Here is a 70,724-nt window from a genome sequence, read left to right as displayed (position 1 = left end):
CCGAGTTCACACAAGACGAGGAGGGTGTTATATACTTCCGAGGTAGATTATGCGTACCTCAGTTTCATCCGGTCTTACAGGAGCTACTCCAGGAGGAACACCGCTCTCGATTTGCGATCCATCCAGGCGGTACCCGTATGTATCGAGATTTGAGACGTTCCTACTGGTGGAATGGTATGAAGAAAGACATCGCGGATTTCGTAGCTAGATGTCTTGTTTGTCAGCAGGTGAAGGCTGAGCACCAGAGACCTGCAGGATTACTTCAGCGGATTCCTATTCCTGAGTGGAAGTGGGATCACATTACCATGGACTTTGTGGTAGGGTTGCCGAGGACACGACGAGGCCATGACGCGATTTGGGTAATCGTTGATCGATTAACCAAATCAGCGCACTTCTTAGCGATCCGGAGGATTGATTCCCTGGATCGATTGGCAGATCTGTATTGCCGAGAGATTATCAGACTACATGGTGTTCCATTGAGTATCATTTCGGATAGAGATCCACGGTTCACGTCTCGTTTCTGGCAGAGTCTGCAGCAGGCCTTGGGCACACAGCTCCGTTTCAGTACAGCTTTCCATCCACAGACAGATGGACAGTCAGAGCGGACCATTCAGACTTTAGAGGACCTGCTGAGGTCATGTGTTATGGATTTCGGAGGCAGTTGGGAGGACCATCTGCCGTTAGTAGAGTTTGCTTTCAACAACAGCTTCCATTCGGCTATCCAGATGGCACCGTTTGAGGCGTTGTATGGTAGACCTTGTCACCCGCCCTTTGAGATGAGGTTGGAGAGGCTCATTGTTGGGACTTCAGAGTTCAGCAGATGCGAGTTGGTCCGCACTATCGACGGAGGATGTCGAGGCGCAGGATCGCCGTAAGAGTTATGCCGATCGAGACGCACCACTAGAGTTCTCTGGCGACCATGTATTTCTACGAGTTTCACCCATGAAAGGGGTGAAGAGATTTGGCCTCAGAGGTAAGCTAGCTCCACGGTACATTGGTCCCTTCGAGATCTTGGAGAGGATCGGAGCAGTAGCTTACCGACTGGCACTACCACCGTCCCTGTCAGGCGTGCACGATGTATTTCATGTATCCATGCTGAGGAGATATGTGCCTGATCCGACACATGTGCTGGCAGATATTCCAGTTCCAGTTCAGCCTGACATTACATATGAGGAGGTTCCGGTACGGATACTCGACCGGAAAGAGCGTTAGTTGCGGAACAAGACTATCCGGCTGGTTAAAGTCGGATGGCAGCATCATTCGGACGAGGAGGCTACTTGGGAGCTCGAGGATACGATCCGAGCTCGATATCCCCATCTTTTCACTTGAGGTATGTGAGTTTATTTACCGTTCAGCATTTATTATTATTATCTGTTATTAGTACTTGCTGATGGTAGATACTGAAATTTGGGGACCAAATTTTTATTAGTGGGGGAGAATGTAAAATACCGGAAATAGGCGGATATGAATAAGGGAATTTTCCGAAATTTTTGGATATTTTTCGGGAATTTTTCGGAGCTCGTACGGATAAGTTCACGGGGATAAAAACTGGGCTCGGAAAAGCTTGTTTAAGCTACCCGAATTAAGCGAGGAAAAGTTTATATTTATATATCTTTTTCCTTTTATTTTTCTTTATTTCCTTTGCATTTGTCGCCGAACCCGAGCCGTTCCCGCACCTCTTCTTCCTTCTTCTCCCCGACGCCGCCGCGCACCTTCACCTTTGGTGCCCTAACCGCCGGCTGGCGGTTGCTTCTTCCCGAACGCCGGCAGTCGATCCCTTGCCGAAGCCCTAGCCGCCGGCGACGCAATCGGCCACTTTCTCTTCTCCTTTTCTTCCTCCCGAGCCGCACCCCTCGGTGCCCTAGCCACCCGGCGCCGCCCGACTGCCTTCTTCTCTTCTCCTCTCCTCTGCCGCCACCACAGAGTCGACGCCGACCTTGTGAGCCGACGCCTTCTCGCTTCTGTGTTGCCACCGCCCGAAGCCAGGCCGGTCGGCCAACGGCCAACGCCACTGCTTCTCCTACGAGGCTTCTTCCAGATTCAACGAGGGACGAACCTTTGAGACACCTCTCCTCTTCGGTATCAAGAGGAAGAGTTTTGTGTTCACCAAAACAGTACTTGGATCTAGTTCATTCTGGAGAAATTTCAGATTAGGGTAAGTTGTTTGAATTATGGGTGTGATCCTTGAGGAATCGGGTCTGATATTAATTTTGGTCGTGTTAATTGTGATTTAGGTTTATCTGTTTGGGATATTGGCAATTTAACTTTGCTCCGACTGTTGATTTACAGAAGCAACGTTTCCAATCAGATTTGAACAAGTTGTAGAGGTAATTTTTGTATATGTACTATATTTCATTTTTTGTTGTGGACTGGTTAGGGTGCCCTAATTCTACATAATCGTGATATGTGGTTTGAGTGAATTTGGGTTTTTATCATTTGTTGATGATTGATAGATAGGTTAATAACTAATGTTAACCTAGGTATATGTGTTGAATTAAGGAATGGATAAGATTATTAAATAGGTTTGGAGATTTTTATTTAGCTATATAGCTAAATACATTATCTGTTTGATAATACAGGACCTTGACGCGAGACGGTATCTCGGAGTCAGATTTGACCTTTCTATTTTCGGAGGCGGGTACTTTTGACTTATGTCATTTGATATGCTTAGTAATTAAATTAATATATTGCATTAATTGTGTTTCTTATCTGTTTTCGGTTAATCACTACCCAAATCTTACATGCTTGATTGATTGATTGGTTTTGCATCTCAGATATATTTTACCTGTTTATACATGCTTATAGGGGTAGTGATATGCCATGCTTGACCATGTTCAGGACCTAGGTTTTATACCTTCTGTATACCTTTGGATTGTTTTGGATTCGTTGACCTTTGATGCATTTTTATATATATGTGGATTAGGTCAGGATATTCTTGTGGTTAGTGCCATGCACCATTTGCATGATTGCATGCTGTGCGATAGTCCGCTCCATTATTGTTGAGCACATCGCCAGTTACATGGATCTGCACACACCACCACTCATGGGTTAGTGGTCGATTCAGGCTGAGTGTGTTGCAGCAGGGACTCTGTTAGGCACCGTTGGTCCGCTCATGGGTAGTGTGACACAACGTGTTATCCGACAGAGATTCCTCCCCGTCTTTGAGCACCGGGAGATGAGAGCATTATGCTCCCCCATTTATGATTTGGGGTAGGAGGATAGGTGTACTCCGACAGCATCCCGTCCACTCGGTCACTTATCAGGAGTAGTGACGACAGAGTGCACGGTTGTCACAACCCTACCCACTCAGCCTCACTATTGTGTGTGAGATGATCGACTGGCGTCAGGGGTGACCAGGACGCATCATTGGCATCATATGCATGATGCATTTATTGCTTGTGTTTGTGGTTGCTGCATTTATATGCTGCATATTGTTTGGATACATATGTTTGACATGCATACAGGATTCCTATACCACTCGGACTGTTTGACCTTATACTCAAGACCTGGTTAGTACAACATTCTCCTGTTTACTTCAGATGCATTTTTATCTTTCTTATCAGGAGACTGTACGCATGATTAGTGCTAGGTGTTGTTTCTTTACTTTGCATATCAACTGTACCTGCTGAGTGTTGGACTCACCCCGCCTCCATTATTGATATTTTCAGGTTGATGCTGTCAGGAGGGAGTTCCAGTCGCTAGTCCTCACTGCACGTAGTGCTAGTCCTGCAGACCTCCAAGATATGTTTGGTTTTCTTTGGTTTCTTTCTGTTCTAGACAGTTTGAACTTGTTATGTTCTGGATTTATTTGCTTATGGACATGATATAGATTTTATTATATCGATGGATTTGGATTTGGTTTTTATTCTACTACATGCCTGCCTGGATGGCAGAAGAGGTGAGTTCGTCGGTTTTGAGCTTTACGAGTGTAGTTGAGTAGGGTGGTTTTTGAGTCAGAGTATTATTACTGCGTGGTTGTGTCAGCCAGAGGCTGAATATATATATAAACTGCGTGGTGATTGATTTTTATTATTGTTATGATTCCAGCCGCCTGTGGCTGAGTATTTAGTGCTTGTAGAAAATTTTTGATTGTCCGCCGTACAGGGGAGATGCTGCCGAAATTTTCTCGGACAGGGACTCTTCTGGGGGCGTGACAATTATCATTGTAAAAACCTCTAGAAGATATTTCCTGCCAAATATCCTATTGGGCATGTCTTGGCTGGTCGTTCAAGTTGGCTGCATATGCTGTTAAGAATACCTCCTTCTGTTGAATATATCTCGGTCGGTTGTTCAAGCCGACTGTATATTAGGAATACCTTCTATTTAATATGTCTTTATACTCAGGCGGGCATATATAAGTACGTGTTAGAGTGTATATTAAAAGTCTAGCTTTTGTTAACATTTATTTTGAAAAAAAAGAATCACATTGGTCAAAAATATCTATATTTATGTTAAGTGTAGTTGTTCAATTAATTTATATCATAGATAACATGGTGTGTGGTGTCACGCACAGAAGATCATGTTATCAGTTCTTTATAAATTATAAACAGTTGCTTACGACTAAGATGGAAAGGAACAAACCGTCGGTAAAGTCGTAGTGTGATTAGGGATTAGTTTATCTTGACTAATAAATTACACTAGTACACTCTAAGTGTATTGATTAGGACCATTTTAGGTAAGTTCTTTTTATACTGACTTGATAAAAGAACTAGACCTTAGTTATTATGGAAGTGTGTGCTCTTAATCCTAATATAATAACAAACACATATATTTAGTATTTATTTCTTTGACTTATCAATGGGTGAGATTTAACTCGATAAATCAATAAGCTTGATAAGTTGGGAAATGATATTACTTATAGTGTGTGTTGTTGATTATAGAAGGAAACTGTGTCCTAGTAATCTAGGTTGAGAATGACCCCAAGAGGAACTCATAAGGATTGTCATGTTAAACCCTGCAGATGGACTTAGTCCGACATGACGATGAGGCTGAGTGGTACTACTCTTAGACTAAGATATTAATTAAGTGAGTTGTCAGTAACTTATTAATTAGTGGACATTCGACATCTTAAACACAGGGAGACTAACACACTCATAATAAGAAGGAGCCCAAAATGTAATTTGGGATTGGTGCGATAGTTCAATAATAATTCTTTAGTGGTATGAATTATTATTGATGAAATTAAGTTGTGTGTTCAGGGCGAACACGGGAAGCTTAATTTCATCGGGAGACCAAAACCAATTCCTCCTCTCGGTCTCTATTGTAGCCTCTTGTATATAGAGAATTATACCCACCTATACCCACCTTCTTACCCACTCTTTGATGGTCGGCCAAGCTAGCTTGGAACCCAAGCTAGGGTCGGCCAAGACCCAAGGATTGAGTCAAGATTAGTGGACGACCCTAGCTTGGAGTCCAAGCTAGGTGTGGCCAGCCACATATAATATAAAAGGGATTTTATTTATAAATTTTTCTTATGTGGATAACATGGTTTTTTAAAAGAGAGTTTAAAATTTAAATCTTTCCTTTTATAGCTTTCTACAAAAGATTAAGAAAAGATTTGAAATCTTTCCTTATTTATAGATTAAAAGGTAGATTTTAATTTTGAGAAAACTTTCCTTATTTAACCATATTCATGTTTTAAAAAAGAGTTTAAAAATTAAATATTTCTTTTATAAGTTTCTACAAAAGATTAAGAAAAGATTTGATAACTTTCTTTATTTGTAGATTGAAAGGAGATTTTAATTTTTAGAGATAACTTTCCTTTTTGGAAAGCATCCACATATTTAAAATAAAGATTTTAATTTATAAAATTTCATTTTTACAAACCACCATAAAGGGAAAAATTATTGGAGAAATTTTTTATAAATTTTCGAAAATAAATTAGGAAGTTTTAATTCTTGTGTTAATTAAAACTCTCCTTGTTTTAGAGATTAAAGTGGTCCGCCATTATAATTAAGAAAAGGATTTTAATTTTAATTAATTAAATTTTACCTTTTCATGACAAAAGAATTAAGTTTTTATTAAAAATTTCCGTATTTGCCAAGACCAAGGATTATAAAAGAGCAGGTAGAGATGCCTTCATGGCAAGAGAACTCTATTCTTTTTCTTCCTCTCTTTTCTTCCTTGGTGTGGCCGGCCCTAGAGGTTCTCCCTCTCCTCTTCTCTTCTTCTTTAGTGGTCGGTTTCATCTTTCTTTTGGAGTTGGTGATGGTGGTCGGTTCTAGCTAGGAGAAGAAGGAGAGAAAGGAGGCTTTGTTTCTAGCATCCCTTGGAGCTTGGTGGTGGTGGTCGGATCTCTATTTCTCTTGGAGAATTGATGGTGGCCGAATCTAGCTTGGAGAAGAAGGAGCATGGTGGTTCTCGTCTCGGAAGATCATTTCCCACACAACGTCCAAGATTAGAAGAGGAATACGTAGAAGATCAAGAGGTTATTTGCTTACAAAGAAAGGTATAACTAATAATTGTTTTCCGCATCATACTAGTTTTATTTGTATACTTAGTTTTGGAAATACCAAACACAAGAGGCATATGATTCTAGAGTTTTCGGATTTGTTTCAAATTTGAGTTTCTTTTGTTTTTTTTTTTGAATTTGTTATTCGATTATTCTTTTTGGTTAAACCTAGAGTTATATAAGGAAATTAAATATTAGCTTTCCTTAAAAGACTTTGTCTAGGCGGTGGTGGATGCTAGGCCTGGGTCGGTACGGTATACCACACCGAAAATTGAGTACCGTATACCATACCGAAACATTCGGTATTCTAAAAAATGATAGCGATACCATACCGACATTTCGGTATACCAAAATTTTGATATATTGAAATGTCGGTATGATATCGGTAAAATATCGTCATACCATCATATATACTATATATGTTAGTAGTCATCTACCTCATGGAAATGGTTAATTTTTTTAATAACAACAAAATGCTGATGTTGGGATAAATATAACATTGATAATAATACAATAAATGTCACAAAATATTGCTTGTTTTTAACATCTGCATTATTGCACATGGTGAAATTGAGAAATAATAAACTTCAACTGCCAACAAAACCTTTCTTTTTTAAATAACAATACTACTGAAATAGAGAGAGATGGAGAGACTAAAAGGGATTCTTCTCACCATTGCTTCTAAATTATAAAAGCGATCCAACAACTGCAATATTTCCTCCGATGTGAGTTGTCTATCAAAGCTGCAAAGAATGAACAAATTTTATGTTTCAAGATCTTTTTATTCAGTCTGAAAATCTTGCACAAAATTATCAATACCGGTATAAACAAATTAATCAAACCTCTTCATCAGATTATTCCATCAGCCCATAAAGAACAAAATGATGGTGAAATCCTACAGTTAATTGTCCATTCAATATTAATAATTATATATGTCAAAATTCTATATTCATCATATAACAGACACTTTGATTGGTAGCGATCAATTAACTATCTGAACACTGAGTAACAATATTCGTTTGGATGAAGGAACTTTAGATATCATAAATTCATCAGTAAGAGTGATCAGTTTTAAGTTTGTCACGCTGAACTTGAATCATCACCAGCTACACTACGACCACGTAGTGCAGTAAAGATAGTTTGCCTTTCAAATTAGGTTCAGCATTGAAAAGGAAAAACAATTAAATTAGTTTACATGTAGAAAATCAGGGATTATGGTAGCTTAACTAGTAATTTTCTCCTGACAAGACACCAATTAATCACCTTTCTTTAATCCAGGATCACAACAACAATTTCCAAACTAGAGCAAGTAGTTCAAATCGTTTTAATTTTATTGATTGAGCGTCAACAAAGATTGCCACACAAAGAAAAGCAGTAGACAACCTTCAAAATGTGAAAATTTTAAGCTTTACAGCCACAAAGTGTAAGATCAACGTACTCACCCTGTAATTGAGAAGCAGGATACATTTCTAGAGCTTCCAAAAGCCTCAATTCCAGCTCAATTTGCGATTTCTCCTCATGAAACCAGGTCATTATTAATTGTTATTTTGAGCCAATTTGATTGGTGAAAGAAGGAACCAGGTGCACCATCTCAATTCAGTGGGAAAATAAATGATTAATTTGAGCCAATTTGATTGGTGAAAGAAGGAATCCTTAATTGAGAAGTAGCTTTCATTAAAAACTCCTTGAAAGCATTTTATAATTGAAAATGCGCTTTACATGGTTATTCTCAAGCTAATGATGAACCTAAAAATTATCAAAGAGCCACTTTAGTGTCTTCCTAAGGAAAAGCAAAAAAATTACATCAGAAGAAGAGACGAAGTATGTGAGAATAAATCAAGTTAGAACTTACTGATTTAAAGATAGGACACAGAGCAAATAGGAATAAATGAATTCTCAGAATAAAAATAACAAATTCAATACTCGTTTAGTAGTGAGAACTGAGAAGCCATACCAAATGAGGATTTAACTATGGAAAATACCTTTTCACCTATAATCATATTTACCTGTATTCACTTGATTATGGTTATAATGTCTTATTTATATTTACAATTGCATCAAGGGATGTAAAAAATAACTTTCTTAAATGGAGAGTTGGATTAGGAAACTTACATGGAAAAATAATAAGTTACACTGTCAAAGGCCACTAGCTCAAAGTTTGCAAGCTCCAAAAGTCAATAGATCACTTAAAGTATTTCTTGTGTATACTTTAGGCTTCTTAGCAGCATGCCAGCATGTTGCCCCAAAAGGCCAAAACTATTGTAATAATGAAATAGTAAATATCTTTTATGGAAATTTACATTTCTAAATTTTAAATATTTAGTTTAAGGAAACAAAAAGGAATTACCTGTGCTATGTTTACATTTGAATCAAAATTTTCTATGGCTTCTCTGTATGCTTGCATCACACCGCGAGGAACTTCATAGAAAAAAATTTACTACAAAAGCAAACCAGTGGTAGTATCAATATGAGATGAAATCAAATGCAAGGTTCCCAGTTGAACTACATATTACAAATCCATGAATTTTGGAATAGTTAATCATAAATACTGTTAAAAAAATTAGAAATAGTATACTCATAGTATACTTCACCTTCATCATCAATTCCAAAGTCAATAGGATTAATGCAACTTAAGAGATGAATAGGAAAAAAAAGTAGCACAACATGAAGAGAGGAAGGGGAAGATGAAGGAGGCTTCAAAGTTCAACCTGCAATACTTCTTGTAAGCCACCGTCAAGTACATTCTCACTCAAGTATAAGTCTCATGAATGCAGAACATAAATATAATTCATAAACCATCAAATATCTTACAAGATTAGTGCTTCATGTAAAAGTCACAACTCAAAATAAAAGTGTCACATCAAATTTATCACAAGTTGTAACACTAAATGACTATAGCTTAGACTGCTTAGTTACAAAAAATAGTGTCTGCAGATTTTTTGAAATTCCAACGTCTCAAAAGACCTATAAAAGTTTAAAACTAAAATTTAGTTACAAATATTATAATTTAAATAAGAAAACATAAATGCAGTCTTACTAACTATAATTTTATTGAAACTCTAAGTCTCTAACATCTCAAAGGATCTGCAAAAGTTACAAACTAAATGTAGTTACAAATAATAGAATTGAAATAAGTAAACATAAATATAGTCTTACTTTTAAAGTTAGACCAAAGTGGAGGGGCGAGAAGATGAAGTGTTTGCACGGTCTTGACTGGCATTTGCATCTGTTAAAAGAAACATTATTATTCATGTTAGATTAACAATGATAAATATTTTATAAATATAAACTTAATTTAATAAAAAATGGTTACTTTTTTCAATTTCTTCAATTTCCTTATATAGTTCAAGGTCATCATCGGTTGGATCTTTCCAAAAAGAGAACTCCTCCGCTCTTAGCCAATCACTAGTGCATACCAATGCCTCTACCATTTTAGGACTCAAACTGCTCCTAAAAGGATCCACAATTCTTTTGCCCAAACTAAAAGTTGACTCACTAGCAACGGTTGAGCATGGAATTGATAAAACATCCTTGGCAATCATTGAAAGGATTGGGTACCTAGTGTCACTTCCTTTCCACCACTCTAAAAGATTGAAAGATTGATTAGATCATTTTTCAATCTCATCGGCCAAGTACTTATCCACTTCATTGGATATCTCTTGAAGTTGCTCTTCTTCATTTTGTGCTTCCACATCATCAAACAATTCATCACAAAGACCACCACCAGGTCCACCACCACCACTAGTACCGCCATATCCATCATCACACTCTATTTGCATATCTTGACTCTCAACATTCAATATATCATTTTTTTTCCCTTGTACTCCATCCACAAAGTTACCAAGCTTTGTTTGACACTATCAACAAACTCTTTGACACTTGTAGGAGTACCTCCCAATTTTTTGACGATGACTTTCATCATTTGAAGTTTGTTTCTCGGGTCCAAAATATTACCAATAAATATCAAAGGGTTAATGTCATTCCAATTTCCCCAATACTTGTCAAACTTTAACTTCATTGCACATGCTACCTCTTTAAGAATTGGATTTGAATCATCATGTCTCTTTCTATCAATCTCAACTTGTAGTGCAATCATTGTTTGATAAAGCAATTGGAAGGTAGGACTTTTTGATGCACTTAGCTCCAAAGTGGCATCATAAAAATTTTTCAGAAAGTGTACAAAAGCCTTTGAAATCTCCCAATCATCAGCATTTGGAGGCCCTATCCTTTCTTTACCCTTATCATCTTTTTGATGAAATAATTCATAAAGGGCAACCATTCTTCAGTCATCCTTTCAAACACCCTTCTATACTTTTAATGCAACTTCAAGCATTTTATAAGTTGCATTCCACCTTGTTTAGACATCCATAGGTACTGTTGATGTGCTAGAAAACTTGGCTAGTATGACAAACTCCCTAAATTTATTCAATCTCGATGGGGAAGAATGAATAAAAACAACTGCATTCCTTATAGCTTTAATTGAAACATTAAGCTCCTTCAAGCCATCCTTAACAAGTAAGTTAATTATATGACAAGCACACCTCAAGTGCAAGTATTTCCCTTCAAACAACAATGAATTTTCACTTTTCATTCTTCTTTTCAAGTAATCAATTGCAGTGTCATTAGATGAAGCATTGTCAACTATAATTGAAAATACTTTGTCTATCCCCCAATCTCTTAGACAAACCTCAACCATCTTTCCAATTTCTTCCCCATGATGACTAGTGATTTTTGTGAAGTTAATTATTTTTTTATGTAGCTTCCAATCACTATCCAAGAAGTGAGCTGTCACTACCATGTAATTTATGTTTTGAATGGATGCCCAAGTATCAGTAGTGATACTTATCCTTTGGTTGGCAATCACACTTTGTATCTTGGCCTTTTCAACTAAGAAAATATCATAAATCATACTTGCAACTTTCTTTCAATCAGGAATTCTGAATCTTGGTTGTAATTCATGTAATAATTCTACAAACCCCTTCCCTTCGATAGCCCTAAAAGACACTTCATCGACAATCACATATCTCGCCACTTTCAATTCACATTTTTTTTTTATTAAAAGTATGAGGAACCAATGCACTTCCTTGCCCCATAGTCTCATTCGTCAATATAGTTTGACTCTTATCATCCCCCCTTGCTTCATAGAGCGTACTTGACTTACACCTCTTTACTAAGTGGTTTTTTAACCCACTAGTACTTCCGTAAACTGTTGGGATCTCAACTTTGCAATATTTGCATATCCCTATTTGTTGTTCGGTTCCATCACTCAATTTCCTTGATCCCTTTGTACAATGCTCCCAAAATTTACTCCTGATATGTCTAGGAGGCTTCCTCGGTTGTTTTTCAGCAGTGGATTGTTGTGTTTCAGGTTCAATTGTATTTGATGTTTGTGATGAATTTTGGAGAGTATTAGACTCCATCCTGAAAGAAAACTATGATAATAGTATTAATTGCCAATTTATTCGATATATCAATATGAAACTAGAAAGGAATTAAATCATACTACATGAAGAAGATTTAATAGAAATTGTCAACCTTTTAAATCAAGATAACATGTAATAGCAACTCTGTTATCAAAATAATTACACACTAATTATAAATGTAAAGAATAGTTGCTTATTTTAAACATTAGAAATGCATGCAGGACAGCAGGAATGTGAATCCATAAGGCCATAAGGGCAAAGAAAAGAAAACATTAATGTAAGTATAAATATGGTTCTTTCAAAAAAAGAATGCATTAATGTAAGTATTATGAGTTAAGAAGAAGCTCTAGTAGTAGAACTGTAGAAGAAGAAGCTCTATCTAATTTGATTGATTTCTATATTTTTCATTTAATTAGTTTGGGCAGCTTACTTATAAGAACAAGAGATGTGATTTCGGACCCGAATATGGAAGATTGAAGCTTAAACCAACTGCTAGTGGTCACAGAGTGGTGGCTCGACGGAGACTCGTCAAAATCTTGCCGAAAATAGCTAAACGCTAGCTGGAAAAATAGGGGAAACATATTTGCTTCAATCCTACTAAAAATACCATAAATCCACCAAAAAGACGAAGCTAAAACTCACCGGAAAATTGAACAAGAACTTGCTCAAGACAAGCACAGCTCTCAGAAGTCAGAACTCAGAACAGACTTGGTGCCAGATTTCTTCAGACTCGGTGCTTCTTCTCTAGTGACTAGCGCGATGGTCGGATGCACAAGGAGAAGAATCGTGACTGGACAGCACGTGGTGGTCGGCTGCGCAAAGAGAAGAATCTTGACAGCGACTGCGCACGATGGTCGACTGCCAGGAGAAGAATCGCGACGGCGACGCGCTGTGGTCGACTGTGCAAGGAGAAGAATTACAACTGCGACTGCGTGCGATGATCGACTGCACAAGGAGATGAATCGTGACTTCGTGAGTCGTGACGGCGGGCTGTGCGCGAATCGCGATGGTCGGCTACGCGAATCGGGAAGAGTTTAGGGTTTCGTTTAGGAGTAATTAAATTAATATAATTAATATATAGGTTTTGTCGGTATTTTGGTATACCAAAATAATGTAAATTGTTACCGCTACCAGAAAATTCGGTACGGTATGATACCGTACCGAATTTTTCGATATACCGAAAAATTCAGTATATAAGGTATTTTTTCGATACAGTATTTCGGTATTTTAGTATTTTTTTTTTAGCCCTAGTGGGTGCTCCCATACCCAAGAAGGTCATGTGCCTCGCCATGCAGTCCTGGAAGTCAATTTTGGAAATTAATATTTAATTGAATTTATAACATAGGTCGATTTGGATCAATAGTGTTAAGTTCCGCTTGCGATCCAAGTCTAAATCATTAAGAACAGATAAGTTAAATTTGGAATCAATAATGTTAAGTTCCGTTTGTGATTCCTAATTTAACTTCTAAAGAACACAATAGGTTGTTTAGGAAAAGGTTCGACACTTGTACAAAATTTTTGTACAGTGGAACCGGTACGATTCTCCTAGGACCAACCAACAGTACGTGGGCGCTCGCTCGGCTTACAGTCAACCGGTGATATGCTGTGAATCATATATAAGGCTAAATGTCTTTATGCTCGAGCGAACTTTACCCGGCCGAGCGTATATGAGCACGTGGATGCTCGCTTGGCCTACAGTCGACCGGTAATATGTTGAGAACCATATATAAGGCTAAATGCCTTTATGCTCGGGCGGGCTTTGCTCGGCCGACCGTATATGAGCACGTGGGTGCTCGCTCAGCCTACGGTCAGTCGGTAATATGTTGAGAACCATATATAAGGTTAAATGTCTTTATACTTAGGCGAACTTTTCCAGGTTGAGCGTATATGAGCACGTGGGTGCTCGCTCGGCCTGTGGTCGGCCGGTAATATGTTGAGAACCATATATAAGGATAAATGCCTTTATGCTAGGGCAGGTTTTGCTCGGCCGAGCATATACGAGCACGTGGGCGCTCGCCCGGCCTGCGACCAACCGGTAATATGTTGAGAACAATATATATGGCTAAATACCTTTATACTCGGACGGGATTTGCCTGGCCGAGCATATATGAGCATATGGGCGCTCGCTCGGCCTATGGTCGACCGAAAATATGCTAAGAATCATATAAAAGGCTAAATACCTTTATGCTCGGGTGGGCTTTGCTCGGCTGAGTATATATGAGCATGTGGGCGCTCGCTCGACCTGCGATCTGTCGATATAATGTTGAGAACCATATATAAGGCTAAGTGTCTTTATGTTCGGGCGGGTTTTGCCCGACCGAGCATATATATGCACGTGAGCACTCGATCGACCTGTGGTTGGCCGGTAATATGCTGAGAATCATATATAAGGCTAAATGCCTTTATGCTCGGGCGGACTTTTTCCGGCCTAGCATATATGAGCACGTGCGTGTTCGCTCGGCCTGTGATCGGCCGGTACTATGTCGAGAACCATATATAAGGCTAAATACCTTTATGCTCGAGCGGACTTTGCTCAACTGAGCATATATGAGCACGTGAGCGCTCGCTCGGCCTACATTCGATCGGTTATATACCTTTCCTATATTTCTCAACCTAGATGCCTCCTTCACTCACCAGGCCGATCTATCATAACCCGTATCAATATTGATAGCCAAAGTGAGGTAGTAAATGTGGAGTTGTTGAAGTATATCAACAAAATGGAAGGATTTGGAAGACCATTGGCTATAATTTGATGTACAAAAAATGATAAGAAATACGATCCAGGTAAGAACTAAGTACTTACTTTATTTTATTATTTTATTACTTGTTTGTTGTTTGTTAATTTTGCTTATTGTTATTATTTGATTTGTTTTTATTTAGTTGGATGGTGATAACTTTTTGGACATGGTGCACCTAAATTACAAAAGATTGCTAAAAGAATCCTTTCTTTAACTGTAAGTTTTTCCGATTGTGAAAGAAATTGAAGTACTTTTGAGAGGATAAGTACTTAATTAGTAATTGTTTATTGACTTATTGTTAGTGACTTAATAATTAATATATTTATTTAATGTAGATCTATATAAAGAAAATAAATAGACTAGATACCGAAAGGTTGAACAATTTAGTCTATTTCAATTCAATACCAAGATCATTAACAAAAAGAGGAAGACAAGAAGAAAAAGGAGTAGATGTGCTACATGTTAGTGAAGAAACTATGGTACAAGGATGGATTGTTGACGGTGGAGATGAAGATGTTGAGACAAATATTAAAGATGTCAGAGAACTTCACGAAGAAGAATTTGTATCGGATGAAGAAGAGGAAGATGATGTCATAGATTTTGAGTTTGAATATGATATAGAGGAAGTGTTGGAGAAATACGGAGATGAACTAGAAGAAGAATTAGGGATATAGGAGATTATATGAGTTATTTTGTGACTTGTGAATTGTGAGAAAACTTTTCCTATTTTTATTAGTATTTTGTATGTCTTGTCAGTTTCAGAGTTTCGGTTTGTAGTTTGTACTTGTACTTTGGGTTTTTAGTTTGCATATTCTATTGGATAAAATTATGTATCAGTTTTATGATTATGCATTGTCACAGAAGCCTACCGAATCGATCAACTACTCGATTCGGAAGGATTCTGCGAGTATGCGACAAACATAACCCTCCCGAATTGATCAGTTAATCTATTCAATATAGTTTTATTTGTCGGGAAAACCCAATCGGATCGATCAGCTAATCGATCCAGCAGGGTTTTCTCGAAAAAAAATTTCGCCTAGGCAGTTGCCTAAGCATCCAGGCACTAGGCGACAGGTAACCACCTGCCTACCACCTAGCGCATTTTTTAACACTGGTGGGAGATAATTTAAAATATAAAAGTCCATATATTTTATCTTATGAATTATTTAAAATAATCATTAATATTATTTATCTAATTTTAATTTCAGAATATTTTTTATATGGAATCTCGAAATCCATTTTTTGTGATACTAGATCAAAATAAATTAAATAGATATACCTACTCAAACTGGCTAAGAAATTTAAAGATTGTTCTGGCATCTGAAAAGAACGCATATACACTAGATAAGGCACCTCCAAAAGAGGCTCCTGTTAATACCACCCCTGATGAGTTAGCAAAGCTTGAAATATGGTGGGACCATAATCTTCAAGCAAGATGTTATATGCTGATTTCAATGTCAAATGAATTGCAAAGGCAGTTCGAGGAGACGATGGATGCTACTGATATTCACAAACACCTACAAGAGTTGTATGGTACACAGATTCATTCAGTTAGACATGCGTCAAGGAGCTCATGACGGCTCATGTGTGAGATGGGGCATCAATTCATGAGCATGGGGTCAAGATGATTGGGTTTATTGAACCTTGACTTGGTTATTCCACACGAGCTATCAACATCATACTATTGTCTCTACCCTCCTCGTTTAGCAATTTTGTGATCAACTTCAATATGAATAAGATAGAGGTTACCTTTGAATAGCTAGTCAACATGCTTGCAAATTATGAAGTGACCATGCGAAAGGAAAAAAATCTATTATACTTATGGGTTCATCTTTTGGATCCAAGAAAAGACCCAAGAAAAGGGGAAAGAATCATTTTGACTCTACAAAGAAGATCAAGCCTAATAAGAAGCCAATGCTCAAAATGCCTGATAAGTCATAACATATTTGTTTCCATTGCAACAATCCTGGACATTGGAGACATAATTTCAAGGAGGATCTTGCTGAGAAGCATTTTGGCAAAGGTATGATCTATCTAGAAGTTAATGTCTCTATTAACTCTACTTCTTGAGTATTTGATATTGTTTGTGCTTCTTATCTTTACAATGATTTGCATATAATGGTAAGAAGTAAAAGACTAAGAAAGAGTGAGACCTTCTTGAAACTTGGAAATGGAGCAAGAGTTGCTACAAAAGCTATTGGAAATGTTACTTTGATTTTGAGCAATAATTTAAGTTGTATTTAAGAGATGTTTTATTTGTTCTAGACAACTTAGTTAAAAATATTATTTCTATTTCTAAACTTGATAGATTTGGTTATTCTTATATTTTTTTACAAAAGGTGTTTGTAATATTTACAAGGATGTATGTTTGATTGGAATTGGTGAATTAGACAATGATCTCTATAACTTAAAAATAAAAGATATTTTAGTAAACAATATACAAGCGCAATCAACAACAAAGAAAAGTAAAAACATAGTTCAAATCAATCACACATATAGCACGCTAGACTAAATCATGTAGGATCGGAAAGACACTAGAGGGAGGTGAATAGTGTTCGTCGAAATTTCAATTTTACAAACAGAGATGCAGCGGAAAAATAATGAGTAATGCTAACACGACCAAGTTTTTACTTGATTCGGAGCCTTTGACAACTCCTACTCCAAAGTTCGTACTCGTTGAGTGCTTTCATTGGATAATTCACTAATAGTTCAAAATTGGTTACAAGTTGCAAGTACAAGAACTATATAAAAGAATTACCAACTATAAAAAACTAATTAAAGCTAAAGTCTGGTTGTCGGTGGAGCTTAGTAGCGTTGTAGGAGCCATTTCGGAGCATCAAGCAGCAGAGAAGATTGTTGCAGTTGTTGTGTTTAAGCTCTGTGTCGAAGGCCTTTATATAGGTCCACTCTGGACACCTGGAACCCCTCCGGGCACCTATACCATGTGGCTCAGCCAACTGACACGCTCCACGTCGGCTTGTGGATGAAATTTTGATTCTGAGCGGCCGGACGGAGTCCGAGCGACCGGACGGAGTCCGAGCGACCGGACGGAGTCCGAGCACCTGAACCGTCTAGGTGCCCGTGGCCCCGCATTGGCCAGCCTGCTCTGGGCATCCGAACCAGATCCGGGCGCCCAGACCCCTTTTCTTCAGCAACCTTCTCCATGTAAGCATAGGTTAGTCCGAGCAATAAGAATTATATCTACCCTACAAAACATAATTAGCATAATATAGAAGATAAGATAGTAATTAAATACTGTCTTCTCGAGACCAAAATCAAGTCAAGATCTCAACTTACATTTTCCAAATAGATCTAAGTTGGATCGACACCTACAGTTCCCTCAACGGGGAATGCATCCTCACTAGATCTCTCCTCCAGTTGATTACCTTAACTTACCAATTGCAATCTCTCGACTTACCTCTGACCCACCAGGTTTTCATGCCAGTTGTCAGGTCCGCAAACCCAACCGAACTTCGGCCACTTGTCACAACCGGACTTTCTGCCAGATATCAAGCCCTGCGGACCTATCTGGACTTCGCACTAGCTATCGGGCCCCATAGACCTAGTTGGATTTCAGTCAAGTGTCAGGTCCTTTAGACTAGTCAACTCCTACACACTTGGTAGAAATGTTCACTACAAGAAATTTTAGATTTAACCACACCTAATAGACAACAGTTTTTCGAGAAAATGTTATCTTTTTGCCATTTAACAACGGTTTTATTGAAAACCGTTGTTGTTCACCATAATTTTTTTTTAAATGACAATGGTTTTTAAAAAAACTGTTGTCTAATGTATGTCAAAGACAACGATTTTTAAAAAACTGTTGTCTAATGTATGTCAAAGACAACGGTTTTAAAAAACTGTTGTCTTTTAGCGTTGCTTACATGATAATATACAACAGTTTTATTAAACTGTTGTCTATTGAATGTTGTTGAATACCAAAAAAATAATAGTTTTTTTTAACTTCACGAAAAAAACTCACGAACAAAGAGTTTTTTTGTTCGCGTGAGGCTAGGTCACCACTGCCGATTCCCCTTTCCCCTCCTTCCCAACCCGACGCTGATCCTCGCCGCCTATCGACGCTGCGATACTTCTTCTCCCCGCATACATAACCACCAGCCAAGAGTTACTCAACGTCGGCTGAAGCCTCATTGAGTCGTGCCTTGCTCCGATCAACGCCATAGCTGCCGTCGCCGAGCCCTAACTCTTCCCCGACGCCGAAGCCACGAGGAAATCGATCGCGCTAGCACCAAGCGTCCACCGCCGGCTAATGCTCTTCTCCACTGATCACTGGATGCCATCCGGAGATTTCTGTTCTCCTAGAGTCGCCGACCCTGCATTGGTGGATCTCCGGTTAAGAGGGGTTTGAACCCTAGATCTAACCTCCTACGACGCCTCTCTACACATCGCAGCTTCGATGATCTAACCAGGTTTGCTCTAACCGATCTTTACTCTAGTGTTGGCATTGCCCTATTCCTCTGTCCCAGCTCACCGCCACAATAACCTCCCGAGCCCTTGATAATTAGCATTTTGATACATTATTTCTACCCTTAATTTTCATGTTTTAATCCTTTCATATAATTAATTGTTGATTTTTATCATGTTTATTAAGTTGGATTTATATTATGAGTTTTGTTATAATTCTTCCTATTTTTATGGATTTCTACTTATAATTGTGCACTTTTATTTTCTAGGGATTGAGCTCAAGTTGATCCAAATTGAACCTAAAGACTTGAGTCAATGAGAAGTCCAATCTGAAGAAATTTGAGCCATTGGATCAAATCTGAAGCAAATTAAATGAAAGATTCAGATATGATTAATTCTAACCGTTCATCAAGATCTGGTTGATTTTGGCCAATCTGTGTAGATCTGGCATGATCTGAGCCGCTCATCTTGATCTAGCCATCCGGACCATTCAATGGGTTTCAATTGATCTCGACCGTCCACTCAAATTTGATCTCAGCCACTCCTTCGGATCTGGGTTGATCAGGATCGTCGGATCAGATTTGGGGGAATAAATCCACAAAGCAAGCATATCTGATGGGGGGCATCGCATCTTCTCCCGTTCGGCTCCTTCTCACGCGACTACCGTTTCTTCTCCTTCACTGACGGCCGACGGCCACCTCCACTCAACCACCGCCGCCGACCGGACACCATCTTCTTCCTTCTTCTATTCACACCGCAGCCAAGGAATTTTGCCTCTACCGCTCAGTCTTCTCTCTGTTCGCGACGTCCTCTGTGTTCGCGACATTTCTTCCTCGCGCGGGCTAGGGTTCGCAACAGATTCAACAGGCGACTTCATTCCTCCGAGTTCTGAGTTCGAGCAGCAACATCTTCTCTAGATTTGGTCAGCACAGCAGACTTCAATTCCAGCACTACTTCCTTCATCCGGACCAGATTTGGCCAGTCACAGCTCCACCTTTTCTTCCACAGCAGTCTTCAAGTTCGATCAGCAATTCTTCAACAGATCTGGACAGCTTTTGTTTGTTGCAGTTTCTTCACTTGATTCGAATTGATAGTGATGTTTCTTTTAGTTGATTGTTTGATGCTTGTATTGAGTTGTTCTCCCTTGTTTTAGATTTGCACGTACTCATGTCATTTCGATTTATGCTCATAAGGTGTTCGACAAAATGTTTCTTCCAACAGTAGGTTTAAATTCGTGCACTTTATTTCACTTAATGTTTGCTTGTCTTATCTTTTGCAATTGCTATAAGTTTTGTTCTTCATTTGAATGCAATTAGGCTAGAGTATATTAGCTTTCTTTAATGCTCTAAGTTACATTCCATGCTTAGTTTCATTACATGCTTACTTTATTTGACTTAATGTGTAGTGTCCATCTCCATTCAGTCCCTTAGTAGATCAAGAATGTCATGCTATAGAATGTACCTCTTTTTTATTGGAGAAGATGATTCTGTTTCCATTTTGATATCAGGTTCATAAGCAGGGTGTTGCACTTAGAAGATCTGTTGACTTGACAAAGTTTGATGGTTATGACCAATTGATCGAGGAGTTAGATCAACTATTTGAATTCAAAGGAGAATTGATGGCTCCAAATAAAAATTGGATGATTGTATTTACTGATAATGAGGATGATATGATGCTTATTGGAGATGACCCTTGGCAGGAAGCATGCTTCTACATTCCTAATGTTCTTCTCTTATGTATATACATCTTCCATTTTCTATGTATAAAGTGGATATGTTGACAACTGGTGTTGTATAATTTTCTGCAGGGAATTTTGTGCTATGGTCCGTCTGATTTTTATATACCCAAAAGAGGAGGTCCAGAAGATGGATTCAAGTACCTTGAACCCAAAAAATGAAGATTGTCCTGATATGAAAGAGAATGTCAAGGAAACAAAAGACAGTCAATCTGCATCATCATCTAATTCAAAAAACTCATAGGCTTATCCTGCAATGTAACTAGGAATCTCTTTTTGTTTAATATAAATTGCCGTGATAATCATTTTATCCCATCATTTTCCAGGTTGTTGAGATGTTTTATTTGAAAACTATGATAGGTTAGGTCCTTCTCCATTAATTCGACATTTGAAAGATAACTCCAACAGTTAATCCCCGAGTACTTCATACTCATATTACAGCTAGTCAAGTATTTATGCAACATGTTATCTGTCAATGAAAATTAAACTGCATCATTTGCAAGAAAGGCTGACAACTAGAAAAATAGTTCAATATCGCTACTAGTATTTCATGTTTGGAAATAGATTTAAGCGAGAAGTTTACAGGCTGACGACATCTTTGCCATGTGCAATTCAATCTTTGTAGGATCTTGAAGCACAAACAAAGTGATTATTTGTGCTTTATCTAAGTGATTGTTTGAACAGTTTTATAGCATGCATCTTGACAATTAATATAGTTTTGAAGATCACTATCAAGGAAGAATGTTCAAAGGAAAGTAAAGGCTAAGGAGAAGATCACGTAATTAACTACACGGGTAGGTTTCCGTAAGAATTCAACTTTTTCTTGATCTATTCTTATGTAGTCCATGGTACACATTAAAGATTTCACTGTAGCTTATTTTCAGTATTCTAACATGTAAATTAATACACTTCTGTGGATCCTCCAAACTAATCTAAGTTGTGATGGATTGATATCCCTTTATGTTTCAAACCTTTGTTCTTTTTTTTGGAGCTTGTAATTTTCATTGCAAACAATCCATATGGTGTATGAATTACATTCAGTCCAGTATAAACTTAGCACTTTCGCTTCAGAGGAAATTTATGGGTTTTATTCTACAATCATGTTTACTAATTGATCAGATTGATTAAGAAGGGCGTTGGAGTAGCTTGGTAAATTTGTTTTGCTAGGTTATGATAAATTAGCATTCAGCAGAATAGATGTTTGGATTTCTTCTTCAAATCACACAGTAATATTTCTCGTCATTGGTGAAACAATCAATCCACTCTCATTATAACTTCCACAACAGAAAATTTTATGTTATTTGCCTACTACCAATGCAGTTTAACTGATTTTACATTGACTGAACAAGGTTGATTTTATTTAGGTATCAAACTCTCCCATTTGTTTTAGATATTACATGTCTTGTTTGTTAATTTATCCAAACAATTATTTCTCAATTAGTTAACAAGGAAACTCATGTTAGCATAGTCATGATCAGAGCCTAATTATAGTTTATAATTATCTGAGTGTTATTGATTAACTGTTCTATCCTTTCTTCTGGTTCTTTTTTTTTTTAAATTTGTGCACTCATTTAGATGGTTTATTATTCTTGTTGTGATGAATTCAGGTCTAGTGAAAATACTGAAGAAGTATGACAAGAGAACAGGAGCACTTATCAGGCAGCCCTTTATCGAAAAGGTGCTGCAGTAGCCATTCTTTACAACTGATCTCCTATATATACAAACTCGTGAAGGAGTGTGTGGCTATGCTCGACCACCTCTTCCCCAGCAACAACCTGTCAATTTCAGCAGAATGCGACGGACAAAATGGAGTGCCAAAGCCGGCACAATCAGGTGGGAGGGTTCCGGAGTTGGAGGAGATTAAATATATGCAGAGCTTATACATGAAGAGCACTGTAGCAGCGTTGCGGTCCTTGAAACAGATTAGGAGCAAAAGTTCAACAGTCAAAACAGATTAGAAAATCTCGTGTTATATTATTCTACCTTTGTTTTAATAGTATTATCATTTTGTTGGTTGCTTATGAAATTTTATTGGTTGCTTATGAAATTTCTTCAGAATGTTATAGATATTATTTTTGAATGTTAGAAAATTGTATATTAAATTTTATTTTGAAATTTAGTATTTTGAATGATTTATAATATTGGAAAATTGTGTATTAATTTTTTTTTATTTTTTATCTAAAACAGACAACGGTTTTTCACCGTTGTCATAGATAGTTTAAAACTGTTGTTGAAGACTCTGTTATTAAAGGTAGATGCTCAAAGACAACGGTGAAAAACTGTTGTCTTTGAAGGACAAGACAACGGTTTTTCACCGTTGTAAAATTGTTGTCTTTGCCTTCAAAGACAACGGTTAAAAACTGTTGTCTTTGGGCACCCCTTTTAACAACACGACCTTTAACAACAGTCCGAAAGGGGCTACGACAACGGTAAAAAACTGTTGTTGTTAGCCTTTTTTCTTGTAGTGGTTAGACAAACAAGCAATCTAACTTTAACCTATTTATCATACATCAAAATCAGATTATTAGTGCAACCTGCACCAACACATCATATTTCCCAAAGAAGGATGACCAAGTTAGTAAGTGAAGGATTGTTTGATTCGTTGAACATAAATTTCCTTACAACTTGTAACTCCTGTCTAAAAGAAAAAATGACTAAGGCCCTTTTAAGGGTTAAGTGGAACATGTGCATGATATATTCAATTTGATCCATATTGATGTATGTTAGCATAAAGCATGGTCATTACTAATTCATTACTTTTACTGATAATTATTCATGGTATAAGTACATATATTTAATAAAATATAAGTCTAAATCTTTTGAAAAGTTCAAAGAGTTCAGACATTAAATAGGAAAACAACAGAAAAAAAAATATTAAGAAATTTTGATCAGATCAAGGTGGAGAATACTTGAGTACTGAGTTTAAGGACTATCTTAAAAGAAAATGAAATTCTCTCATTATGGACTCCTGCAACATATCAACTTAATGGTGTAGCAAAACATTGTAATTGAATGTTGATGTATATGGTTTAATCTATAATGGGATTAGGTAATTTACCACCATGGTTTTACGACTATACGCTCGAAACTACGACATTGTTGTTGAATAAAATCCATATAAAAGTAGTAGAAAAGACACCATATGAGACATGGATGGAACCCCCCCCCCCCAAGTATTCATACCTGAAGATGTGGGGGTATGCTGCTTATTGCTTATGTGAAGAAGGAAGTGGGAGGCCAATTGGATACTAGATCCACTTTATGCTATTTTAAGAGATATCCAAAGAAGTAAAGAACTATGTAGATATTATTTCTATAATTCTAAGAAAATAGAATTATTTGTTTTAAGAAATGTCACCTTCTTAAAAAAGGAGTTTCTATTAGATAGAAAAGACTGGATGATAAAACTTGAAGAGGTTCGACACGATTCCATAAGTAAAATAATAGAACTCACACCCCAACAGTCAGTAGAACAAGTACACATATTAAGGAGATCTGATATGGTCTCAAAATTAATTATAAGGTATGATCTACTCCTTTAAAGAAATCAAATTACCCTAATCATAGATGTGATCCAAGGTCCTTTAAGAAAGCAATATCTAATATTTGACTCGACATAATGGCTAGAGACCATGAAATTCGAAATAGGCTCCATGCTCTCAAACCAAGTTTGGATCTACAAAAGGAAACTTGGAGTTGATGGAAGGTATTGACCTTCAAAGTTAGGTTGGTGGCAAAATGAAATTATCAAAGACAAGGAATTAACTATGATAAAACTATTTCACCAGCCGTAATGCTTAAGTCCATTCGGATACTGCTTGTCATAGATGCATAGTATGACTATAAGATATGATAGATGGATATGATGACGACATTACTTAATAGTGATATTAGGGAAGATATTTTCATGTCTCAGCCAGAAAGATTTACATATGTGCGAAGTGAACATAAGGTATGTAAACTTTAGATATCAATTAACAGTCTCAAACAAATGTCAAGAACCTCATATTTGATGATACAATAAGAGAGTTTAATTATATTAAAAATCCTGAGGAACCATATGTGTATAAGAAGGTTAGTGGGTGTGCAGTGATATTCCTAATACTGTATGTTGATAACATTCTACTGATTGGGAATAATGTAAGAATAGTTCATGGTTAGCCAGTAGATTCTCCATGAAGAATTTGGGTGAATCATCTTTCTTATTGGGAATATAGATCTATAGAGATAGATCAAAAAGTATAATGGGACTAACTCAATCCACATATATTGATACTATACTTAGAAGATTCTCAATGGAAGAATCTAAGATAGGATACTTAGCAATGTAGCATGGTATAACTTTATCCAAGTCTATATGTCCCAATACAAATAGAGAGATAGATATGATGACATGCATTCCCTATGCATCTACTATTGTTAGTATCATGTATAATATGATATTTACAAGACCTAATATAACATACGGTCTAAGTGTCATGAGTCGATATCAATCAAACCCCAATCCATTGCACTGGAAACTCATGAAAGATATTCTTAAGTACTTACGAAAGACAAATAATTTAATCATGACATACGGGATTGAAAAATTAAAATTGGAAAGCTACACTGACTCTAGCTTCCAATCATATATGGATGATTCGAAATCAACCTTTGGATATGTATTCACATTGAATGGTGGTTCTATCTCTTAGAAGAGTTTCAAACAAAATACAATTACGGATTCTACCATCAAGGCAAAATACATTGTGGCTTCAGAAGCAACAAAGAAGGCAATTTGAATAAGGAATTTCATCCAAAAGTTGGGCATTATTCCAAATGGAGTTGATCTAGTCCCAGTTCACTATGATAACACTAGCACTTTTGCACAAGCAAAGGCACTAAGATCTCATCATCGGTCCAAACATATAATGAGTCTGAGAGATTGTGGGAAGATGAGACATTACAATTGAGAAAGTTCCCTCTACAAATAACTGTTGATCCACTTACAAAGCCCTTACCAGGACCCTTTGGAAAACATCACGAATTGATGTGCTTAAAACTAGTAAGTAGTTGGTATAAGGGCAAGTGGGAGTTTGTTAGAGTAGGTGTCCTGCAAACCAACTGTTGGCTAGGATTTTATTGACTTTATTGATTCATATAAACAAATACTTTTATTTTAATATAATTCAATTCAGTTTAGTATTTACTTTATCTTTATACTCATGCTTGATGCATAAATAAAGTTCTTGAATATACTAAAGTGAGATATGGTGGTACATATGATGACCATCATGACATACATCAATATTCACTGTATATTCTAAATATATTTCTAGCCAATTGAACTGCCTAATAAACAGAAATAAAATAGGTTGCTCGAGTTAGAAATTAGCACCTATTATGTAGTATACCACATTTTATTAGTAACGACATAGAGATGTTCAAACATACAGATGAATGCTTATACAATGAGTTCATCAAAAAACTCTCACATGGACTTTCCAAGTGGTTATTTGTATCGAGTGAATAAGTCCTTGGTTATGGTTATACACTAGTAGTCCTTATAGCCTGAAACAACACTTAGACTCTATATGTTGAGGATACACTTTGACTAGTTTACTGATTTCATTAGTGTTATTAAGTGATGAGATTGAGTGTAATAACGAAATACATAAGAGTCAGTATATTATAGATGGGGATTTACCACACACCCATGAGTATGGATATCCTATAAACTATATTGTTCTACAGTATATGAAGTCTCTTATAAGAGATGTAAGATGTGCTTTAAGAAAGGAGTTTCCTAGTTGTATATGCGTTGTCACTATAAGATACACTACATGATTGTCAAATCAATATTCAAACCTCAATGTACCAATGGTTATAGATTTGACCTGGATATATGAGATGAAGGGATCAGATTGTACGTTAACCATAATAGATTGGTTCTTACAATCACTATTCAGTAATACCAAGGAAGTCATAGGGTAGTGTTGCTAGACATTTTTACCATGATTCAATACGTACTTATCAGAATTAGTTCTGACATCCTATAATCAAGCAGTTGATCAAAGAAAGAGTATTAAGGGTATGTTCAAATAACGGACGAGTATCATCTTACATCACAAAGAGTTGTGAACCACGGCAAGGTGTATCCCTAAACCATTGAGGATCAAACAAGTATATTAGTTTCACTATTTCCTATTAACAAAGTAAAATTAAGTAGTTGAATTTAGTGAATAAAGTTTAATATAATCAAATATTATGACTCATAAAAAAGTTTATGAGCGATTTCCAGTTAATACATACAAGGATAGTGAAAGAATTCCACACAGAATCTACAAATTGAATCTGTGTTGTCATAATATTAAGCAAGTGTGTTCGTCATACCGATAATTTTGGATCATTGGTATGATTATGATGAATTCTCATAATTGAGTTATACAAAAAATCTACATCTGGTTAAGATGGAAGAGATATAACGGGCCTAGAAACCTCAAACCTATTAAAATCAAATTAAGTATTATGAAAAGAAAAATAATACTTGGTTTTTATGCAATATGAGGAGTGATTTTTCACCATATACACCACTTTCTCCACACCTTCCCTCATTCGATGAAGAAATCAGCTCTAAGGGGCAGCCACCTCTTCTCTTCCCCTTGGTGAATTCGGACAACCACCTCTTCTCTTCTCCGTGGAGAATTCCCTTGGAATTTTCGGAAGGAAAATTTTCATCTTCCTTGGAGTAATTTCAGCAACACCTCTTCATCTCCCTTGAAGGTTTTTCAATAGCTATTCTTTGAGTTTACAGTGGCCATATATCCTTGGAGAATTTCGGCAGCCCTTTACCTAGTTGCCGCTACCTTTTAAAGGAAGAATATAGAGATCTTCTTCCCTTTCTTTCATCGAAAGAGATCCATCTCCTTGTTGTTTCTTCTCCTCTTTGAAAAGCATTATTGTCACCCATCACTTTGCAAATTTTTTTATAGTTATTACCTCTTGTTGAGGGTGTTTTTAGCAGCCCCTTGTGAAGGGATAATTGGACAGTATCTCCCTCGAGGAAGGTTTTTCTATTGTCTCGATGAAAAAGGACACTTGATCTTTAGTACGATCAAGTATTTAAAAAGAGACTCCGATCGTGGATCAGATTAGACTAAGAAAGCACGAGTTTGAGACAAACAACGGAGAGTGATTTCACTAATACTAAAATAGTAGGAGTCATCCCCAAACAAAAGTTATTTAGGAGGTATAATTCTTAATATATGTTTTGATTCAGATGTATAATGATACATATGTTAATAGTTTTACTTAGATTATAAAAAATGATTTAGTATCCTTGTTTTAGATTGTCAAGCCTGTTTAAATAAAATAATTAAATTGATATTAGATGTTTCAATCATAATCATTTGATAGTTTATCTTTATTATATTTTTAGAATCTAACTTAAATGATTAATTTATAATGCATAGTTTAATTAAAGATTATAGTTATATTTATTTAAAAAATTCTTACAGACATTCCTTTGATTTAATTATTTAATCATACAATATAAATTTTATTTTTCACTATATACAGTTAGGATGTAGAAATATCAGAATTTTAAACTCATTCCTACAGTTTGGTTGGCGTCAGAATCGCTCAACCTAATAAATCAAACGTATTATCAAAATCCAGCTCGTCTCCTATTTATTGCACACTTATTATGGATCTCCTCCAACGATATATATGCAACGCATTCACAAAGGATATACAGGCCACAAATTCTCAGAATTCTCAACAGGTTTAATTTAAACCCTATTAGTCATTCTTCTTTCTCATTTTCTCTAAAATTTACATTCTGCAGCTTCATATTTCCTTTTGGATATCTCAGTGTTGAAGCCGCGATTTGATCCGTTACCTCGCGAACAGCAATGGCCTTGGAGCAAAGTGGAAAGATTGGGTCCTTTGTGATTATTCTAGGCTTCTTGTCCTTCATATTGGCTATTGTCGCAGAGAACAAAAAGGTTCCCTCTGCTATCTCTTGGAATTATATTCTTTAGTATTAAGGTTCAGCGTTTCATTTCGCGTATTCATTTTACAGCCTCCGTTTGGAACTCCAATTCAAGGAAAGGGCGTTGTGATCTGCAAATTCCCAAGCGATCCGACAGTGCTGGTCGGTTCTTTGTCAGTCGTTGCTCTAGTTTTACGATCATAGGAGGGCATGTCGCTGTGTTCTTTAACTACAAAGGGAAGGCTGTTTCAAACAATGTCCTGTTTGGCTACTCCGCCTTATTCGTATTCTTTGTGATCGCTGAGTGAGTTCACTCCTCTTTCTTACTGTGTAGGCATCAGTTCTGTATTCATAAACTTGTTATCGTCTTGTTTCAGGATTGTGTCAACTCTAGCATTTGCGTTCTTGATATGGACTGTCGTTACTGAAGGCCTACACCGATCCCGCAACGTTCACTACGATCTCACGACTCAGTGTCCCACGGCAAAGACCGGCATGTTTGGCGGCGCAGCTTTTCTCGCCCTTGATGCGGCCATCTTGTGGCTTGTTTGCCTCACGCTGACCTTGAACGTAAGAGCTGATCACTTTGAGGACGAGGAGGTTAAGAAGGGAGAGTATGGGCAGGTTTATGCTACTGAATTGGTTAGCCAAGGGGCTTAGCAATACTAATTACGTGCATTTATTTCTCTTATAACATTTGTAATTACTGATTAGTATTAGTATTGTGTACTTAGTTTGCTCGTGCTCTGATCTTTGAATTATCATTTTAATGTATGATGATAAATTGTATAATATTATAAGGCCTTTTTATTTCAACTATTACATTCATGATTTTACTATGAATTTTTATATATATTCTATTTTTATGTAAAATTTTATAGAAAATGAATAGATATTTTTTTCTATTGTTAATTTGAACTTAAATTTATCTCTAGTTTCTCCATTTTGTTCCAGCTCTATCAGTTTGCCAATTCAAGCTTCCTTTAGTTGATTGGCCTTCCTTTATTTGATTGGCCTTCTTGATGACCTTTTAGTATTAAGGGGTTGTTTTGTTTAGGGGAATAAGGATGGGGAATGAAAATAGTAATCATTTATTGTCAATGTTAATCTTTGGATTATAAGAATGGAAATATAAGTAAGGGAATGAATCCTTATAAATATTGGGCAATGATTCATTCCCTCACCCCCTTAATCAGCATTACTCTATTTTCAACAATCAAAATATTCTTTTATTTCAAAAATACTCTTGACCTAATACTAATTTTTCCCCTTGATACCAAATATTCCCGTGCCCCCTTCATTCGCATCCCTCCGTGTCGCAGCCCCATCTCCTCCATCAGCCGACGAAGTGGAAGCTAGTCAGAGTAGCTCCAGCGAAGGAAATCCAGCGTCTGAGTCAAGTACACCATGTTGCTGCCTTGGCAACAACAACCGTCACTTGCAAAGTTGTTCCCAGACGGTTGCGTCATCTCCTGCTCCCTCTCTCCCACTACCACTTCCCCATCCTCCCAGCCAAAGAAATCCAAATGATATGAAAAGGATGACAACGACCTGAAGAACCTTGACGCCATCACATCTCCCAAGGTCATTCAATTAAAGATCCTTTAGTCAGGCTGCAGCTTTCGCCTCTTAAATGTAAACCACTTCTCAACAACCACCCGCCTCATCTACCTGTCTCCGATCAGCGAATAACGGACTCGCAGCCTAATCGACAAAGTCGTCGTCCCACCGACCCACCGAGATCTGGAGGAGGAAGCAAAAGCAATCCAGCTTTATCGCGACACTCACCAGCGCAGCCGATGCAAATCATAGGTTTAGGTTCTTTTGCCTCAGTGATGGTCATTAGGTCGAGGGCGAAATAGCAAGAGGAAAGAGAGATGTGCCAACGAAAGAAGAAAATGGAAAAAATAAAAAATAAAAGCACTAAAATTATCGATAAAAAAATCTTATATATTGTAGTTATTTTTAAAACCTTATATTGAGTTATTTAAAATGGAAAAAAAAAACTCAAAATAATTTTTAATACATTAATTAATAAGGATAAAATTAGAAATTTATTTTATTAGTATTACTGACATTGATTTAAATCAAACATCGATAATACAATCGTTACTCTCATTCCTATTAGTCCCCAGGGCGTAGCACAACTGGGGCACATGGTTTTGTGGCCGAGAGGTCTAAGGTTTGATCCTCGGGGTGTCATTGGCTGGGGTTAATGTCTCGGCCATGCGTTTTCAGTTGTGTACTTGCATTTATCTTCCGCCATATCCGTGGGACCGGCTCTAGGGGGCCTCTTTAATTTTTCCGCTACTTACTCTAACTCGCTACAAATAATTAGATCCAACAGTTTTGACCCGCTCGACGGGCCGCGCACCTGAAGTAGCGGAGCGCGATTAAGCCTCTGCTTGGTGCCTTTTGCACCTGTTCAATGGTACATCGGAGGAGGCTGAGCCGGAGGGCTCCTCAACTAGGATAATCGGGTGCCATTTGGATGGAGTCTGTGATCCCATGGCTGCTCCCCCACTTAGCGCATGGCTGGCCTCACCTCCGCTCACCAAGATTGGCATCGCATCGCTCTCATCCTGGGGCTCTTCATGTAAGCCGACTGGTTGTAGGCCGCGGCTTGCCAATTCTTCAACAGCAACTACGTTGATCACAACATCCTTGAGCTTCGCTTTGCTGGCCAACTGTGCTCGTAACATGACTTTGACTGCAAAAGAGAAAGAGAAATCAGTTAGCATCAAACGAAGAATTAAAGAAGCCTCATACCTAAGCTAGTCGGGAGCCGTGTGCGGATCGGACTTAGTCCAAAGATGTATAGGACACCCTCAAGTAGCAACTTGTGGATGTCGTACTTCTGACCGGCTAACATCAAGGCGGCGTGCATGTACTCCGATAGGCTCTTGTATCTCTTGAGAGCCGGTTGAGGGGCCAATTTGAGTTGCCAGTTGGTAGAGAAGTCTGGTCGTTCGGGAAGGTACATAAAGAAGAAATACTCCCTCTAATGCTTATTGGAGGTCGGCATTTTATCAAAGAAAATAAGACCCACTCGAGATTGAAAAAGGAATGTCCCGGGCTCGGACAGTTTAGGATAGTAAAAATAGTGGAAGACCCAAGGAGTAAGGGAGATGTCGTGCAGACGAAACAAAACAACGACGCCACACAACAGTTGGAAGGAGTTCGGCACAAGTTGAGGAAAGGAAATGTGAAAATATTTACAAACTGCGGGAATGAAGGGATGAAGGGGAAACTACAAACCGGCGATAAACTGATCCCGGAAGAAACAGATACAGTCGATCGGCAGAGAATTGGGCCGATTGAACGGAGAAGGAAGAATAATATGATGATCAGAAGGAATTTCAAAAACGTCTCTCAAGCTCTCAGCATTGCCTCCATTGAACCTAGATTCCATAGATGTGTACCAGACTCCAGGGACAGAGACAGACGGCTGTGAAGAACTTGCCATGGAAACAGAGAAAGCAAAGAGAAAAGGTGGTCAGAAAGAAGAAACACGAGCGTAAGGGAAAGGGCTTACTGTGAAGTCATCGAAAAACAAGTAAGAAGAATCGCCGAGGACCAATTGCGGAGGGTCGCCGGAGAAGGTCGCACAAGAGCAGAGGAAGGTTGCTACCGAAGAACTCGAACTCAAAGATGAAGTGTGCGAAGGAGTCTACGCAACGAGCTTATAAGCCTCGGGCTCAGCCGACCGGAGCCGTCCGATCTAGGTCGCGGAAACCCAGGCCAAGATCTCATCATTGAATTTGAACCGTCAAACGTCACATCACGCCTATCACGTCAGGCGTGCGGTGACATCGGGCGTGACATGTGGCGCCTTGCCACAGGTCGGCATTTAATGACGGCATAGGAGCGCGCTCAGCCTTAATGCGTAGGATTTGCATGATTTCCAAGAAATCTGGGTGACGTCAGCCTAGTTCGCGCTCACCCAAGACAGCCCAAGGAAAGATTTCACAAGTGCAAATGTTCGTCATATCGATCAGATGGGGGGAGCTTATCTACAACCGAACGACAAACTTCAGCAGGCCAACCGACAGGGTGAATTCGCCTCTCGAGCAAAAACCACACAGTGTCGAAGGCTGATCGGGAGAAATCTGTTCAGACAATTGTCCAGTCAGTCGGACTTATAGCCTCCTTCGACTATACTTGAGGGGGAAGCTTGTGATGCGGTGATGATGAGGGGCCCTACCCTGCTGCCACGGTGGAGATCAAAATCAAGACGGTCAATGCTTAGAAATCATTTGTCGATCGGGAAGAGAAAGGCCTGATCTGATATCACCTTTCACTCGACCATGAGCTGAGCACCCGACACTCAAATAAGAGGATGGCAAAGGGAGCATGCAGAAATCGGGACAAGCGACTCTTCCACTCAGCCTAGCAGCAGACTCGACATCAGCTGAGCACACAGACAGTAGACTTCCGGTCGAGCAGCTATCCCGCTCGGCCCAGTGACAGAGCACGTGACCAGTGGACTTCTAGCCGAGTGGCTCCTCCGCTCAATCCAGTAACAAAGCATGGCATATAATGGACTTCCGGCCGAACGTAGTATTTTTTAATTTATTGATCATTATTTTTATCACATCAAATATTCTTAAAAAATTAAAATAAAAGGTTATCACGAAAATCACCCTTTTTTTCTTTATCCTGGAAGACAATTACAATTTAACCATAGTATTATTTAGGGCGACTTTATGTTGCCTTTGAAATTTTACTTTATGGTTCTTTAAACACCTTATCTAAGCTATGTTGCTCACATGATTTACACATTATAGTAAAAAAATATTAAAAAAATTATAATTATGTTCATCTTAATTGTCCCTTGTAATTCGTCCCTATATTATATAAAAATAGATAAATCATTAGATCATCTTATAATCGATTGTTAAATGGTTAAATGGTGGGAAAATTTTATTTTCCTTAAGGACATATGCTTGTCAAGAATTAAACCCTTTCCTATTATAATAAAGCTATCACTTCTAACCAACTAAGCGCCATGGACAACCACATGATTTGCACATGAAGCTCCCTTCATATCAGATTAGTTTTATTATTTTTATTTTTATTTTTGCCTAGACAAATGTAATCACGAGTGACGATTCCAAGGCAATGAAACATTTATAGTTTTGTAGTAAATATAGCTTATAGATACCTCATAACTATTCAAGAAGTTGATAAACTAACGTAGCACAACCGTCTTCTTTTTCCGATTTACTGAGGGATGTTTGGTTGGGAGGAAAGGGAGTAGGGAATGAAAAAAGTATTAGAAGTTAATATTTGATTTGGAGAATTGGTGGTGAATGATTTAATCCTCCAAACATGAAAATAGGTCATTACTTAATAAAATGGAGAGCATGAAAACCTCTATTTCTATTCTCCACTTCTATAATGTCATTTCCATTCTCATTCAACACCCCTATCAATCCCGGTATATTCATAAGATATCCTTCAATTAACTGCTCAAAGTCAAGAAAACACATACCAACATGTTGCGATTACATATATTAGCTGGGTTATCTATCAGCATCATGGCAAGTCTGTTGATGTGTGGATTGCCGGACGAATTGGCCACGCACGCGTGGTCGTTCCTCTGCAAGTCTCTTCCTGCTCTTGTAGCGAACCTGCACATCAAGGATATATGTGAACCACGACACCAGTAAAGAGGATAAACTATGACGATATCAAGTGATAACAGCCCGTAACTGATCAAATTGTTCTCAGTGAATGGAAGATTTAGGAACAGTTTGCTTGGGTTATGAGATGAGGTTTCTAAAAAGCTTGTCTCACTATGGAGGTGCATGTTCAAGTAATTTTTGTCCTAAAACATTAATGATCACTAGATGACAACATTTTCAAGATGTTATTATCTTTGCCAATATTCAGCAATAGAAAACCAATGAGGTCCATGCATTATAAGATGACATTTCAACCTATTGGTACTTATTTTGTTTTTGCTTGCTACCTGAAGGCAGAATTGACTAGTGATTCTATTTGAAATAGAAAAAGATGAAACTCTAGGCACGTGACTCTAATATTGACTGTGAAATAACAGTGTGTTGGAGACCGAAGACCGAAGACGCCAAGCGATCCTGTATGTCAAAAATAGGAAGTAGAAGAAAAAAATGTCCGCAATCGAGCCCAAGAGGGGTCCCCGACATAGGCACTCCAACACTCAAGTCAAACAGATAGCCAAGAGGAAATACAATAAATAGTGAAAAATAAATAGTAGAGTCTGAGTACCTTAAATTACGTTGTGTAACGTTTACATATATGTAGATGGAGACCCCCTCTTTTATAGTGTTAATTTTACTCTTTGCACGAATACCAAAGTATTGCCAAAAAAAATATCCAGCCTTCTAACATTCTAACATTCTTTCTAAAAATGGACCTACCATTTCTATGACTTACAGAGTAAAAACTTCTCTAATAAAGACTGCATAGGAAATATTCTTTTATTCCTTTGACAACTATCACACAAAACGACAAAAGAGAATATTAAGGCATTGGGTTGATGATCCCCTAATATGCTTTGTTAGCAAGCCAACCGAGTCCCCTTGGTAGCCCAATCGGCTCCTGTTGCAAGCGCGATCAGGTCGGATAAAGGATGGATGTCACGCTTAAGGACTCGACCTGCACTTAACCTCTACATTTGGATAAAGAGTCCGATCCGATCGGGTGATGTGTCTAAGCATGTCGGCCAAAACAGTTGGTGGGGACACTTCTCATCTCTGAATAACGCTGATACAACTCAAGGTTTCATCGACTCTAAGGATCTCGAGATTCGATGGGACCAATAGTCCGATCAGCCAGACCAATCAACCGAGACATGTGACCATGCTAGCCCCGAGTGCTGACCCCTTCTTGATATTAGTCCGATCGGCCAAATCAATCAACCGAGACATATGACCGTGCTAGTCCCGAGTGCTGACCCTTTCTTGACTTTGACTGCCACATCAGCCGATTTTCTTGAATTTGACCCGACTCTGAGGGCCCATCTTATTCATCGTATCAACTAGTATAAGACATTTGTGTTTCAATCAGTGTGCTCTGGATAGTTTGAATTTGAAGTCTCATTCACTTTCAATTCAGATGTTTCACATTGATTACTTGTAAAGCTAAAAAAGAAAAAGTTAATTACCTTCTTCCCGAAGTTCCTTTATTTTCTTTTGAGGCGAAACTTCTTCAAGGCGACCTCTCTTTGAGCAAACCTGTTTTGGTCTATACCATTACCGATGCCGCTTCCACTTCCGTTTCTGTTTCCTGGGCCACTCTGTCCTGCAATACCATGAGCACTCTCAATATTCATTCCTCCTACTCGTACAGAACTGTTACTCCCATTTTTCCCATTGCTGCAGTGATTGCTACCTGAATTGCTTTCACTGATGCTATAGTTAGCTGCATTTCCCTCAAATTGCCTGCTAAGCACATCAGATGACCCACAACATTGTGCCCTACTCTTAGGTGGTGTATCATTCTGATTCTGTGACTGCTGCATCTTGTGCTGCACACTTTGAACATGGTGGTAATGATGATGATGATAGTGGTGGTGATGGTGATGTTGTGCCGGGACCTGATGCTGGGCCTCCCTTGGTTGTCCGGTTGCTGATGATGCTGTTACATTCTCCCAATTTTCTTGTACAGGTTCCTGGCTCCCCAAAGCTAGAAAGTGAACAGGATGGAAAGCTGAGATGTATGTACTCTTGATTATTGGTGTAGATGATGCCTTATCTTTGTGTGCTGCTGGTTTCATGCAGTTCTTCCTTGTGGAACCCATGCCCTTGTTGTTACTGCTGCCATTAGAACCTTGATTCAAGGGAGCCACATTTGAGCCAGAGATAATATTAGACTCCGTCTTAATTGCTTCCGAGATGTTATCAATTGGGTAGCAGCTTCTGCCGCATCCAGTAGGAGCTTGATTAGGAACAGCAACAGCAGATGTGTGATACCTAACGCAGCGTTGGAGCAGTTAGATTACTATATTTTAAGCTAAAAATGAATAATGATAATGTTTAAAAGTATTCTCATTTTCTGAACCTTGAAAATGCAGATAAATCCGAGCGCCTTAGAACATTGCGATCATCTTGAGTAGCAGTTGCACCCTCACCAATTGATCTAAGCCTTTTTAAACTCAGTTCAAGGGAAGGTAAATCTATTAAAGTCCTATCTTGAGCTTCTGAGATCTTGGAGCAACCACTGGGAGACTTAATATCTCTAATTATTGTTTGATTGCCTAATCTAACAGCAGCTCGAGCACTTGACACATCCAAACCATGGTTCTGAAGAGTGCCCATGCAGCCCTCATTTTTAGATTCCTTTTCAGATAATTTTTCCACCTTTGTTTTAACAAGTTTGGTAAAATCTTGCTCATTTGGATGATTTGCACTTTGCATTTCTGAATTTTTGTGTAATCCTATCTCCAAGATTTTTTCCACGCAATCATTAACATCTCCAAACAGAGCATGATAAATTAATCAGCTTAAGTAATCTTGGCTTACCAGAAAGTTTCCTTTTGCCCTGTTTCTCTCCCGTCAAATGTTTAGGAATCTGATCTTTGCACAAGGCTCCAGTTGCAGGGTGAATCACCAGGGCACATGTACTATCAGGTGGATCCGCTAACTGATCAGAATTAGAAATAGGCTGGGGGCTGTCAACTTCTGCGGCATGTTTTGTCCAAGAACTCTTCATGACAAAGTGAGAAAAAAAAAAGTCATTTCCAATTTCCATCACTCATGAAAACATTTCTTAGACAAATGATATAGGAAAGTAGCAAAAAGGATTTAGTCTATTCTATAGAAGACATCCTTTTCTAGTTAAATGGCGCATCCAGTGGATGATGCCTCAAAATCCTTACATGTCCCGGAAGATATAAAGTCTTATTTTTCTAAACTTCAGTATCCTGTGACAAAAAAAAAATGGGCAAGCGCCATTCAATCATCTACTGATATCATACTATTATTGGATCTACATAGACCTTATTAGAAGTCAATTACTCTCATTAGACCCCGTGTAGTAAAACAGTGTATGTTTTTTGTTATCAAACAAATTAACCCTACTTTGATTGGATTGACATGGTGAATTATCATTTGCGTATGCAAGTCGACTTGAATTTTGATTTGTGCATGTGCCAATTTAACGTATCCCCCAATCCTTTTCACAATATCAGGCAAAAATATAAGTCACAAAAAGGGGGAAAAAAAAACATCCATTAATAGAAAAGAAAAAATGATGACGAAAATATCAGAAGATGCCCCTAGTATCCATTAAGTTAAGAATACTATTTTTCTCCTTCATTTGTGATATTTTGATATTTCTATGTTTATCACGCCTCACTGAACTATTGAAGGAATGTCCCACTGGCCAACTCCTACTGCAGGAGCTGGATAAATAATCCAACCCTTGTCCCTTCTCCAGGTCCAGCCTTGGCGATCCATCGACCCTTAATACTGGTTGCCTGTTCAATGGGGTTAGTTTGCTCTCTTTTCTTTTACAAATGTAATCCTAGATCCATTAGAGCATCATTGGAATCCAGTGACAAAATCGCGAGTAGTTATAAGGTACACACAGATCACGCACAAGTGAATAATTTTGACACTGTTAACTAAGATTGAAGTTCTCAAAAGACAACATCTTTTTTGCTAGATCCAGTGACTAATCCTGTCATTGGTTGTCCTACCCCCAGTATCACTCTAGTGTACATTTCAGTGTAGTTCTATCATGCAAGTCTAGTGGATTCACAATCATACTAGCAATCTCTATTTTCCACCTTCATTTACCAGATAGTTCAAGAAGACCGGAAACTAGTTTGACACCTTAAAGAGCCTGCAAGTTATCAGCCAATTCAGCTATGATCATATTGTAGTTTATATGAAGATAGCACCTGCTGATTTGAGAAGTAGCAACAGAAACATAAATAAAATAGTGCTATAATACTTAAAACTTGTTTAAAAATGGACAGTTTTGCTACATCTAAGATATTAAATGATAGTTATAGCAATACTTCGGATACCTATGAAACAAATCTCACGAAAAGAGTATCAATATGTCATTTGAACAGGAGAAAAAAGAAAGTTGGTAGATAGCCAAGAAGTACAGCTATGTAGTATATACATGTCGATAGGTTGCTAGATTTTGTGAATAATAAAAAAACAGATAACCATTTGAACTTTTGAAGAGTAGCAGATTATAGGAAAAGACACATTCAGAGACAACAAAACATCCGATGTTAATCTTGAACTTATTTGCATAAAATATCTATTTCCTAAATTAAAAACATAATCTTAGTTCTACAATAATGAAAAGGTTGAGAAGAGAACTAATAAAGAGCTTAGATGAAAATTCACCTGAGTACTACTACCAATGTCACTGCCGTCTCTCGCATTCAAGCCAACACTATCATCATCATTGCTCTCACTACTATTGCCAGAATCATCACAGCTCTTTGACTTAATTAATTTCTGGTTTTGAATGCCACTCTCACTTCCACTACCACAGGACTGAAACAGTAAACAAGGTTTTTATAGAAGAAAGACAAAGCCCTACACAACACAAATAGTCAACCAGAGTGATAGGCTTTGAACCACTAACAATCGAAGATAGTGTTGTCACCAATACTACAGATTATTATAATTTATCTTTACTGGCTTTTGAAAGTTCCAATGAACACATTAACTTACACTGTGGCATCTCCTCCAAACATGCTGCCAAAGATTTTTAAGCTCGTTCTTCCTGATAGGTTTGAACAAAAAATCGACAGCGCCTTTCGATAAACATCTAAAGACCGTACTCATTGAATCATTTGATGACATCACTGCACAGAAGTTTAAAAGTGAAGCAATATGAACACATCAATGCAGAAGACAAATAACTGAGGAGCACTCACTGATCACAGGAATGTTTTTCCAAGTTTTATGGGTCATGATTTTGCTTAGGAGACCAATGCCAGTCAAACCAGGCATGACTACCTCAGTCAAGATAAGGTCAATATGATTAGTCAGATCCCCTAGTATTTTCCATGCTTGTAGACCATTAGAAACAGCAGTAACTGTTGAATAAAGGAAAAACACATCAATAGTTGATATTCGTCAGCAAGCCATTGTGACAAACTAAAGAAGCTTTAGTTAAGATATGCAAGCCAAAACCAAGTTCAGCAAGCCAAAAACTCTTAATTAACTAATAGAATACGACCTAGAATCATAGTTAAAGGTATCTATGACTTGGCCAAGCTCTTGATCCCAGGGTTACTGGTGGAACCAGTGGGTAAATTGAATTAATAACATGTTTATTTAGAATAGATTTCAAAAATACAATATCTAAAAACTAGCCTTTCAAGTTTTGTTCAATTGCATTTTGGTTTGTGAAGTAGCTCCAACATTCAATATATCTGTGGAATCAATCAACAATACAGGTTTTATATGCACCCAAGAATTACAGTAGGAAGTACCTGTATCATCTAAAAACCAGACATTCACAGAAAATAAGAAAAGAACTCAAACTTATGGCCTACAAAAGAAAACAATATGTTGAAAAGATCCACAGAATTTGATTTCCTAAAAACGAATATTGAAATAGGATAATTGGTACATGATACGGAGCGTAAAGGAAAGGTCTGATAAGGTTAGGAAGTCAAAAATCAAGAGGACGTGACAGTCAACAGTCAAGGGAAGACGGGAATCAGAGTCGCTTCGCATCACCAGCCACATAATTCTTAATCACAAGGGTCTAAGCCCTGGAATAAGACAATCCCCCATTGACTTTACAGTAGCCAGATCATGAAAGTTGGATCCTTGGCCACCGTCTCCCATAAGCCCCGGCCAACTGAACTTGGGCGAGACGGATAACGCCAAGCGATAATGGTGTCAGAGAATCATAATCTCCTATCAGAGAATAACTGTCATCAGTCAAGGAATATTCCAATGGTCTGCCACACACTGAAGGTGGAGCCTTCCTCCAGTCAATGGAAGGCTGCCAGACATCCTCCCTCCCTCGACATACCTGACACCCAACATCCTCTGGCAACGATCAGGCTCAAAAGGTAGACAGAATCTTATAAAAGGGAAATCCTCTCCATTAGCCAAGTACGCGCACATTCACACACATCTTCAACAGTTCTTTTTTCTTTCCTTCGTTCGTACACTACTTTTTCGGAGAAAAAAGGCCTTGACTTGAGTGCAGAGGGCTTGCACCGGGGACTTGTTCCCTAGTTTCTGATCTCTAACGCTCCGTGTGCTTGTCTGAGTGTGTGCAGAACCTAAATACCACCAGCTTCGTTACTATGGACCTTTAGTACCACGTGGGGGGCCCACAGGAGGTAGCATAGATGGTGGGCGCATGGCATCTCTGGCATAATGGCCTGGGGTCGATTCTCATGAACTGATGACCTGAGATTTACCCCACCATACGTCTGACGCATGTGTACCTGCATATACCTCCCTCCATATCCATGGGGCCGACACTAGGGAGGCCGTTAATGTAGCAGATCTATATTTTTTTTAAGTACCACGTAGGGGTTCGCTTTTCCGACGCACATACGCAGGGTATGTCAAAGTCGTCTTTCCGTCAACATCGACGCCACCTTTGTCGGCTTCCATCTTACTCAGAATTCCAAACAAAATCAATTTGGCATCGTTGTGGTTGTGAGAATCTTCTCCACCTGTTCTAAAGCGTGAAGATGGAGAACACCAGTAAGATCAACGTAACCATGACAGCGGGAGAATACGAGCTATTCAAGGAAGACAAGAGAAGAGCTGCCTCCGAGAGGCATACTATAGTCTCACAACCACAGAAGAGATCAATGGCCTCGAAAGACCAGACCCACGCTTCTGACAGACGGTCTAAGAGGAAACAGCCGGAAGACTTCCCCCGAGCTTTTTATCGAGACCCCGGCTGGGATCACAGCAACAAGAAGGAACAGTACCAGGCCTCCACGGCCGAAAGCTCCCCGCCGAGAGATTCGAAAAAGGGGAAGGCCATAGTCCTTCGAGAGGAGCCCAAGGAGGTACCCGAGGAACTGCAGATACCCTTCTCTCCCAGAATGCTCGAGGAAAAGCTACCAAAGGGAAATAATCCTCCAGCTATTGGGGAGTATGAAGGTAGTAAAGACTCGAAGAATCATCTCTGTAAGTTTTAAAACGCTACGCTACTCCATCAATATAGTGATGCCATTAAGTGTCGAGTGTTCTTAAACACCCTATCAGGCTTGGCACAAAGGTGGTTCGACAGACTGCCTGTCGAATTTATCACTTGCTTTCGAGATTTCAAGAACGTCTTTCTGCACCACTTCGCCAGCAACAGGAGATATCAAAAGACAGACCATTGCCTATTTTCTATCAAACAAGGTCCACTGAACCCCTAAGGGCATACATAAAACGCTTCAACTAGGTAGCTCTAGATATCACATCCGCTACCTCTAATATCATGATAAGCGCCTTCTCCCAAGGCCTGGTGGAGGGAAATTTCTTCCTAGCCCTCATTCGAGAGTCCGTGAAGAATTTCGATGAGATACTTAGGAAGGTCGTAAACTACATCAATGTAAAGGAAGCATAGGTTGCTCGGAGGAAAGAAGCCAAAGTCCCTGCTCTTATCAACAAGGCGGGAGAAGACCGCCCGAACCTCCCGCTCGACCCTTGACCCTTACTAGGGATGCCCGACCTGGTTTCTCGCCCCTCCAGGAAACCAGAGTGGTGCAACGAGTCGAGGATGTCCAAGCTCCTAAACCCAACCAGTGGGGGCCCCGTTACTACACCTATCATAGGTCTCACACCCATTACATAGGAGATTGCGTCTAGTTCATCCGAGATTCTCAGCGGGCGGCCGAGCTTGGCTTGCCTCCACCCATGATCGTGCCTAAACTCCAAAGGCTGATGGATAATTCGCCTACTACAACAGGACAATCAAGTAAACCCCTGCCCGAGAAGGGAGGTTAGGGAAGCCAACAGATAGGACGGGGCAAAGAGCCGATGGAATCCCCTGAGGAAGAGAATCGGGAAAATATCGTCATTCAGGAGATCAGCATGATCTCCGGAGGACCTAAAGATGGAGATTCCGCTGAACCAGAAAGTCTCATGAACGCCACTTAGATATACACGCAATAGATTGCAGCCAAGAACAAGTTGTCAGGCCCTATTCGTTTTAGGCCGCAAGACATGGAGGGAGTACAACTCCCTCACGATGATGCACTTATCATCAAACCCGTCATTGCCAGCAGTCGCGTGGCCAAAGTTTTCGTTGACATCGGAAGCACTGTCAACATGTTGGTCAAAATTACGCTTGATGGGATGCAAATCGACACCAGTGAACTTCAACCTATAGCCTCCTCTTTGTACGGGTTTACACGTAATGGGGTACGACCAATGGGTCAGATTAAGCTAGCCATATCTTTCGTTAACGAACCATTAGTGGGGATTCGGAGGAGCACTTTTATCGTGGTGGATTCCTCGTTCTCTTACAATGTCATCTTGGGAAGACCTACCCTACATGAATTTCGAGCAGCAATCTCCACCTTTCATTAGAGATAAAATTCCCGGTGGGAGACTAGGTCAAGGAGGTTAGAGGTGAACAGCTGGTTTCGTGTAGGTGTTATGTAGACATGGTAAAGGTCGAGGCCTGTAAGGCTCAAAAAACCCAAGACGGGGGAGTCCACGCTATTCAAGAGGAGTCTATGCCTATGGCGGAGAAACTCATTTCCTAGGAGGAGATTCACTTCATCCTGATCGGTCTGAAAGCATCACTCGCATATCAAGTGACCTGTCGCCAGAAATCAAGTCAGACCTGGTCAAGTGTCTGGTGCCTGGTCCCCTAATGAGCTACCGAGAATCAGGCCCGAGGTAGCTGAGCACAAGCTTCATCTCCTACACGATTCCCAACCGGTCAAGCAGAAGAAGCGAAACTTCTCGACCGAGCAAAATAAGATCATCCGAGCTAAAGTGGACCAGCACTTAAAAACAGAGCACGTTAAAGAGGTACAATTCCCGCCCTGCCTTTCTAACGTGATTTTAATGTCCAAGCCCAACAACAATTAGAGGGTCTGCACCAACTTTCGGGACCTCAACTGGGCTAGCCCAAAGATTGTTACCCTCCACCGATGATCGATCAGATGGTGCATTCGACCTCGAGCTGCGAAAGGATTTGTATGCTCGATGCTTACCAAGAATACCACCAAATCCCTCTCGTCTAGGAAGACCAGGAGAAGGCTAGTTTCATCACGACAGACGATACTTTCTGTTATACAGTTATGTCATTTGAGTTACGAAATGCAGGGGCTACCTACCAAAGGATGATGGACAAGATCTTCCGAGAACAAATAGGGCAGAACGTGGAAGTCTATGGACGACATCCTTATCAAGTCCACCATGGTGATTAACCTGATTTCCGATATGGAGGAGACCTGCTGCACGCTGCGGCAGTATGGGCTAAAGCTAAATCCCATGAAATGTCTGTTTAAAGCTCGAGGAGGGAAGTTCCTGTAGAATCGAAAAGAATTTAGATATCTCTACAATAGTATGATATTGCCCACTTTGGGTCTAAGCGCTCATGATTTTGCTCTTGAGCTCTCCCCAAAAGACTTCATACCAATAGAGATATCTTTTTCTTATAAACCCATAATCTTTTCTATGAGTTTTCAATGTGGAACTATATTTGCAACCCTTGCAACCCAACAATCCCCCCCCCCCCAAACAAAGGACCGCAGGCTTCCCATATCCAATCCTCAACCCACCAAGTCTTCCCGCCCCTCGGTCCACCCGACCTACTAGGACTTCCTACCTAGTGTCTACTCCTCTTGATCCGAATATAGAAGCCCCCACATGGCTCAATCAGACCATAGCTCTTGTACACAGTCGGCGGTTAAACCTTCTGGTAGTCCGGGCTCTGATATCAATAATAGGATCGAAAAGAATTTAGATATCTCCACAATGACATGATATTATCCACTTTGGTCCTAAGCCCTCATGATTTTGCTCTTAGGCTCTCTCCAAAAGGCCTCATGCCAATGGAGATATCTTTTTCTTATAAACCAATGATCTTTTCCATGTGTTTTCAATGTGGTACTATGTTTACAACCTTGCAACCCCAACAGTTCCTAGGATATCTCATCATCGAGCGGGGAATCAAAGCCAACTCGGAGAAGGTCCAAGTGCTCTGAGACATACAAGCTCCTCGAAATCTAAAGGAAGCCCAGAAGCTGGTGGGCAGAATCACGGCACTCTCCAGGTTTATATCCCGATCTACAAATCGAGCGCTCTCCTTCTTTAAAGTGCTTCAGAAAGCTGCAAAGTTCTAGTGGGACGAAGAGTGTAACAAAACTTTTGAGGAATTGAAACACTTGGAGACCCTGCCCTTATTATTCAAGCCTATCGTGGGGGAGCCGCTCCGGGTGTATTTGTCAGCTACTCCTGAGACCGTGGAGGCAGTTTTGATGAAAGAGTAGAACAATGCACAATGACCAGTATACTTCTTCAGTCATCTATTAAAAGAGTCCGAGTCCCGGTACACAACCCTCGAGAAGTTGATCTTCAGGTTAGTCCTCATGACTTGCCACCTACGGCCCTATTTTCTGGCACATCCAATTACTGTACTGACCAATAACATCATGGGGAAAGTTCTTACCAATACGGAGATAGCTGGTCGTCTCATCAAATAGGCAACAGAGCAAGGAGAGTACGATATACAGTACCAACCCCGGGCAACAATCAAAGTACAAGCCTGGCCAACTTTCTAACGGAGATCCATCGACATAATTCCGAGGAAACATGGAAGACATATGTAGATGGGTCGTCTACTCAGTAAGGAAGCGGAGTGAAAATACTCCTTATATCCCCTCAAAAACATATCTTGCAACTAGCCGTTCGACTGAATTTCCGAGCTACAAACAACAAGGCAGAATATGAAGCGCTAGTAAATAGCTCAGTACGTAGGAGCCACACGGGTAATCATTCACTTAGATTCCAAGTTGGTGGCTCGGCAAGTGGCCCTCCTTCTCTAAGTTATCGAACCACACCCACTGCTCCATAAGCCAGGGCCCAGACAAAGCGATTTCCTACTTGGGAACCAAACTCTGAAGAGCGTAGGTACTCTTCTCGACCTATCCGAATGTGATCGCTCTCCCAGCCTTATAAACTTCTAGGGCGATAAATAAGTTGGATAGGGCAGAGCGGGCTTAAGCTAGCTCCATCTGTAAAGAACCCAACTCGGTGGTCTGGGATTCCAAATCTTTTTGGTAGTCCATAAGGAGCATGTCTTTAGAATTGAGTTCGTTAGCCCACTGGCTCCTTTCCTACTTATGCATAAGCTCATAGTTGTCCAGGGCGACAGTTTGCCGGGCCAGCTCTGACAATGCCTTCTCCTTAAGAGCAAGCTCCTTCCGATATTTGGCATCGACCGTTTAGTGGAGGACTTCAAGTTTCTTCTTGTCATCCTGTAGAAGATTGGCCATCCGTAGAGTCTCACTGAGGGTTTGTTCCTGGTCTGCATTCAGCTTTTTCAAAGACACCACCTCCACCTTCAGTTGGCGTATTGCTGGAATAAAGTTAGAGGGATGAGATTCCAGGTCAGCAACGCGATCTTTCAAAATTTTGTTCTGCCGATATGTGTCCATGGCAGCTGGCTCAAACGTAACCCTGCGATGAAGAACTAACCAAAGAGGAGGTCAGTCAAGATCGAACGAGAAGAGCAACAAAAGAAGTTGAGGGCTTACCGCAACAACATCTTCAAAGAATACATCTGTTTGAGCGGGAAGTGTACTGGCATCTATCTGCTCCATAGACTCCATCCGAGTATCTACTAGCAGCCCTCGCAACACAACTGACTCAGCATGGAGAGGGGGGTCATGATGCAACCCCCGCTATGAATGCACGGTGGCATGAAAGCGGAAAAGTCTAGACCTGGAGGATCCCGGAGCAGTCCCGCCGAGAGCAGGTCGAGTAGAAGTGGAAGGTCGGGAAGATGAGGTCCCAGCCGGGGCTGTAATACCCCGGTTCTGAGATTCTGATTAAGTATGACTTAAAGGGTTAGATGGTACTATCCATATCACCAAGGTGCACCTTCCTTTTCGGAAGCCCAAACTTAAGAACTCCAAAGTTAAGCGTGCTTGGCTTGGAGAAATCTGAGGATGGGTGACCTCCTGGGAAGTTTTCCAGGGTGCGTGCGAGTGAGGACAAAGCACGCTGAAAGGACCCCCGGTGGTCTGTGGAGCTAGTCATCAACCCGATGGGCAATTATGGGTAGCGTTCCCGGTTCGGTCCGGGTGGGGCCGCCCGGGCCGGGGCGTTACAGATGGTATCAGAGCGACCTTGCGACCGTGAGTGCGCCTGTGGTTGGAGCACCCAGGGCACCACCTAGCGAGGGAGATTCTGGGATTTGTTTGTGGTGTGATTTGTGGTTACACAACGAGGACGTTGTGTCTTTAAGTGGGGGTGATTGTAATACCCCGGTTCTGAGATTCTGATTAAGTATGACTTAAAGGGTTAGATGGTACTATCCATATCACCAAGGTGCACCTTCCTTTTCGGAAGCCCAAACTTAAGAACTCCAAAGTTAAGCGTGCTTGGCTTGGAGAAATCTGAGGATGGGTGACCTCCTGGGAAGTTTTCCAGGGTGCGTGCGAGTGAGGACAAAGCACGCTGAAAGGCCCCCCGGTGGTCTGTGGAGCTAGTCATCAAACCGATGGGCAATTTTGGTGGCGTGCCCGGTTCGGTTCGGGTGGGGCCCGCCCGGACCGGGGCGTTACAGGGGCAGCTGGCGGAGATTGCCTCTATGGAGCGTCTTCTTCCTTCTCAACCGGGGCTTTCGAGGACTTGGCTGGGGCAGCTGGCGGAGATCGCCTCTCTGGAGCGTTTTCTTCCCTCTCGACTGGGGTTTTCCCTCGGTCAGGCTCCGTTTAAATCCTTGAGGGAATAGTAGAACCGCCTGAGAGTCCTGGCTCTAGAACGAGGGTCGAGGTAGGCCGAGGTATCTGGCCCGCTGAGGATGTCCCAATCGCAGAGGATGTCCCAGCGGATCTGGATCTTTTCGATGCGTAAGTAATTGCTCGTCAAAATCTGACGCCTCTTCTAGATGTGTGGAGCAACGAGCGGGAGAAGCAAGCCGAGCTCTCCGTGTTGGATTAGAAGAAGAACCAACTGGCTGTGTCGCTTGAGGGGCGGAAGGACGGGAGGTCGAAGTAGCTAGGGCCGTCAGGGAAGCAATTGGAGCGAGGGGCGAGCGATTTCGCTCACTCAGGATTATTCGTCCCCAGCGATTTATTTCCAAGACACTCAGCGAAAGAGGCCTAGTCAAAGACGTCCAAGCGAGAGTGTCCGCTACAGTAAAATAAAGGTCAGATTGAGAAGGCAGGATAGCGCAGTAGTATCACTTACCCAAAGAGTGTGGCAGCTCTGAAGAAACGAAACTTAACCCAAATAAATACAAAACGTCCTCTCATAGTAGTAGGTGCAGGTCAAAGCGTCAGTCCACTAGTTGTGTCGACCCCTCTATGAATGCTGGGTCTGAGCGAAAGTCTCCCAGAAATGGCATAGAGGGAAGGGCTGACTGGTGCCCCGTAGGCCACGCTACTACCGAAGGGAATCTAAGGAAGAAATACTTCTCTTTCCATTCAGGCTCTAGAGGAGGAATGAGAGCAAAAAAGGTTGTCTTAGTATGAGCCTGGAAACGAAAGAGATTCTCACTATAACATCGAGGAGTGAAAAAGCAGTAAAACAAACGAATTAGGCGGATGTTACATAATTGACAGATAAGGATGACCCCGCATAGAATCCAGAAAGAATTAGGAATAAATTGGCAAAAGGAGAGGCAGAAGTAGTAGCTCACATCAAAGAAAAATAGGTGAATGGGAAAATGAATACCCGTTATAATTCGTTCCTTGAAGAAAGTCACATAACCCTGAGGAGGCTAGTGGAGACAATGGATCTCGGAAGGTATGATAATGTGCATAATGGTGGGCACCTCGTACGTGAAGCAAAGATCATCTAGATCCACATCGCTAAAGGTCAAAACCCCAGGAGCAAGTCCTGACTCCGAAGGATCCATGAAGGGATTAAGGAAGGAAAGAAGGCAGGAAGACGGGATCACAGAAGAAAGAAGAGAAGGAAGACCAAGGTAGAGGTCGATGATGGTTTGTATAGACAAGGGAGGGAGCGTGTGGCACAGCGCTTCGATACAAACACCAATTAAGCGAATCGCAGAAAAAGCAGATGACGTCAGCGAGGAGTGAGAAAGGTGTGCCAGCCGTTGGATCGTCATAGAATATCGCATATAGATAGTCTCGTCTGGAAAAGGTGGATGACAAGGGCACATGGTGGAAAGGGATTGGAAGCCTTTATGACATGGGGAACAGGCGAAGCTATAGCCACCCTCACCCGGGCAAGGGGGTGACTCTGGAATCACTATAGCTCTCGACCGAGCGGGCGGTTAACATTGACACAAAGGAACTCGGCCAGGAAAATAGAGTAACCGACATTTATAGTAAGTCACACCCAAGGGGAGCGATCCTCCCCCGCAACGATACCTGCTCGAGTGGGTAGACCGGCCAGTCATCCACCCAGTGGCTAGGCACTTAGCCTATCACTTAGACGTAAAAGAGGAAATGTCTAAGGATCCTGAATAAGCCTAATAGATATTCAAGTAACACAGCTTATTGATAGCAGGTCCACTCACACAACATGCACAATAACTACAGTTCCAAAGTGCATAAGAGGATTTAGGACATGACATCATAGTTTAAACAAGGGAAGAAAGCTACATGACGTTCCCAGTTACTCAAAAACATGAAAGCCTCTTCGGGGAGCTCATTGAGTAGGCGAGTACAATCTAAGAAATCTTCGAGAGGAGTTGATTGTAACAGGCCCTTTCTCTTGCAATTGCACCAGAGCCCGTTCACCACCATAGCAGAGTATCTGATCGATGAGGTGACCTACCTTAGCCCCGAAATCCTTGGAGGCTAAAAAAGAAGTCTTGTGAGCTGCAAGGCGAGAGTCTTCCCCCGCCCGATACTCCTTCAGCTCTTCCTCGACCTTGTTCAGATCAACTCGCGCCTCAGTTAATTCCTAACGTGTAGTCGTTGCCTCGGTCTTGGCCATCGAAAGTTTCACCCGCAGACTCGATGGTGGCCTGAGCCACATCCATTTATTTCTAAATGGCAGTTTCCCGATCGGTGCTGGCAGACAAGTCAGCCATTCTAGTAGCCAGGTCAGTCTGTAGGGAGGCGTGGGCTATTTGAAGGTCCTATAGTTATGAGGAAAGGTTCATAGCCTCTGTGTCATTCTCCTCCAATTCGGCCAGGATTTTGACGCGCCTTAGGCCCTCAGACTTAAGCTTGGCCGCGTTAGTTTTTAAAGCGACCTCTAGTGACTTCACCTTATCGGACTCGGCACGGGCCAAGTCCCGGGCGGTGCGAGTTTGGTCCTCCACCATTTACAGGTAGGACTGTAGTCATTAGATCAAAAATATGACTTGCAATCGCAGGAGACGTCATTTCTTAAATATGAGCCCTTAGAGACTCATTTTCCCGATGAAGACCGGCTACAAACTGAAAGAGGCTCAGCCCCATGACACAAGTTTACAGAAAGGGTAGGATTAACAACGTTCTAAGGATATAGAGATAGAACAACTAGAACTTACCGATACCATCTGTTGTGAGAACTTGTCGAACAAGTCTAACTAAGGACATTCAAGTATTTGGGTGGTCGTGTTCTTTCATGAGTCGGCCAGGGCGCCATATAGCTGTACCTGGCCACAATTAGGGAGGCACTGGAAGAAAGGGCCAGACCAGCACCTGAAGAGACAGTAATTGAAAAGAAGAAGGGAAGGCGTACTGCCCCTTAGAGCGGTCCTTAGAGCGAGAAGGAGCAGAAGCCTCTGAGAATGGTTGAGCCGAAGATGTGGGAGGTAGAGATGGTGTAGAACTCGTGGACTGGTCCCCGGTCGAGAAGGTGTCTGTTCCTTGACCCAGGAAGGAGGTGGAGAGGAGGCCACGGCCTCCGAGGACGCTAGAGTGCTTGTCCGGAAAGGAGTTCTGGCTTGTATAGGCACCCGCTTCAAAGTTGGTCTCTTGGGGGAAGATTGGACAGAAGGAGTAATGTGTTGCCTTTTGCGCTGAAGTCGCACGGGGCGCTCAAGGGCTGGAGTAGAGGTCTTCTCACTAGCAGCAGCGACAGCGGGAGGTTCCATCGAAGGGTGAGATTCATCTTCAAGGGCCTCTTGTTCTCCCGTCTGATGGGAGGAGATCCCGGCTGAGGCACTGGCGTGAGGAATCTCCTGGTCAGATATAATCTCTTTCCCGCGCTTCCGCAGAATGTCGCTGGGCATTGTGGAAGAGTCGAGGGCGAAAGTTCTGAACATGACTTCTGCAAGCAAAAGAAGATACCTCAGTTAGTGTAGATCGAAGAGAAGAGTTGTTTTGATCTTACCAAAGGGTGCAACCAAGGGCGTTCGGATAGGACTCAGCCCGAAGGTATACAGCAGGCTCTCCCGTAGCAAGGAAGGAAGTTGGAGCTACACCCTAGCCAATTTCCCAAAAGCAGAAAAGCAATTTGGTTCGTGTTGGTAGTCACTTAACTCAAAGGAAGGGGAAGACCTGAGCACCACTCAGTGGGCCAAGGTACTGATTCATGTAGTTGTATGTAAAAATAGCGAGACCTCCAACCTTTGTTAGAGGAAGACATGCCCTTAAAGAATGTACACCCGGGCCAAGATTGCACCTTGAAAACACCAGATTCCGATCGTTTGAGAGAGTAAAAGTGGTGGAAAAGCTGAGGGGTTAAAGGAATGTTATATAGGCGGCATAGAACTACCATCCCGCACATAGCACAAAAAGCATTGGGAGCAAATTGAGACAACGGGATACAAAAATATTGACTCGGCGCGGAAAAGAAAGGGGGAATGGGGAATCGCAGACCTCCAAGAAGCTGGTCCTTGAAGAAGGTCACAAAACCGGGAGGAGGATAACCAGGATGGTTGTTAGACCCAGGGAGGCGAAGGTTGTGGGCTTCAAAAATTTTCAATCTAGATTGCACTAGTCTCAGATCACTCCTATCAAAATCGAAACGGAAGAAGACATACCAAGGGGCAAAGGTTTCTGCGGCCATGATCGAATCAAAAAATAAAGGAGCAAGTGAAAAGGGAAAATGAGCACTTACAAAGGGAACGCACGGAGGTTAACGCAAACAGGCAAAGAAGGAGAAGTCGGAAGAAGGAGAAGCGTCGATGACTAGTCGTTTAATGCCTTTAGGATTTTTAAACCAAAACCACTACGGGACCTAGGGATCTGAGCCGGAAAATCGAAACGGCACTGTGTAGGATAATCGTCGGATCACCAGAAGGGAAGCACTATCAAGTCTCGTACAGAAAGCGTGCGTCAGGCATCGTGTCAAAAGGAGTGAGATAAGTGTCAGCTTCCTATGAAACGACATTTATGATGAAAGAGATGGGGAAATCATGAGGCTGATATGGGTCATTGGCACATGCCTTGAGGACCAACAAGTCCATACAACTACATTGGGAAAAGGAGTAGATGGCGGCGGGAAATGTTGGTCAGGACTTAGCGCCTCGCCCCAGCCTCGGAATAGGAGTGGGATTCAAATTTAGCTAATACCAAATTATGCAGTGGAAGTCGCAATCACATGTTTCTCTAAAGGTTGCGGGGGTAAGTCCGCGGACATATTTTCATGGATCAACAACGACCACTCGGTCGGGTTCCACACTCTCGTCCCAATGCGAGTTATAAGCAAGCATGCCCTCGCGACCAACGACCTCTCGGTCGACTTTCCAGCATGCTCTCACGACCAACGACCTCTCAGTCGGCATTCCAGACTCTCGCCCTAGCGCGAGTTATAAACGAGCATACTCTCGCGACCAACAACCTCTCAGTCGACATTCCAGACTCTCGCCCCGGCGCGAGTTATAAGTAAGTATGCTCTTGCGACCAACGACCTCTCGATCGACGTTCCAGAATCTCGCCCTAGCACGAGTTGTAAGCGAGCATGCTCTCATGACCAACAACCTCTCGGTCGGGTTCCAGACTCTCGCCCCAGGGCACGTTATAAGCGAGCATGCTCACGCGACCAACAACCTCTCGGTCGGTGTTCCAGACTCTCGCCCCAACGCCAGTAATAAGCGAGCATGCTTTCGTGACCAACGACCTCTCGTTCGGCTTTCCAGACTCTCGCCCCAGCATGATTTATAAGCGAGCATGCTCTCGTCACCAACGACCCCTCGGTCGGCTTTCCAAACTCTCGTCCCAGCGTGAGTTATAAACAAGCATGCTCTCGCGACGAATGACCTCTCGATCGGCTTTCCAAACTCTCGCCTCAGCACGAGTTATAAGTGAGCATGCTCTCGCGACCAACGACCTCTTGGTCGGCGTTCCAGACTCACCCCAGTATGAGTTATAAGCGAGCATGCTCTCGCGCGACCAACGACCTCTCGGTCGAGTTCCAGACTCTCAGCCCAACGCGAGTTATAAGCAAACATGCTCTCGCGGCCAACAACCTCTCGATCGACTTTCCAGACTCTCGCCCCAGTGCGAATTATAAGCGAGCATGCTCTCACGATCAACGACCTCTCGGTCGGGTTCCAACTGTTGGACCCCGTGGTAGTTTTGATGTGTTCAACCAAGTTGGTTAGGTCCTGCTGTGTTTGATCCCTGTGTCTGAGTGTGCAGGAGCTTAGGAACACAGGAAGTCGAGCGAAAGACCCAGCTAGCGAGAAGGACGGCACGGGAAGGGAGCCAACGGGCTCGGTGCGTCCGAAGGACGAGAGAGCTGCGGAAGAGTACTCCGCTGGGCGTGAAGAGCGTGCGCGGCGTTCGAGGGACGTTAAGCCGGGACGGAAGGCTGCTCGAGGAGAAGGCCGGGAATTGGGTTCGGGTGAGCCCTATTCCGATTGGCCGCGATCACCCAAAAGAACGGAGCGTCGGAATCTGAAGAAACCAAGCTGGAACTTGAGCTGCCAGCTTGGAGGCGCCTCCAGCAGGCTTGGAGGCGCCTCCAGCTTGAAGGTGCCTTCAACCCTGTTGAAGGCGCCTTCAACAAGTTACTTTTGACCGTTTGTGTTGCGGATAAAGTTTTATCCGCTGACCGAGCTGGAGGCGCCTTGAACCTTGTTGGAGGCGCCTTGGACCCTCGGGATAGACTTTCCAGGAGCTATAAAAAGGCCCCTGGAGCTAGGAATTCAACAACAACTCAAGCAATAAATTCATAAGCAATTCCTAGCAATAGTTCTGAGCAATTAGAGTGTAAAATGCTTCTCCGCCTTCAGAGAAGGAGAATTTTCTTAGTGCGCTTTTCACTGCCCTGGATTAACAACCCTCTTGGTTGTAACCAGGTTTAACTTCTGTTTCTACTTTTATTTTCTGTCTTTATTATTTTACTACTGCATTTATTCTGAGTTGAAATCCGAGGAGGGTAGTTTCATTTTTGTTTACAGCAATTCACCCCCCTCTTGCCGGTCTCCGCTACACCAACAAGTGGTATCAGATCGTCTCAGAAGGACTAACCGCCAACTGAAGCACTACGATCAAGATGATGGCCGAAGCGAACATCCATCCCCCGAAGTTCGACAGAGACTTCGTCACATGGAAGCGCAAAATGGAGGTATTTTTTAAAACCGAATTTGACATTCTATTAATAATGAAATATGGCTATGCAGTTCCGAAAGATGAGGAAAATACCTGGACGAAAAAGGAGCAAGCAGATTTCGTCGCCAACGGAAATGCTGAGTTCCACCTACTCAGCGTTCTACCGCCGCAAGAGGTAAATCGGATCGGAAGCTAAGACTCAGTGAAAGATCTCTGGGAAAAATTCCTGGAGCTTCACGAAGGTACTTCCGAAGCGAAGCTAACGAAGCGCGACATCCTCCGGAACCAGTTAACGAACCTCCGGATGAACCAAGGCGAGAAGGTAGCGCAACTCCAAGCGAGAATCAAGGAGCTGATAACGCAACTAACGAACCTTGGAGAAGAGATAACCAACCGGGATTCTATCCGATACGCGCTCAATGCCTTCCCGAGAACTCCAGAGTGGACCTCCTTAGTAGATGCGTACTACATCTCTAAGGACCTCGAGGTAAGTACGTTAGAATAATTATTTTCAACTTTTGAACTTCACGAATCTCGAGTTTCAGAGCCAAATGGAGTAGAGAAGACCAGTCAGAACATAGCTCTAAAGGCAAAAGTAAACGGTTCTAACTCCGAAACCTCAGTCGACGAATCCGAAGCGGCACTACTGGTAAGACGCTTCAATAAGTTTTTCAGTTCTAATAAATTTAAATCGCAGAGACATCATCGAAAGAAGAAGACGGTTCGTTGCTACAACTACAACGAAGAAGGGCACATCAAGGAGGACTGCCCAAAATTGAAGAGAAAGGAGAAAGAAAAGGAAAAGCCAAAATACAAGAAACCAGAAACCTCCAAGCACAAGAATCTGAAGGCTACTTGGTCAGATTCGTCAACCTCTGAGTCGGACATCGAAGAATTCTCAAGGTTAGCGCTATTGGCGAACCATCAACCGGAAGAAGACTCAAGCTCAGAGATTAGCATCGATGAAGGGGGAGGAACATTAGAAGAAGAAAACAGTAGTGAAGGGGGAGCGTCACCAGATCAGGTAAATAAGGTACGCAATCTAACCCCGTCTCAGTCATTTCGATTTATTAAATCGCTTTCTAAAGATTTATTCGAAGTAGAAAAAGAAAATAAAGAATTAAAAATGAAATTAGCAAAAGCATGTCCACTTGAAATGTATGATAGTGTAAAATCAGAAAATGATAAATTAAAATTAGAAATTGAAAAACTGAAATCTGCTGCATGCTTAAATGAATTTCCAAATTCAAAATTAAGAATTTATGGTAAATTAAATTGGTATATAAGGAAGCATCAAGGTCAACTTAGGAAAATACCAAGAAACTATGTACCCCCTAGATTTTTGAATAATCCTGTAGGAAGGAACCTCTATTGGGTTCCAAAATCTGTGCTTAATTAATTTTTCAAAAATTAAAAGCTTACAGAAAATTAAACATTGAAATTCCTTATGGAAGCTTTGTCTAAGGAAGTAGTTGTTGCTCCAATAACCAAGAAGGCCTAGTGTCTCGCCACGACCTGGAAGCTAAAATATTGAAAGAAAAATGTTTATTTAACTTTCTGAAAAAACATTAAACGAGAATTAAATAATGCTTTGAAAGTTTATCAAATATTTGTTAAAATAAACAAAAATTCCTTAAAATTTTTCTTGAAAATTCGAACTTAGAAATTTTTTTTTTTTTTTAGAAATTTTTTTTCCCTAGAAAAATCCTAAATAACTTCATTCAGCTTAGACTTAGAAATTTATTTTATAATATTCTAAAAAGTTCATTCTTGCTTAGAATTTTTTTTTTAATTCAATTTAACTTGAATTTTTTTTCAAAAATAAACTTTTACTTAGGAAATTTTTTTTCTAAGATTTAATCTTACTTGAAAATATTTTACTTAAGACCCCATTTTTGCTGTGATCAAAGGGGAAGAGAAAAGTACAAGTTTAGGGGGAGTTAGAAAGAGTTAGAAAAAACTTAAATTTTTTACAATTTCAAAAATTATTCTTAACTTGTTAGTTTAGTAATTTTTCTTTAAAATTACTATTTATGTCTATTTTTACCCTAACTTGAACTTGGGTTGATGCACATCAAAAAGGGGAGATTGTTGGACCCCGTGGTAGTTTTGATGTGTTCAACCAAGTTGGTTAGGTCCTGCTGTGTTTGATCCCTGTGTCTGAGTGTGCAGGAGCTTAGGAACACAGGAAGTCGAGCGGAAGACGCAGCTAGCGAGAAGGACGGCACGGGAAGGGAGCCGACGGGCTCGGTGCGTCCGAAGGACGAGAAAGCTGCGGAAGAGTACTCCGGTGGGCGTGAAGAGCGTGCGCGGCGTTCGAGGGACGTTAAGCCGAGATGGAAGGCTGCTTGAGGAGAAGGCCGGGAATTGGGTTCGGGTGAGCCCTATTCCGATTGGCCGCAATCACCCAAAAGAACGGAGCGTCGGAAGCTGGAGAAACCAAGCTAGAACTTGAGCTGCCAGCTTGGAGGCGCCTCTAGCAGGCTTGGAGGCGCCTCCAGCAGGCTTGGAGGCGCCTCCAGCAGGCTTGGAGGCGCCTCCAGCTTGAAGGCGCCTTCAACCCTGTTGAAGGCGCCTTCAACAAGTCACTTTTGACCGTTTGTGTTGCGGATAAAGTTTTATCCGCTGACCGAGCTGGAGGCGCCTTGATCCTTGTTGGAGGCGCCTTGGACCCTCGGGATAGACTTTCCAGGAGCTATAAAAAGGCCCCTGGAGCTAGGAATTCAACAACAACTCAAGCAATCAATTCATAAGCAATTCCTAGCAGTAGTTCTGAGCAATTAGAGTGTAAAAGGCTTTTCCGCCTTCAGAGAAGGAGAATTTTCTTAGTGCGCTTTTCACTGCCCTGGATTAACAACCCTCTTAGTTGTAACCAGGTTAAACTTCTGTTTCTGCTTTTATTTTCTGTCTTTATTATTTTACTACTGCATTTATTCTGAGTTGAAATCCGAGGAGGGTAGTTTCATTTTTGTTTACAGCAATTCACCCCCCTCTTGCCGGTCTCCGCTGCACCAACACCAACCTCTCACCTCAGCGTGAGTTATAAGCAAGAATGCTCTCGCACGACCAACGACCTCTCGATCGGGTTCCAAACTCTCACCCCAGCGCAAGTTATAAGCGAGCATGCTCTCGCGGCCAACTACCTCTTGGTCGTCTTTCCAGACTCTTACCCCAGAGCGAGTTATAAGCAAGCATGCTCTCGCGATCAACGACCTCTCGATCAGGTTCCAAACTCTCGCCCCAGCGTGAGTTATAAGCGAGCATGCTCTCGCACGACCAATGACCTCTCGGTCGGGTTGCAGACTCTCACCCCAACGCAAGTTATAAGCATGCATGCTCTCGCGATCAACCACCTCTCGATTGGCGTTCCAGACTCTCGCCCCAGCGCGAGTTATAAGTGAGCATGCTCTCGTGACCAACGGCCTCTCGGTCGGCTTTCCAGACTCTCGTCCCATCGCGAGTTATAAGCGAGTATGTACTCGCAACCAACGACCTCTCGATCGGCTTTCCAAACTCTCACCCCAGCGCGGGTTATAAGCGAGCATACTCTCGCTACCAACGACCTCTCAATCGGGCTACAGACTCTCGCCCCAGTATAAGATATAAACAAGCACGGCTCTTGCAACCACTCGTTACAACATTGGCGTTTGTTTTGATCCCATCTGTTCAAACATTGCGCCATCGTCACCAGGTTAATAGCAGCACTAGGACAGTGATACAAATAGGATTCGACCTTTGCAAAGATAGTCAGTCACACACAAGTCCCTTGTATGCAAGTTGAGTCACAAGCGTGCCAGGGTCTAGTCAGTTCGACTTGGACCTCCTTCAATTAGACTTGGAAGGGAAGCTTGTGATACAGTGCGTAAAGGAGGGGCCTGATAAGGCCAGGAAGTTAAAAGTCAAGAGGATGTGGCAGTCAATAGTCAAGAGGACGTGACAGTCAATAGTCAAGAGGGCGTGACAGTCAAGGGAAGACGGGAATCAGGACCACTTCGTATCACCAGCCACATAATTCTTGATCAGTCACAGGCAGGGCAGGTCCCGGGTCTAAGCCCTGGAATAAGACAATCCCCGACTAGCTCTACAGCAGCCAGATCATGAAGGTTGGATCCTTGGCCACCGTCTCCGATAAGCCCCGGCCAATTGAACCTGGGCGGGACAAATAATGCTAAGCAACAACAGTGTCAGGGAATCATAATCTCTTGTCAGAGAATAACTGTCGTCAGTCAAGGAATATTCCAGTTGTCTGTCACACACCAACCCTCTGTTTGAATGGAGAGAAAGTTCATTAACGGAAGGGGAAGGGAGGGGAAGGAAGGGGAAGTAAAGTATTTAACTTCTCCGTATTTGAGAGGGAGGGAACGTTCATTAACGTAACATGTGTTACTTTGTTTGGGAGGAAAGGAAGGGGAATGAAGGTTAAATAGATAAAATTACAAAAATACCCTTACTTTTTAAATTAGAAAATTTTCAAAATATTAATATTATTTTATAAATATAAATTAGATATTTTTAATAATAAAATAAATTTTTTATATTATCATTAAAATTAGTTATTTTTTTAATAAAAAATTAATCTTTTTATACTATTCATAACAAAACAATGAATTACTGATAATCAAGTAATTAAATAATAAATAATGAAAATAATGATTTTAGAAACCTTAAATAAAAAAATTTGAAAAATAGCATTGATAACGAGAATTCCTATTCTTTAAAAACTTATTAAATTTTGATGGCAAAATTAAAAAATAATAGATATCCTCTGAAATTTTGAGGGCAAAAATGATTTCTCCCTTCAATTCAGTTAGAAGACGTGTCGGATCCCCTCCTCTGATGATCTGGCAACAAGCGAGCTGTGAAGAAGACGAGGAAATTGGACTCCGGCGACATAGCAAAATTAGAAATTGAAAAATTTCTTAAATTATTAAGAATAGGGATAAAATTGGAATAAATTTTTTTTTATTTTCCCTTCCCCTTTCTTACACCCTAATTCGGGGTGTAAGAAAATCTCTCGGTAACGAAGGTTAAAACTTACCCTTCCTTAACTTTCCTTCCCTTTCTTCACTCCTTCCCAAACAATGTTCAAAATTTCTCTTCCCCTTATTTCCCCTTCCTTCCCCTTCCCTCACCTCCTCCCAAACATACCGTAAAGGTGGAACCTTCCTCCGACCAATGGGAGGCCTCCAGACGTCCTCCCTCCCTCGATATTCCCCAACACCCGACATCCTCTGGCAGCGATTAGACTCAAAAGGCAGGCAGAGTCTTTTGGAGATCCTCTTCATTAGCCAGGTACGTGCACATTCACACGCATCTTCAATAGTTCTTTTTTTCTTCATTCGTTCGTACACTACTTTTTCAGGGAAAAAAGACCTGACTTGAGCATCGAAAGGTCTGCACCGGGGACTTTTTTCCTGGTTTCTGATCTTTAACGATCCGTGTGCTTATCTGAGTGTGTGCAAAGCCTAAGTGCCAACGGCTTCATTATTATAGACCTTTAGTACCACAAGGGAGTTCGCTTTTTCGACGCACATACGCAGGGTGCATCAAAGTTGTCCTTCCGTCAACACCGACGCCACCTTCGCCGACCTGCGTCTAACTCAAATTCCGGACAGAATCAGTACCAAACAATTGAATGCCACGATTACTCATGTTAAGTAAAACAAGACTAATAATTCTTAAAGATGCCAGTATCTCAAGGGGAGTTCAGCAAAGCTGTATGGGAATGCAAGACTTATTCCCATTTCAGCAACGACAATTTGCCCCCACATGCTTGATCTGGTTAAAGAGACTAAAATAAGAAAGCAAGCATTTGAAGCGACTACAAATGGCATCCACCTAAAATATCTCCTAACTGTAATGAATGAAGCAACAAGAACTATCTAAAATTATATAGTGAGTCCAAGAATACCTAACTACCTAGATGTAGAAACTAGTGACTTAGCAAAATCAGGCTTACCAGCAACGTCAAATTCATCTTGCATCAAGGATTTAAACTCTAAAATGATCTGAAGACCGAGAAAGACAATTGATACTTTTTAGCACGATAATTTCAGCAAGTAGAAAAGGATTGAATCGGACACAATTAGCAATAGTATAATGCACTGATGTGGGATAAAAAGAAACTATATTTTACCTTCATAGCTGCAGTTACGGAGCAACGCGCTGACAACTTGGCGGGTGGAATCATCATTCTCGACCAGTAAAATCTTAAGTGTCCTGAACGGGAGGATCCTCTCCCAACGTATGACTGAACCTGCTATCGGTGGCGGCTGCTTATGGGGACTACCAGGTGGTTGTGCAGCATCCCTTATCTGGTTGGTTTTCGAATCCTCGGCCACCTCGTTGACCATCGACTCATCTTCATCTGGCAGTTCTTGACCTTCTCCAGGACTAGGAGTGGTATCGGCAACTTCCTTGAGCTCATCTTGAACCTGGTGACCGCTTCTCGCAGGTTCCTTATTCATGCCCTCACTGGGGCTCAATTGATTCCCACCTCCCGTCAACCGGACTTAAAGAGATTTATAATGGCGCTATGCTGAATCAATGGTATTCTCTCGTCTATCCAACGAAGAAATGGGAGCATCTTTCTGCTGAGAACCACAAATCTCAGAGAATAGAATAACCATTTTTGCCATCAGGACTACGAAGATGAAGAATAATCCATCAATATCGAGATATATAAAACCAAGCACTTCGAATACTACATTGAACTACCTTAAAAACTAACCAATTTAAAACAAAGTAAATTAATTGGGGGAAATAAATTATTTGATTTTTATAGTTAAAAGTATCAAAAAAATCCGCTGATTCGGATCCCAAAATAACAATAGCTAGCAACTCATCATCCAGAAACACCAAAAAGAACAAAGATCCACCAACGAAGAGATTTTGCGAACCAAAAACCAAGGAAAAGATCATAACAAAGCCGCAATTGAGGAAAATAACTGACGGCCTTATCAACACATAGAAAACAACAAAGATGGCGGAATTTGCATAGCTCCGCCTTCGATCGGAGCGGAGAACCCCATAAACAAGGCGAGGAACCCATTTCCGAAGATCCGACCAAGTAGAGACTAGAAAAGAAAATTCCAGCTAGGAAGAGAGTGGCTGAGAACTGGGTTTGAGAAAACTAAACTCAGGTGGGCGAGGGACTCCTTTCTGCTCTCGCCTTGGTTGTGGGCTCGGGAAGCGTAAGCAGGGCTGGACGTGTGGACCGAGAAGCGCGGAAGGAAGGCCAATAGGCAATAGGCGATGCAGAGATCGCCCGAGCCGGAGGCGTCAGGCGTCAGGCGCCAAGCGTCAAAGAGAGACAAGGAGATCAGGGGTCGGGTTTCGGGACATGGGGACACAACATTTTGGGGACAGAGGATCTCATCTCAAAAAAATGACGATAAGCAACGGGCCATCCGGTCCACATCGGACCAGAGATGGTCCGACGATCTCTCGTCCGACGAGAAGAGACACGTGGACGAAATCAAAAGCCGGAAGCTTAAGCTCCCGCGGGCATCTCCCCGATTTCGTGTGGACCACGTGGGAGAGTATGCTGCTAGGACAGAGGTAACGTCACCGCATCGAGAGATTCTAGTTACTTTGCTTGTTGTGGGTGAAGTAGGATTGGACGGCGGCGGTATGGTTTGCCAGAGTGAGTGAAGCAGACGGGGAGGAATAAATATCATGACGACGATTTAACGGCGTTACTTTATGTTTTCGTCCATCAAGAAAGTTGATCAGTGGGTGAAGCCTAGACGGTAAATCCTAGTCAAGTTAAATTTTAAGTTTAAATTTATTTGATAAAATAATTAAGTCCATCTAAGTTGAATCGAATTTAAAATAAATTAAATTTCTGAAATGATTATTTAAATTTGATTTGATTTATTTTTATGAATTTAAGCTTATTTAAAATTTGACTTGAGCTTAGTTTATTTAAATATTATCGAGCTCTCAATTCAAGTTTGACTTGAACTTGGTTTGAACTTGGCTTGACTAGGTTCGAGCTTAATTCATTTAGATATTATCGAACTCTCAATTCAAATTTATTTGATTATTTGAAACTTGTAGTTGTTTGATTGATTATTGAGCTTGATAATTTAAACTTATTTGTTTATTTTATTTTATTATTTATTTAATATATTAAAAAGAGTTTTATTAATTAATATAGTTCGTAAACATTGTTCATGAACGTTATTTGCGAACGTTAACGAGCTGAACACATATTTGTTCAAGTTTGTTTATTTAATTAATATGGTGTACATTGAACGAACATAAATAAGCTCTTGCCAAGCTGAACACCAAATTTATTCACGAACGCTTGGTTCATTTATGACCAGGGCCAACCCTAAGGTATGTCATCGGAGGCAACAACTAAGGGCCCCAATTTTTAGGGGCCCGAAATTTGACATGTCTATGATATATATTATATACCATTAAATTGTTTTAATAAAAATCTAAAAAAATATATATTATTGGATTATTTTAAGAAAGTCCAAAATATATATATTATTGAATTATTTTAATAAGTAATATATAAATTTACTATTAGGATCGATTTGTAGTTAGAGGGGGAGTGAATAGCTCATCGTGCTCCTTGTCTTGCTTCGTGATGATATGCAACGGAATGAACTCGAAGCAACACTTATAACGCTAACACGAAGGATTTACTTGGTATCCACCTCAAGAAGAGGTGACTAATCCAAGGATCCGACTCTCACACACTCATCCATTATAAAAACACTCGTTCTCGGTAACTACCGAAGGCGGAGAAGCCGTGTACAAACTCTCAATACAACAAAAAGAAATGAAGAAGCAAATACAAAGAAAATCTTACAAGATTTTACACAATCGAAACTTTAGCTAGTTTCTTCTTCTTGTGTGGACCGCCTCTTGACTTTGGAAGAGCAGCAACACTTTGCTCCAAGAAGCTTCAAGAACTGGTAGTGATCACCTGAGAGAAATCACAAGGAGTGGAGAGAAAAAACCTACTAAATCGCTACAAGGAAGAAGACTTTAAACTCATCACTTCCTTCGCAACGGTCATATCTCAATCAATTGATCAATCGATTGAGGAGGCTTGAATGGATCGACTAATCGATTCAGAATGCTTCTATGCTCTCTGGAAAAAGGCCTGAATCGATCAGCTGATCGATTCAGGTTTCCTGGCGATCGCACGAGAAAACCAACCCATAATCGATCGACCGATCGATTGGGCTGCATTCTGTGCTCGCAATTTAGGCTCTCAATCGATCGGCGGATCGATTGTGTTTCTATTTGTCTCAACAATGTGCCCAATCGATCAGATGATTGATTGAGCTTGGTCCAATTTGATCACTTGATCAAATTGACCAACCCTAACTTGCCCGAGTCACGTCTAGGGTTCCTAAACCCAACATCCGATCAATCGTGACCTATTTGTTGGATCACAACGCGCTAGAGGGGGTGAATAGCGCTCGTGGCTTTCACTTTTCATATTTGGAAAACTTAACTAGTAAGTGCAGCGGAAATTAAAACAAACACAGAAGGACCCCAAGTATTTTTACTTGCTTCGGAGCCTTGGGCGACTCATACTCCAAGGCCCATGCTCGTTGAGCGTTTACTTTTGGCAACAACTATAATCGCGCAAAATTACAAGTATGAAATACAAATAAAACAATAATTATATTATACTAACAACAGAAATAATAAATTTGAAGCTCCTGGTCGTCGGGGTGTTGCTACAGTTGTTCTGGATCGTCTCTTTAGTAGCACACGGAAGAAGGATCGCTTGGAATGTCTTGATACAAGCTGCTGGTCGAGACTGCCTTATAAAGGCTATTGAGGGTGCCTTCAAGCCCCTTGAGGGCGCCTCTAATCTCTGGGTCAGCCGCGCGTGGATAAGGCCTGACTTTTTCGCCGCTTATCATGTTGAAGGTGCCTCCATACTCCTTGAGGGTGCCTTCAAGGCTCTCCGAGGCGCCTCAAGCCTCCATGAGGGCGCCTTCAGCTCCGCTGCACAGACTCCTCAGCCTTGTACCTGAGGCACCTCCAAGCTCCATGGAGGGCGCCTCGGGTACTGTTCATCCAAGGCAAAACATGCTCCTTTGTCCCTACAAGATATGTTAGTCCCAAAAATACCCTGCAATACAAAGTTAACACATAATAATAAATATAAAAGGATGTTTGACAATCACCATACTGTCCGGTTCTGACTTCGGATTTCCGCCCGGAAATTCTAGGTTGAACCGACGCCGACTGTTCCCTCAGCAAGGAGCGCACCCTCACCTAGTCCACTCAGGAGAGTATACATGTTTGTCAGTCCGGTCCTCCAAACCGACTGGATTTTTGTTCAGCGCCCGACTCTTCATGTCTTTCCGCTGGACGTCCGCTCCACGACCCACCAGACTTTTCACCTAGTTCGCAACACCAGGACTTTTCACCTAACGTTACCGCCCCCTAGGACTTTTGCCCAAAGCTTCGACCCGCCAAGACTTTCCACCTAGAGTTACCACCCCCTAGACCTAGGGCTACCACCCCCTAGGGTTTTCCACCTACCTAACCACAGCTAGGACTTTGCCTAAGAAACCTTAGGGCTTTTCCTACAATCTCATTCAACTATATTAGATAACAAGACAGCTTAACTTTGAGTCTTTTGCCATTATCAAAACTCGGGTTCGATCGTCGGATGGTTCTCGCACCAACAATCTTCCCCTTTTTGATTATGGCGACCGAAATTCAAAGTTAAGTAAAGATAATGCTTATAAAGAACTTTTTCAAGAAATGCAAGCAACAGAAAATAACAATACAAGTATAAGTGAATTTTAAATACAAGGCTCCCCCTTAGTTAAAGCTCGCTCCCCCTTAATTAAAGCTCTTCTTTTTTAAAACTTTCATATACTTTTTAAAATTTCATATTTGAATTTTCATACTTTTCCCCTTTGCCATATATCAAAAAAATCAGCAAAAATAGGGTATAATAGACAAGTTGAGAAGTTGATCATAGGTCTTAGTTTGAAAAGTATACAGCTAATAACTGTTTCAACTTTTAACACTTAGCTTAAAACTTAGGCCTTAGACTTAGCTTTAAAAATTTTATAAAAACTTGGCTTTTTAAATAAAATTTGATAGAAAATATTTTGATAACAATTTAGCTTTTAGAAATAATCTGATGTTTGAAAAAAATACTTAGAAAACCTTTTCCTTAAAAAAAGTTCAAAAACTAAGTTTGGAAGGAAGTTTTTATCTAAGTCTGTTGACTTTGAAAAGTAGCTTAGCTAACTTTAGAAAAATTTAGTTTAAAAAATGTTAGAAAATATTTGATAAAGAAAAATTATTTCTAGTTAAATAATTGTATTTACTTAACTTAAATTTGAGAATAAAAATAATGCTCAAAACTTTTAAGTCTTTTTCTAGTTAAAACTAAAGACATACTAGCTGTTTTTAAGATAAAGAGTAAAGACAATTTTGCTAAAAAAAAATTTAGTTTTCTAAAGTCCTAAAGTCCAAGTATGAGTAAACTACTTAGTTTCCTTAGCCACATGTCTAACCATTAGCTACTAGCTGCTTACCTAAAAGGCAATAGCTTTCGCTTGGTTAGTCAAGTTAAGTCAGTAATCCAGTTAGATTTGACTAAAACAGGATAACTTAACTTGATTGTTATAAATGTGGTATTTATTGCCCAGACTTATGTCGATGCATAGATATAAGCATTCTTAAGTCCAGACAGTATCCTATGCATCTCACACCATTCTAAGTGTTTTCATACACAAGCAAGTTAATTAAACCTAGTGTGCTTGTGAGATGCTCTGGCTGAAACTAGGGGTACACATTTTCTAGGGGGTTAATTCCTAGGCTAAGTCCAAATTTTTCAAAACTAATAAAATTAGGATTTTGAAAATTATTTTTCCTAGAATTTTTAAAGACACTTTTAAAATTAGACTGATTAAAAACATAATTTTCAAGATAGTAAACCAAAAAATTTTTAAAGTAAGTTTTATTCTACCAAGCACATTTCTATTTATCTTCTAAGTGCACTAAACTCAAGTTCAGGTAAGGACTTTGTGAATATATCAGTCAGGTTTGATTTGGACTCAACATAGTTAAGCACAACATCACCCTTGGCTACGTGATCCCTTACAAAATGGTGTTTTACTTCTATATGTTTAGTTCTTGAGTGGTGAATTGGGTTCTTGGTTAGATTAATTGAACTTATGTTATCAATTGAAATTTTTGTATTTTGATATTCTAGTTGATAGTCTTTTAGGGTATGCATCATCCATAATAATTGAGATGCACATTCACCTAGGGATATGTACTCAGCTTCAGTAGTGGATAAAGCAACACAGTGTTGCTTTCTGCTTGACCAACTTACTAGGAATTGACCTAGAAATTGACAGCTACTACTTGTGTTTTTTCTATCTAATTTGCACCCGGTATAATCTGAGTCAGAATAGCCAGTTAGATCAAAGGTGCAAGACCTAGGGTATCAGAGTCCTACGTTTAGGGTTCCCTTAATATACCTAAGTATTCTTTTGACGTATATTAGGTGTGACTCTTTTGCACAAGATTGACATCTTGCACACATACCTACTGTAAAAAGAATGTCCGGTTGACTTACAGTTAGGTACAGTAGACTCCCTATCGTACTTCGATAGTATTTCAAGTCTATCGGTTTTCCCTCTAAATTTGAGTCAATTTTAATGTTAATAGTCATTGGTGTATTAATGTTTTTTGAATTTTCCATTCCAAATTTCCTAATTAATTCCTTAGTATATTTAGTTTGAAAAATGTAAATATCATCTTTGGTTTGTTTAATTTGTAGGCCTAAGAAAAAAATGAGTTCTCCTACTAGACTCATTTCAAACTCATTTTCCATTAACTTGGTAAATTCTTTTAAAAATTTAGAGTTGGTGGAACCAAAAATTATGCCATCTACGTAAATTTGGGTTATAAATATGTCTTTTTCTAGGTTTTTACAAACAGTGTTGGATCTATTTGACCTTGATTAAACCCTTTAGATATCAGATGATTCGATAAACGTTTATACTAAGCTCTAGGTGCTTGTTTTAGTCTATATAGGGGTTTCTTTAACCTAAAAACATGGTTTGGATGTTCTAAGTTCTCAAATCCTGGATGTTAACTTACATATACCTCTTCTTTCATAAATCTATTTAGGAAGACGGATTTTACATCCATTTGATATAGCTTGAATCCTTTATGTGCTACATAGGCCAGCAACATCCTAATGTATTCAAGTCTGGCTACAGGGGCATAGGTTTCATCATAGTCTAACCCTTCTACTTGGTTGAACCCTTTAGCTACTAATCTTCCTTTGTTTCTAATTATTTCACCCTGATCATCTAATTTGTTCCTAAAAATCCACTTAGTGTCAATTATGGTTTTGTTAATAAGTTTAGATACTAGTTCCCAGACCTGGTTTCTTTCAAATTGAGTGAACTCTTCTTGCATTGTTAATGTCCAGTCTGGGTCTAGTAGGGCTTCGTCTATAGTTTTGGGTTCAATTTTGGAGATTAAGGCAATTTGACTTAGGTTCCTATAAGATGATCTAGTTCTGACTCCTAGAGTTGGATCGCCCAAAATTTGGTCAGATGGGTGATAGGTACTTGCTCTTGTTGGTCTTATATTTGGGTCAATAACTGGTTCTTGTGATTCACTAGGTTTAAGTTGAATTTCTTCATCATCTTCTCTGTTTCTTGAGTTAATATTTTTTGTATTAATGTTTTCATTTGTTACACTTGGTAGGTTATTTTCTTCATCAAAAATTACATTGGTTGATTCTTCAACCTTTAGGGTGTTTTGTTATAAACTCTATATGCCCTACTGGTTGTTGAGTATCCTAAAACTATTCCTGGAGTTGTTTTTAACGTAAATTTTCCTAAGTAGTATTTGGTGTTTAGAATGAACACTTTATATCCCAACACCTTTAAATAGTTTAAGTTGGGTATTTTATTATAATATATTTCATAAGGTGTTTTATTTTGAAATTTATTAATTAAAATTCTATTTTATATATAGTAGGCGGTATTAATTGCCTCTGCCCAGAATTGATTAGATAGATTGTATTCATTCAACATGGTCCTAGCGGCTTCTTGTAGGGTTCTATTTTTACGTTCTACTAGATCATTTTGTTGAGAAGTCCAAGGACATGAATATTCATGTTTATACCCATTAATTTCACAAAATTCAATAAACTTGTGGTTTTCAAATTCTCCCCCGTGGTCACTTCTAATTCTTTTTATCTGAGTGTCTATTTCATTTTCTATTAATTTACAAAAGATTTTAAAGACTTCGAAGGTTTCATCTTTAGTCTAGGAATTTTACCCAAGTAAATATTGAGTAGTCATCGATTATTACTAAGCAATACTGGTTTTTGTTTAGTGACTTGGCCCCGTGTGAATCAAACAAGTCTAGGTGAAGGAGCTTAAGTATTGAAGTTGTTCTATTCAGGTTGGTTAGCTTATGGTTTGACTTGGTTTGTTTACCCTATTGACAAGCATGATAAATTAAATTTTCGATAAATTTTAATTTGGGCAAACCTCTAACTTACCCATTTTGACTCATTTTTGAAATGAGTCTAGTGTGAGTGTGACCCAATCTTCTGTGCCACAACTCAGTTTCCTCTTATTGTGTCAATAGACACTCTAGTGAGGAGGTTGGTAGTTCTATTGTATAGATGTTCTTTTTCCTAATTCCCCTAAGTGTAGTTTCAGGATTTTTAATATTCTTAATTATACACTTAGTTTTTAAAAATATGACTAAATATCCTGAGTCACATAACTAGCTAATACTATAAGTAAATTAAAACTGAATTGTTCAACCAATAAGACTTTTTAAATGTAAAAATCAGAATTTAATTGTATATTACATATTCTGATTACCTTAAGGGTTCCATCGTTGTCGAATGTAACAGACCCTAAGTTCTTGAGTTCCAGCTTAGTGAATTTCAATCTATCTCCAGTTATGTGTCTGGAGCATCCACTATCTAGCATTCATTGATCCAAATCTTTATGTTCCTACATAAAGTATTTGATTTGGTCAATTTAATGGATTCAGAAGATAGCTTGATTGAAATCAACTCCTTAATGTTTCATCTCACCCAGCCTAGATGATCAAATACGGTATTCCTATGGGTGATTGTGAGATGGTTTATTAGGTTATGTTTAATTTAATTAAGTTGATTAATTAATTGGGTAGATTGAGTAAATTAAACAATTAATTAATTTAATTAAATATTTACATTAATTAATTATATTAAGTTAATTTGATCAAGTTAGTTAATTAAGTTAATTTGATTAAGTTTGTTAATTTTTAAACAAATTGAAAATTAAGTTGAGTTTAATTTATTTGATAAATTAATAAATAGTTAAGTTAACTAATTACATTACGTGAATTAAATTAATTAATTACATTAAGTGAATTAAATTGATTGAATTAAGATTTAAATTAGGTTTAATTAAATTCAACTAAGTTCAACTTAGATCCATCTCATCCGATTTTAAGTTATCAATCATGGAATCTTATATATTTTTGTGAGATGATTATTTTTAATTTAAATTATGTCTAAAGATTAATTTACATTTGAGTTAGACTTAGATTTTCCAATTAGTCAATTAAATACATATTTCAAGGATCGACTCCCAGGCTGTGGCGAGGTACTAAGGCTTCTTGGGTATGAGATCATCTACCACTTCTAAACATAGTCTTTCAAAGAAATTATATATTTAATTTTCTTTTTGAAATCCCTAGGTTTAACTAATCAAGTGTAAAAGGTCCTTAATCTAGCCTAGTCTAAGCATGCATAACAGTAAAGTAGAAAATAACAATCATCAAGCAATTCTATTTATTTATTAAGACAGTTTTACTACTGGCTCCCCCTGGATCATAGTCTCGATATGGTCTATCAAGGTAATAGACTTGATCCTTGACCCAATATTTACCAAGTCCAACTTGATTGACCAAGTTGGACTTAGGTACCCATGCTTGGACTACCTTTCTATTTGGTCTGTTAACAAGCGACAAATATGAATGGTATTTTCTTTTTGTTCTAAATCCTAGTCTGGATCGATTGTATATGACTTTTTGTTTTCCAAGAATCAAGTCAAGATTCTTGGAACCCAGTGTAAGTCATTCCAATGCAATCTTCAAATCCTTGACTTGAGTTTTCAGGCTGGAATTCTTTTCCTCAAGCTTTTGGACTTGAGTTGAGGTTCCAGTCTGAATCGGGTTAGTTAATGATTTGGAGATAGTTACTTCTTTAAGGGTTGTTACCTCCTTTAGAAGTGATTTGATCTGAATATTAGATTTAGCTAATTTATTCATCAGATAATTAATTAAATTATATAATCGAGAAGTACTTACAGAGGGGTTAGGCCCTTTGGAAACGGATACGGATTCGCGGCTTCTCTCAGACTC

General features: G+C 40.1%; 1 protein-coding gene, 1 long non-coding RNA gene and 1 pseudogene across 2 annotated transcripts; 2 read left to right on the top strand and 1 right to left on the bottom strand.

Moving 5' to 3' along the window:
• The first annotated feature begins 20,846 nt into the window (after window positions 1-20,846).
• Window positions 20,847-22,750, top strand: LOC122012893. The gene is made up of 3 exons (XR_006120339.1): window positions 20,847-21,030; window positions 21,497-21,566; window positions 22,380-22,750. It is a non-coding gene; the product is annotated as an uncharacterized LOC122012893 (long non-coding RNA).
• Window positions 22,751-28,614: 5,864 nt separating this feature from the next.
• On the top strand, window positions 28,615-29,435 carry LOC122008483 (annotated as a pseudogene).
• Window positions 29,436-34,167: 4,732 nt separating this feature from the next.
• Window positions 34,168-60,819, bottom strand: LOC122012892 (two-component response regulator-like PRR73). The gene is made up of 8 exons (XM_042569554.1): window positions 60,457-60,819; window positions 39,636-39,797; window positions 39,430-39,563; window positions 39,097-39,249; window positions 37,252-37,435; window positions 36,791-37,166; window positions 35,895-36,702; window positions 34,168-34,377 (listed from the first exon to the last, which is right to left on the bottom strand). The coding sequence occupies exons 1-7, from the start codon at window positions 60,785-60,787 to the stop codon at window positions 35,913-35,915; spliced, it is 2,130 nt and encodes a 709-aa protein (XP_042425488.1). The 5' UTR covers window positions 60,788-60,819; the 3' UTR covers window positions 34,168-34,377; window positions 35,895-35,912.
• Window positions 60,820-70,724: the final 9,905 nt, after the last annotated feature.

This window comes from Zingiber officinale, chromosome 8A (assembly GCF_018446385.1).
Source record: "Zingiber officinale cultivar Zhangliang chromosome 8A, Zo_v1.1, whole genome shotgun sequence".
NCBI classification, from domain to species: Eukaryota; Viridiplantae; Streptophyta; class Magnoliopsida; order Zingiberales; family Zingiberaceae; genus Zingiber; species Zingiber officinale.
The sequence above is the reverse complement of the archived record's forward strand: the minus strand, read 5'-3'. Positions and strand labels throughout refer to the sequence as shown.

What these genes read in the sequence shown, in the direction of transcription:
- LOC122012892 (XM_042569554.1), bottom strand. Translation starts at nt 60,787, where the DNA reads ATGAATAAGGAACCTGCGAGAAGCGGTCACCAGGTTCAAGATGAGCTC. An exon ending in TTTGGAGGAGATGCCACAGT is followed by an intron (nt 39,250 to 39,429) that starts GTAAGTTAATGT and finishes TTACTGTTTCAG; the next exon opens with TCCTGTGGTAGTGGAAGTGA. An exon ending in GATTTATCTGCATTTTCAAG is followed by an intron (nt 36,703 to 36,790) that starts GTTCAGAAAATG and finishes ACGCTGCGTTAG; the next exon opens with GTATCACACATCTGCTGTTG.